Source organism: Rutidosis leptorrhynchoides, chromosome 1, assembly GCF_046630445.1.
Source record: "Rutidosis leptorrhynchoides isolate AG116_Rl617_1_P2 chromosome 1, CSIRO_AGI_Rlap_v1, whole genome shotgun sequence".
In the NCBI taxonomy this organism is placed as follows: domain Eukaryota; kingdom Viridiplantae; phylum Streptophyta; class Magnoliopsida; order Asterales; family Asteraceae; genus Rutidosis; species Rutidosis leptorrhynchoides.
Genome location: NC_092333.1, coordinates 375,704,702 through 375,776,790, shown reverse-complemented (window position 1 = coordinate 375,776,790; position 72,089 = coordinate 375,704,702).

Genomic DNA, 72,089 nt, shown 5'->3' with positions numbered 1-72,089 from the left:
ACTAAGTTTTCGCTCCTCTGTCTTGCAAAACAAAGACCACTTAATCACTACAAATAAAAGTCTTCAGTGTTTAAAGCTCGAAAGCTTGGTTGAGGACAAGCAAAGTCTAAGCGTGGGATATTTGATATCGGCTAAAAAGTCATATTTTTACCCCCGATGTTGAGTCCCAAAAGCCTAAATTTCAAAAATTTGTTGGCAAAATAATCGAACTTTTGGTTAAATTTGTAGATAAAGTAATTACGAAGACAATGCAAAAAGAATCAAGAGAAACAGAGCTAAAACAGAGATTCTAGAGCGAAAACGGTGAAAGACAAGAAATCAAGTTACGAACCAGGAAATCAGCAAGCCAAACGGCCTGCCAAATGGCTTGCCAAATGGCTTGCCTGGCTCACAAACAGTTTGACATGCCCAAGTTAAACGGCCCTTACAAACGGCTTGGTCTGGCAAATGGCCCCTGCAAACGGCCTGCCAAACAGCCTGCCAGCCGTTTGCAGGGAAATTCCAAATCTATTTAAAGGCTTTTTGTCATCCAATTTCAACACACCTCTCCTCACTCTCTCACTACAATACACTTTCTCTCACTAGAGCTTTCAAGGCCTTCTCACCTCCGAGCAGGAAATTACCCGGAGGTGAACACTGAAGTTTGTAATAGGATCGGTCTAGGGGATGTCAGCACTTGTAATGGTCTAGATCTCATCTGTAAACGGTGAATGCTTTCCTTAATTTAATAAAGTTACCTTTTTATCTTAAGTTGATTTCATCTTGCATGCCTATCTATCTGTTACAAATGTTTATTATATGTTGAATAATTTATCTGAAACTTATCCTACTGTTTTGCTGAAACCTTGACGGTTTAGAAGTTTAATTTACGGATCACCCTTTCCGCTTATTCACGTGGCTATAACCTAGTATTAGGACCTGATCAACCCTAGGATACAAGGTAAGTAGTTATGTGTGCTTAACGTCACAATAGGGATATAGTACCTACGTACGGATAACCATTTATTCGTCGAAGAAGAGCTGCCCATTTAGGTTGTGATTAGAGTAGTCATTATAGCGGTCAGTGAACACTGGCTTGCTCGGAAGCATGATTCACGTCAGAAGTAATGTTCTAGAGATGTTGTAAGATGATCCAGGGTTGAGTAAGTGATCGCAAAGGAGAGACTTCTAATCCAATTAGCAGTACCTTAAAATATCTAAGATTACACATCTGTTAATGTTAAGGCATAGCATAATATTAAGTAATGGAATATTGTTTTAGTTAGACCAATCGGGATTAAGAAAAACTAAGAATTTCCTTTAGGGATATACCACTTTTTTCATGTACCTAGGATTCTATCCATAAGGTCATTTAAACTCTCTAAGGTTAACGTTAGGAGTAGGGATATTCGTCTTAGCCAGAATCTTCAAAGTCTAAATTCTTAGTGACAAATCAGTTAGGTTCATAGCCCAGTTGATTGAGGTTTAATGTTTGTTCTAGGAAGTTGAACTCTTGTAATAGTACCCCATCAGAATTCTATTCTCCATACCTATCTATCTTTATCTTTCAGTTAAATTACAATATTATTAGTTAATCTTAATTTATCACCTCTTGTCACTAGGGTTAACTATATATATATATACTTTTGTCCCACATTCCTGAGCAAACATACAAAAATACGAACCTGATTTATATTTATCACTTACTCGTTAAAAGGAAGATAAGTAGGTGAGTTATAGCTAGGAAACCCCAGCGAAATATAAATGATAAAACCGTTACTCTCTTTTGGTAGCTAATTTTAACGTGTTACAACGTAACGACACCGCATAATTAAAACCGTACGTTGTGGCCATATCAAGGAGTATCGCACTCAAGCCGATCTAACTCGAATTCAGAGGGAGTTGCAAAACTTGCGTCAAGGGTCTATGGACCTAAACACTTTTAAGGCTACGTTTATTGCATAGGGAATGACCGAATGTTGATGGAGGAATTTCATAAGGCTTTGAACGGTGATCTACGGTCAAAGAATAGTCTTGATCATGTTAAGACCTTTGCCGAGTTGTTTGATGTGGTGAAAGGTTTTGAACCCGATGATCCAAAAGTTAATGATGTTACTACAAATAAAAGGAAGTTCATGGCAAGTAGTGCCCCGAGTAAGAAGGCTAAGAGTGGGGCTGAAAGTGTGGGTAGTGTGAAGAAGGGAGGTTCCAGGGGTTTTGTTCCTACTTGCTATACTTGTGGGCAAAAGGGTCACATGTCCCGGGATTTCCTAAACCCGTCCTCTAAAAGTAAGATCACTTGTTTTAACTAAAACAAGGAGGGTCACCAGAAGTCCGAGTGTCCCGAATTAATGACGGGTGATAAAAGCTACGATAATGCCAAGTGGTTAAAAAAGGTGGCGAGGACCGCGAGAGGCCAAAATTTCTTGATAACTACCAATGATACTAAAAAGTCCAACTAAGTGGTTTCAGGTACTTTCATGGTTAATTCTAAATCCACAAAGGTGTTATTTGATAGTGGATTCAATATGTCCTATGTTTCTTTAAAATATGCGGCTACTTTAGATTGTCCTTTATGTGATCTAGACTCTCCTTTACAAGTCAAGATCACCGATGGTAGGTTCTCGGTGGCTAATGGGGTGTATAAAAATTGTGTTACTGATTTTCAAACAGAAAACTTTGATATTAACTGGGTTCCTATTACTTTGGGTGAATTTGATGTCCTTGTGGGTATGGATTGGCTTGATCATAATAGGGCTAATCTTGATTGACATGACAAATTTGTAAGGTTAAGACCCCCAAGTGGGGGAGAGCTAATCGTATATGGTGAAGCTCGAAAATGTCCCATGCATATTTGTACTTATGCTCGGGTGCGTCGACTTGTGTCTGATGGAGGTATGGCTTATCTAGCCCATGTGGTTGATACTCGAGATGATCCACTTTCCATTAAAACTATTCCCATTGTTAATGAATTTGGAGATGTTTTTCCTGATGAATTACCTGGTGTTCCGCCGGCAAGACAAGTGGAGTTTCGCTTCTAGTTCCGGGGGCGAATCCCATTGCCAAAACTCCCTATCGTTTGGCACCAAACAAGATGCATGAATTGTTGAACCAAACCCACGAGTTGTTAGAGAATGGTTTTATTCGACCGAGTAGCTCACCATGGGGGGCTCCGGTCTTGTTCGTGAAGAAGAAGGACGGTAGTATGCGTATGTGCATTGATTAACGTGAGCTTAATAAAGTGACGATCAAGAATCGTTATCCGTTACCTAGGATTGACTATTTGTTTGATCAACTTGAAGGTGTGTGGTATTTCTCTAAGATTGACTTGCGATCCGGTTATCATCAAATGCGTATCCGAGAAGAAGATATTTAGAATACGGTGTTTTGGACGCGTTATGGGCATTTGGAGTTCGTTGTGATGCCTTTTAGTCTTACGAATGCGCCTGAGGCATTCATGGACCTTATGAGCCGAGTGTGCCAACCTATGTTGGATTAGTCAGTAATTATGTTCATTGACGACATACTCATTTATTCAAAGAGTATGAAGGAACATGAACATCATTTGCGTGAGTTGTTGAAGACGTTGCGTAAGGAGAAGTTGTATGTAAAATTCTCCAAGTGTGAATTTTGGTTAAGGGAAGTGCAATTCCTTGGCCATATTGTGAATCACGAGGGATTAAAGTGGATTCGGGGAAGATTGCGGCGGTTAAAGCTTGGGAATGCCCGACTACACCTACTGAAGTCCGAAGTTTTCTCGGATTGGCCGGTTATTATTGTCGGTTTATTCAAGATTTTTCCAAGATTGCTTCGTCCTTAATGAAGCTTGCTCGAAAGAATGTGAAGTTTGAATGGGGTGATGTGCAAGAGAATGCTTTTCAACTATTGAAGAGCAAATTGTAAAAGCTGAAATGTCCCGTTCATATTGATTATAAATGTTCTGTATTAATTGATTTCGTCGCGAGGTTTTGACCTCTATATGAGACGTTTTTCAAAGACTGCATTTATTTTTAAAGCAGCCATAACCTTTATTTTATCGATAAAGGTTTAAAAAGTATTACGTAGATTATCAAATAATGATAATCTAAAATATACCGTTTACACACGACCATTACATAATGGTTTACAATATGAATATATTACATCAAAAATAAGTTTCTTGAATGCAGTTTTACATAATATCATACAAGCATGGACTCCAAATCTTGTCCTTATTTTAGTATGCAACAGCGGAAGCTCTTGATATTCACCTGAGAATAAACATGCTTAAAACGTCAACAAAAATGTTGGTGAGTTATAGGTTTAACCTATATATAATCAAATCATAATAATAGACCACAAGATTTCATATTTCAATACATCCCATACATAGAGATAAAAATCACTCATACGATGAAATCCTGGTAACCGACATTAACAAGATGCATATAAGAATATCCACATCATTCCGGGACATCCATCGGACATGATATAAAAACTCGAAGTACTAAAGCATCCGATACAACGGGTGGGGTTTGTTGGGCCCAATAGATCTATCTTTAGGATTCGCGTCAATTAGTAGACTGGTTTACTAATTCTTAGGTTATCAAGTAAAAGGGGCATATTCAGCTTCGATCGTTCAACCATAGAAAGTAGTTTCATGTACTTGTGTCTATTTTGTAAAACATTTATAAAGCTGCATGTATTCTCATCCTAAAAATATAAGATTTTAAAAGTGGGACTATAACTCACTTTCACATATTTTTACTTCGTCGGGAAGTAAGACTTGGCCACTGGTCGATTCACGAACCTATAACAAATATGTACATATATATCAAAGTATGTTCAAAATATATTTACAACAACTAGTTGTCCATAGTTAGATGTACAGAAATAAATTGATATATATTATCTTGAGCCAATCCATGACCCAGTGTATACACGTCTCAGGCTAGATCACAACTCAAAGTATATATATTTTTGGAATCAACCTCAACCCTGTATAGCTAACTCAAACATTACTGCATATAGAGTGTCTATGGTTGTTTCAAATAATATATATACATGGGTCGATATGATATGTCAAAACATTTGCATACGTGTCTATGGTATCCCAAGATTACATAATATATTAGAATACATGTATAATACAATATAAGTTAGCTAGGATATGATTTGTATAGAATTGTTACACTATTTCCCGTAGCTACAACAAACAAAAAATATCCAATCTTGTTTTACTCATAACTTCTTCGTTTTAAATCCATTTTGAGTGAATCAAATTGCTATGGTTTCATATTGAACTCTATTTTATGAATATAAATAGAAAATGTATAGGTTTATAGTCAGAAATATAAGTTACAAGTCATTTTTGTAAGAGGTAGTCATTTCAGTCGAAAGAACGACGTCTTGATGACCATTTTGAAAAACATACTTCCACTTTGAGTTTAACCATGATTTTTGGATATAGTTTCATGTTCATAAGAAAAATGATTTTCCCAGAAGAACAACTTTTAAATCAAATTTTATTTTAGTTTTTAATTATCAAACCCAAAACAGCCCGCGGTGTTACTACGACGGCGTATGTCCGGTTTTACGGTGTTTTTCGTGTTTCCAAGTTTTAAATCATTAAGTTAGCATATCATATAGATATAGAACATGTGTTTAGTTGATTTTAAAAGTCAAGTTAGAAGGATTAACTTTTGTTTGCGAACAAGTTTAGAAATAACTAAACTATGTTCTAGTGATTTCAAGTTTAAACCTTCGAATAAGGTAGTTTTATATATATGAATCGAATGATGTTATGAACATCATTACTACCTCAGGTTTTGTGGATAAACCTACTAGAAATGAGAAAAATAGATCTAGCTTCAAAGAATCCTTGGATGGCTTGAACGTTCTTGAAGCAGAATCATGACACGAAAACAAGTTCAAGTAAGATTTCCACTCCAAATAAGATTGTTATAGTTATAGAAATTGAATCAAAGTTTGAATATGAGTATTATCTTGTATTATAAATATATCTTACTATAAATAAGAAAGATTTCTTGAGGTTGGATGATCACTTTACAAGATTGGAAGTAAGCTAGCAAACCTGGAGTATTCTTGATTTTATGAAACTAGAACTTATAGAATTTAAGAAGAACACTTAGAACTCGAAGATAGAACTTGAGAGAGATCAATTAGATGAAAAAAATTGAAGAATTAAAGTGTTTTTAGGTGTTTTTGGTCGTTGGTATATGGATTAGATATAAAGATGTGTAATTTTGTTTACATGTAAATAAGTCATGAATGATTACTAATATTTTTGTAATTTTATGAGATATTTCATGCTAGTTGTCAAATGATGGTTCCCACATGTGTTAGGTGACTCACATGGGCTGCTAAGAGCTGATCATTGGAGTGTATATACCAATAGTACATACATCTAAAAGAAGTGTATTGTACGAGTATGAATACGGGTGCATACGAGTAGAATTGTTGATGAAAATGAATGAGGTTGTAATTGTAAGCATTTTTGTTAAGTAGAAGTACACTGATAAGTGTCTTGAAGTCTTTCAAAAGTTTATGAATACATATTAAAACACTACATGTATATACATTTTAACTGAGTCATTAAGTCATCGTTAGTCGTTACATGTAAATGTTGTTTTGAAACCTTTAGGTTAACGATCTTGTTAAATGTTGTTAACCCATTGTTTATTATATCTAAAGAGATGTTAAATTATTACATTATCATGATATTATGATATATTAATATATCTTAGTATGATATATATACAGTTAAATGTTGTTACAACGATAATCGTTACATATATGTCTCGTTCCGAGTTTATTAATTCGATAAACTCAGTTTTATGTATATAACTCATTGTTAAAATACCTAATGAGATACTTACTTATCATAATATCATGTTAAATATATATATAATCATATATATGTCATCATATAGTTCTTACAAGTTTTAACGTTCGTGAATCACCGGTCAACTTGGGTGGTCAATTGTTTATATGAAACCTATTTAAATTAATCAAGCCTTAATAATTTTGATTGCTTAACATGTTGGAAACACTTAATCATGTAAATAACAATTTCATTTAATATATATAAACATGGAAAAGTTCGGGTCACTACAGTAACTACTCGTTAAATAAATTTCGTCCCGAAATTTTAAGCAGTTGGAGGTGTTGACGTATCTTCTAGAAAAAAGTGCGGATATTTCTTCTTCATCTGATCTTCTCATTCCCAGGTGAACTTGGGTCCTCTACGAGCATTCCATTGAACTTTAATAATTGGTATCTTGTTTTGCTTCAGTCTTTTAACCTCACGATCCATTATTTCGACGGGTTCTTCGACGAATTGACGCTTTTCATTGATTTGGATTTCGTCTAATGGAATAGTGAGATATTCTTTAGCAAAACATTTCTTCAAATTTGAGACATGAAAAGAGTGTTATGTACAGCCGCGAGTTGTTGTGGTAATTCAAGTCGGTAAGCTACTGGTCCGACACGATCAATAATTTTGAATGGTCTTATATACCTTGGATTTAATTTCCCTCGTTTACCAAATCGAACAACGCCTTTTCAAGGTGCAACCTTAAGCATGACCATCTCTCCAATTTCAAATTCTATATCTTTTCTTTTAATGTCGGAGTATCTCTTTTGTCGACTTTGGGCGGTTTTCAACCGTTGTTAAATTTGGATGATCTTATCGGTAGTTTCTTGTATTATCTCCGGACCCGTAATCTGTCTATCCCCCACTACACTCTAACAAATCGGAGACTTGCACTTTCTACCATAAAGTGCTTCAAATGGCGCCATCTCAATGCTTGAATGGTAGCTGTTGTTGTAGGAAAATTCTGCTAACGGTAGATGTCGATCCCAACTGTTTTCGAAATCAATAACACATGCTCGTAGCATGTCTTCAAGCGTTTATATCTTTCTTTCGCTCTGCCCATCAGTTTGTGGATGATAGGCAGTACTCATGTCTAGATGAGTTCCTAATGCTTGCTCTAATGTCTGCCAGAATCTTGAAATAAATCTGCCATCCCTATCAGAGATAATAGAGATTGGTATTCCATGTCTGGAGACGACTTCCTTCAAATACAGTCGTGCTAACTTCTCCATATTGTCATCTTCTCTTATTGGTAGGAAGTGTGCTAATTTGGTGAGACGATCAAGTATTACCCAAATAGTATCAAAACCACTTGCAGTCCTTGGCAATTTAGTGATGAAATCCATGGTAATGTTTTCCCATTTCCATTCCGGAAGTTCGGGCTGTTGAAGTAGACCTGATGGTTTATGATGCTCAGCTTTGACTTTAGAACACGTCAAACTTTCCCCTACATATTTAGCAACATCGGTTTTCATTCCTGGCCACCAAAAATATTTCTTGAGATCTTTGTACATCTTCCCCGTTCTAGGATGTATTTAGTATCTGGTTTTATGAGCTTCTCTAAGTACCATTTCTCTCATATCTCCAAATTTTGGTACCCAAATTCTTTCAGCCCTATACCGGGTTCCGTCTTCCCAAATATTAAGATGCTTCTCCGATCCTTTGGGTATTTCATCCTTTAAATTTCCTTCTTTTAAAACACCTAGCTGCGCCTCCCTTATTTGAGTAGTAAGGTTATTGTGAATCATTATATTCATAGCTTTTACTCGAATGGGTTCTCTGTCCTTTCTACTCAAAGCGTCGGCTACCACATTCGCCTTCCCCGGGTGGTAACGAATCTCAAAGTCGTAATCATTCAACAATTCAATCCACCTGCGCTGTCTCATGTTCAGTTGTTTCTGATTAAATATGTGTTGAAGACTTTTGTGGTCGGTATATATAATACTTTGACCCCATATAAGTAGTTCCTTCAAGTCTTTAATGCAAAAAAAACCGCGCCTAATTCCAAATCATGCGTCGTATATTTCTGCTCGTGAATCTTCAATTGTCTAGACGCATAAGCAATTACCTTCGTTCGTTGCATTAATACACAACCGAGACCTTGCTTTAAAGCATCACAATATATCACAAAATCATCATTCCCTTCAGGTAATGATAATATAGGTGCCGTAGTTAACTTTTTCTTTAACAATTAAAACGCTTTCTCTTGTTCATCCTTCCATTCAAATTTCCTCCCTTTATGCGTAAATGCAGTCAAGGATTTTGCTATTCTGGAAAAATCTTGGATAAACCTTCTGTAGTAACCAGCTAGTCCTAAAAATTGGCGTATATGCTTCGAAGTTTTCGGGGTTTCCCATTTTTCAACGGTTTCAATCTTTGCTGGATCTACCTGAATACCTTCTTTGTTCACTATGTGACCGAGGAATTGAACTTCTTCCAACCAAAATGCACACTTTGAAAACTTAGCGTACAGTTTTTCTTTTCTCAGTAACTCTAACAATTTTCTTACATGTTCTTCATGCTCTTGATCATTCTTCGAGTAAATAAGTATGTCATCGATGAAAATAATGACAAACTTGTCAAGATATGGCCCACACACTCGGTTCATGAGGTCCATGAACACAGCTGGTGCATTCGTCAATCCAAACGGCATAACCATAAACTCGTAATGACTGTAACGCGTCCTAAAAGCAGTCTTTGGAATATCATCCTCCTTCACCCGCATTTGATGATACCCAGAACGTAAATCAATCTTCGAATAAATCGACGAGCCTTGTAGTTGATCAAATAAGTCATCGATTCTCTGTAGTGGGTAGCGGTTCTTGATGGTAAGTTTGTTCAACTCTCGGTAGTCGATATACAACCTAAATGTACCATCTTTCTTCTTGACAAACAAAACAGGAGCTCCCCAAGGTGATGTGCTTGGTCGAATGAAACCACGCTCTAAAAGTTCTTGTAATTGGCTCTGAAGTTCCTTCATTTCGCTAGGTGCGAGTCTGTATGGAGCACGAGCTATTGGTGCAGCTCCCGGTACAAGGTCTATTTGAAATTCAACAGATCGGTGTGGAGGTAGTCCCGGTAATTCTTTCGGAAATACATCGGGAAATTCTTTTGCGACGGGAACATCATTCTTGTTCTTTTCTTCAAAATTGACTTTCTCGACGTGTGCTAGCACAGCATAGCAACCTTTTCTTATTAGTTTTTGTGCCTTCAGGTTACTAATAAGATTTAACTTCGCGTTGCTCTTTTCTCCGTACACCATTAAGGGTTTTCCTTTTTCTCGTATAATGCAAATTGCATTTTTGTAATAAACGATCTCTGCTTTTACTTCTTTCAACCAGTCCATACCGATTATCACATCAAAAATCCCTAACTCTACTGGTATCAAGTCAATCTTAAATGTTTCGCTAACCAGTTTAATTTCTCGATTCCGACATATATTATCTGCTGTAATTAATTTACCGTTTGCTAATTCGAGTAAAAATTTATTATCCAAGGGCGTCGGTGAACAACTTAGTTTAGCACAAAAATCTCTACTCATATAGCTTCTATCCGCACCCGAATCAAATAAAACATAAGCAGATTTATTGTCAATGTGAAAAGTACGTGTAACAAGCTCCGGGTCTTCCTGCGCTTCTGCCGTATTAATATTGAAAACTATTCCGCGGCCCTGCCCATTAGTATTCCCCTGATTCGGGCAATTTCTACTAAAGTGGCCCGGTTTTCCACATCCGAAACAAACTATGGCGGTGTTATTCGTTCCGACATTATTTGTTCCTTTAGTTCTGTTATGCATTGATCTGTAGTTTTCGCACTTCTTCGCACTATGACCATTTCTTTTACACCTGTTGCAAAATGTCTTGCAGAACCCCAGGTGATGCTCTTCACATATTTGGCATGGCTGTTTTTGGTTTTTGTTGCCATTGTTGTTATTGAGATTGTTGTTGGGATTGTTATTGTTGTTGTTGTTGTTGTTGTTATTTTTATTGTTGTTGGAACGGTTATTGTAGTTGTTGTTGGGACGTTTGTTGAAGTTGTTGTTGCGATTGATGTTGCGGTTATTGAGATAGTTATTGCGATTTTGGTTGTGATTGTTGTTGTTGTATTGGTGACTCTTGTCATTGGTTTCTTCCCACTTTCTCTTGACTTGTTTCATGTTAGCTTCTTCGGTCGCCTGCTCTTTAATCCTTCCTTAGTTCTGGTTCACTAATTTGTGAGCCATTCAACTTGCCTTTTGTATGGAGGCGGGCTCGTGTGAACTCACTTCTTCTTGAATTCTTTCCGGTAACCCTTTTACAAATGCGTCAATCTTCTCTTCTTCGTCTTCAAACGTTCTGGGACATAATAGGCACAATTCTGTGAATCGTCGTTCGTACGTGGTGATATTGAAACCTTTCGTTCATAATCATCTAAGCTCTACCTTGAGCTTATTGACCTCGTTCCTGGGATGATGCTGCTCGTTCATCAATTACTTGAATGCTGCCATGGTAGTGCGTAAGCAGCATCTTGTCCTACCTGCTCGAGATAGGTATTCCACCATGGTAACGCCGTACCTGTGAAGGTATGTGTAACGTACTTAACTTTGTCCTCTTCAGTACACTTACTTATGGAAAACACCGACTCGACCTTCTCGGTCCACCGTTTCAATCCAATTGGTCCTTCGGTTCCATCAAATTCCAAAGGTTTGCAGGCAGTGAATTCTTTATAGGAGCATCCTACACGATTTCTTGAGGAATTAGTTCCACTGCTAGATCCAGAGTTATTGTTATTTTGCATTGCAGCCTGCACTGCGGCTATATTCACAGCAAGGAAAACACGGAAGTCTTCCTCACTCGTGTTCAAGTTCTGACGAGTCGCCGGTGCCATTTCCTTCAAAATAGCCAAAAGAATTGAGTTAATCATATAGAATTTAAGAGTAGTCAATAGTATTTCTTAGCATAATATGAACTTATTTATAAAAGTTTTTTCTTCATATTAGCATTTTATAGTTTTAATTCGGGTAGTACCTACCCGTTAAGTTCATACTTAGCAGCTATTATACAATTCAACTACTACGATTCTATATGAAAAACTTATTACAATAATATTTCGCGTTCAAACTTTATACAATATTTTACAAACTTACAATACCGCTATAATATATATAGGATGAAATATAGCACATAATAACTTTGCTACTCGGTAGCTATAAAGGCAATTCTAGTTAATACGCAAGTTGTTCAGCAAAAGAAATAAAGACACGTAATTCATAAGTCCAGAAACAAGTCATGCATTCAGGTTTTACTAAGATGACTTCCCATCCTTGATCTTGTGGAAAATAACCGTTATGACCATTGGCTAGGCAGCATGTTGTAATGTCATCAAAAGGACGAGGGTTTCGTAATGTCCAACAGCCCCGTAATAATCTAAAAACCTTGTTTCTCACCCCAACTACTGAATCCGTCACTTGTGGGAAGGTTTTATTTAAAAGCTGCAATCCGATGTTCTTTTTCTCACTTGGGTAAGAAGCGAACATCACTAACCCGTAAGCATAACATGCTTCTTTATGTTGCATGTTAGAAGCTCTTTCTAATTCACGAAATCCTATGTTGGGATATGTTGAGTCAAAATAGTTTCTTAACCCGTAGCGTAAAATTGCATTTGGGTTCCCCGCATTTAACGCTTTAAGAAAACACGGCGTAACTTACGGTCTCCCCAATGTGATATACCCTACCTATCAAAGGAAAGCCTTTTATAAACTAAGGCATTTCTGAAAAGTCTTTCAAATGTTTGACAAGTTAATTTCGCCATAACTAAATGTGCTGATGAATTCTGACCGACTCTAGAGAATATTTCCTCAATCATATCCTCTGGTAGGTCTTCTAAAATATTCGGTTGTCTACCCTTAACGTCCATTTTGTTTTTATACTGTAAAATAGACAAGGATTAGATTCGTAAAAGATAATTAACAAACAATACAAGCAATTTTTACATAGAACATAAAAGTACAAGCACACTACAATACATGTAATACACAACATGATTACAACCCTCTAATCTGAATCACTAGTTTCTTCTTCTTCGGACTTGGTTCGTTTTCCTAATTTTCTAGGAATATATGGTGTTCCTCTAATACGAGCCATGGTTTTCCACAATGGTTTAGAAAAAGCTGGTGGTTTAGAGGTTCCCAGGTCATTGTTACATTTTAGGAAATACGGATGTTGCCGATACATATAAAGTTCATCGGGGTTGGAATCGGGTTTCTCTATTTTTATATATTTTCCCTTATTATTTTCTTCCGCTTTATTAATTTGGATTGAGGTAATTTCTATAACATCATCGGAATCCTCATCGGGATCCGATTCATCGAAAAATTGGTAATCTTCCCAATATTTTGCTTCCTCGGCGGAAACACCATTGACCATTATTGACTTTGGTCCATTGATTGAGGATTTTATTTTATTTAATCGATTTACAGTAGGTATTAATATTTCTTCCTCCGAAACCTCTTCTTCTTCCTGTTCCTCCTCTTCCGGTTCCTCCTCTTCCGGTTCCTCCTCTTCCGATTCCTCCTCTTCCGGTTCCTCGTCTGGAATTTGTGAATCTTCCCAAAGTATATTCGACTCTTCATTATTATTAGGTGAGTCGATGGGATTTCTACTAGTGGTAGACATCTATCACACAATATCAAACACATTAAGAGGTTAATATATCACATAATATTCACATGCTAATAATATATAGTTTCCAACAAAAGTGTTAAGCAATCGTTTTTAAAGAAAACACGGTCGAAGTCCAGACTCACTAATGTATCCTAACAAACTCGATAAGACACACTAATGCAAATTTCTGGTTCTCTAAGACCAACGCTCGGATACCAACTGAAATGTCCCGTTCATATTGATTATAAACGTTCCATATTAATTGATTTCGTCGCGAGATTTTGACCTCTATATGAGACGTTATTCAAAGACTGCATTCATTTTTAAAACAATCATAACCTTTATTTTATCGATAAAGGTTTAAAAAGCATTACGTAGATTATCAAATAATGATAATCTAAAATATACCGTTTACACACGACCATTACATAATAGTTTACAATATGAATATATTACATCAAAAATAAGTTTCTTGAATGCAGTTTTAGATAATATCATACAAGCATGGACTCCAAATCTTGTCCTTATTTTAGTATGCAACAGCGGAAGCTCTTAATAATCACCTGAGAATAAACATGCTTAAAACGTCAACAAAAATGTTGGTGAGTTATAGGTTTAACCTATATATTATCAAATCATAATAATAGACCACAAGATTTCATATTTCAATACATCCCATACATAGAGATAAAAATCATTCATACGGTGAACACCTGGTAACCGACATTAACAAGATGCATATAAGACTATCCCCATCATTCCGGGACATCCATCGGACATGATATAAAAACTCGAAATACTAAAGCATCCGCTACAACGGATGGGGTTTGTTGGGCCCAATAGATCTATCTTTAGGATTCGCGTCAATTAGTAGACTTGTTTACTAATTCTTAGGTTACCAAGTAAAAGGGGCATATTCGGCTTCGATCGTTCAACCATAGAAAGTAGTTTCATGTACTTGTGTCTATTTTATAAAACATTTATAAAGCTGCATGTATTCTCATCCCAAAAATATTAGATTTTAAAAGTGGGACTATAACTCACTTTCACAGATTTTTACTTCGTCGGGAAGTAAGACTTGGCCACTGGTCGATTCACGAACCTATAAAAAATATTTACATATATATCAAAGTATGTTCAAAATATATTTACAACATTTTTAATACGTTTTAATGTTTTAAGTTTTTTAAGTCAGTTGTCCTCGTTAGTAACCTACAACTAGTTGTCCATAGTTAGATGTACAGAAATAAATTGATATATATATTATATTGACCCAAACCACGACCCAGTGTATACATGTCTTAGGCTAGATCACAACTCAAGGTATATATATTTTTGGAATCAACCTCAACCCTGTATAGCTAACTCAAACATTACTGCATATAGAGTGTCTATGGTTGTTCCAAATAATATATATACATGGGTCCATATGATATGTCAAAACATTTGCATACGTGTCTATGGTATCCCAAGATTATATAATATATTAGAATACATGTATAATATAATATAAGTTATCTAGGATATGATTTGTATAGAATTATTACAATATTTCTCGTAGCTACAACAATCAAAAAATATTCAATCTTGTTTTACTCATAACTTCTTCGTTTTAAATCTGTTTTGAGTGAATCAAATTGCTATGGTTTCATATTGAACTCTATTTTATGAATATAAACATAAAACATTTAGGTTTAAAGTCAGAAATATAAGTTACAAGTTGTTTTTGTAAGAGGTAATCATTTTAGTCGAAAGAACGACGTCTTGATGACCATTTTGAAAAATATACTTCCACTTTGAGTTTAACCATGAATTTTGGATATAGTTTCATGTTCATAAGAAAAATCATTTTCCCAGAAGAACAACTTTTAAATCAAATTTTATCATAGTTTTTAATTATCAAACCCAAAACAGCTCGCGGTGTTACTACGACGGCGTATGTCCGGTTTTACGGTGTTTTTCGTGTTTCCAGGTTTTAAATCATTAAGTTAGCATATCATATAGATATAGAACATGTGTTTAGTTGATTTTAAAAGTCAAGTTAGAAGGATTAACTTTTGTTTGCGAACAAGTTTAGAATTAACTAAACTATGTTCTAGTAATTTCAAGTTTAAACCTTCGAATAAGGTAGTTTTATATATTTGAATCGAATGATGTTATGAACATCATTACTACCTCAGGTTTTGTGGATAAACCTACAGAAAATGAGAAAAATAGATCTAGCTTCAAAGGATCCTTGGATGGCTTGAAAGTTCTTGAAGCAGAATCATGACACGAAAACAAGTTCAAGTAAGATTTCCACTCGAAATAAGATTGTTATAGTTATAGAAATTGAATCAAAGTTTGAATATGAGTATTACATTGTATTAGAAAGATATCTTAATGTAAATAAGAAATATTTCTTGAGGTTGGATGATCACTTTACAAGATTGGAAGTAAGCTAGCAAACTTGGAAGTATTCTTGATTTTATGAAACTAGAACTTATAGAATTTATGAAGAACACTTAGAACTTGAAGATAGAACTTGAGAGAGATCAATTAGATGAAGAAAATTGAAAAATGAAAGTGTTTCTAGGTGTTTTTGGTCGTTAGTATATGGATTAGATATAAAGGATGTGTAATTTTGTTTACATGTAAATAAGTCATGAATGATTACTAATATTTTTGTAATTTTATGAGATATTTCATGCTAGTTGCCAAATGATGGTTCCCACATGTGTTAGGTGACTCACATGGGCTTCTAAAAGCTAATCATTGGAGTGTATATACCAATAGTACATACATCTAAAAGCTGTGTATTGTACGAGTACGAATACGGGTGCATACGCGTAGAATTGTTGATGAAAATGAATGAGGATGTAATTATAAGCATTTTTGTTAAGTACAAGTACTTTGATAAGTGTCTTGAAGTCTTTCAAAAGTTTATGAATACATATTAAAACACTACATGTATATACATTTTAACTGAGTCGTTAAGTCATCGTTAGTCGTTACATGTAAATGTTGTTTTGAAACATTTAGGTTAACGATCTTGTTAAATGTTGTTAACCCATTGTTTATTATATCTAAAGAGATGTTAAATTATTACATTATCATGATATTATGATATATTAATATATCTTAGTATGATATATATACAGTTAAATGTTGTTACAACGATAATCGTTACATATATGTCTCGTTCCGAGTTTCTTAATTCAATAAACTCAATTTTATGTATATAACTCATTGTTAAAATACCTAATGAGATACTTACTTATCATAATATCATGTTAACTATATATATATAATCATATATATGTCATCATATAGTTCTTACAAGTTTTAACATTCGTGAATCACCGGTCAACTTGGGTGGTCAATTGTTTATATGAAACCTATTAAAATTAATTAAGTATTAACAAGTTTGATTGGTTAACATGTTGGAAAAACTTAATCATGTAAATAATAATTTCATTTAATATATATAAACATGGAAAAGTTCGGGTCACTACACAAGCTCCAGTGTTAATATTACCAGAAGGGGTGGAAGACATGGTGGTGTATTGTGATGCCTCGATTAGTGGGATTGGTTAGCTCTTATGCAAAGGGGTAAAGAGATAGCTTATGCCTCGAGATAATTAAAAGAGCACGAGAAGAACTACTCGTGCATGATCTTGAGTTGGTGCCGGTGGTTGATGCGTTGAAAATTTGGTACCATTATCTTTATGGTGTTAAGTGTACGGTTTATTCGGATCATAAGAATTTAAAGTACTTTCTTGATCAACGTGATTTAAAAAAACGTCAGTGACGATGGTTAGATTTGTTGAAGGATTATGATCTCGAGATACTTTACCACCTGGGTAAGGCAAATGTGGTTGCAGATGCATTAAGTCGGAAGAACCAAGTTCCGAGTTTGCAAGTAAAATCATTGCGAACGATTCTTTTAAATAATTTTATCGATAAACTCGGTGAGGTTCAAATTGAGGTGTTTGTTAATCATAAGCGTGAAGAGCGAATTCAGGACAAACGGAGTCGATTGTCCTAGGCACGCATAGGTTGTTGTGTATTCAAAGTCGGGTGTGGGTGCCAAAATTGGGGCCACCGTACGGTGTTACTCGATGACGCGCACAAATAGAATTATTCTATTCATCCTAATGCTACAAAGATGTATCTTGATTTGAAGAAAGAATATTGGTGGCCGGGTATGAAGCGTGATGTGCTCAGGTATGTTGAGCAATGTATTACTTGCTTGCAAGTTAAGGCCGAGCATCAAAAACCTAATGGTATGGTGCAACTGTTAGAGATCCCAAAGTGGAAGTGGGAGCATCTTACCATGGTTTTTATTACGAAGTTGTCAAAAAAGGCGAGAACCCAATATGATACAATTTGGGTAATCCTCGATCGGTTAACGAAAAGTGACTTGTTTCTTCCTATACACGAGGCGATTTTGTCGGAGGTGTTGGCTAGATTGTTCATAAAAGAGGTGATTTTGAGACACGGGGTACCAGTATCTATTGTTTCGGATCGAGATACGCGTTTTACTTATCGATTTTGGAGTAAGTTTCATATCGAAATGGGTACTCAAGTGAAATTGATCACTGCTTTTCATCCTCAAACGGACGATCAAAGCGAAAGGACCATCCAAACTTTAGAGGATATGCTTCGGGTATGTGTAATTGACTTTGGTGGAAGTTGGGATGAGCATTTACCATTAGTGTAATTCTCGTATAATAATAGCTATTATGCTAGTATTGGAATGCCACCGTATGAGATGCGTTATGGGTGACGATACCGAACCCCGATGTGTTGGGGCGAGGTGGATCAAAAGGAAGTTGGTGGTACCGAAATGGTTCTTGAGATAAACCAAAAGAGATGATGTGGTTCTTGCTCGCCTCAAGGCGGCACAAGACCGACAAAAGTCCTATACGGACAAGCGTAGGCGACCGATTCAATTTAATGAAGGTGATATGTTGATGCTCAAGGTGTCGCCATGGAAGGGGGTCATTAGGTTCCAAAAGCGAGGGAAGCTTTCTCCTTAGTTTATTAGACCTTTTAAAGTGTTGGCACGTGTTGGTGAAGTTGCTTATAGTTTGGAATTACCCGAAGAGCTTGCGGGAATTCATAACACATTCCATGTTTCCTATCTTGGCAAGTGTCTTTATGATGACTTGATGTGGGTACCGTTGAATGAGATTTCTCTAAATAACAAACTATAGTATGTGGAAGAGCCGGTTGCTATTCTTGATGTGAAGGTTAAAGAGATTTAGAATAAGAGAATACAGACTTATAAGGTGCAATGGCGTCACCGAAAGGACCCTAGTGTACTTGTGAATCCGAGGAATTTGTGATGGAGCATTTACCTTCATTACATGATGCGTGGATCATGGGGACGCGATCGGGTTCAAGTGGGGGAGAGTTGTAACACCCCAAAATTCATATTCAGTGGGAGACACGCTGCAGGAACCTTGGCCGCACCGCGGGTTTGCACTATACCTGATGATAAGCTTGTCTGGAAGATTCTGATGACAGAATGCACGTAGAACCACACCGCGGGAAGATGGTTCCGTGCTACGGGTAGCTGCTATATCTGATTGTTTTGTTTTTGGCAAGTTCTGGAATCAGATTACACATTGAACCGCGCCGTGGTCTTGGGGAGCCGCGACATGGCTGTACGCGTATCAGGATGCCCTTTTAATAATTATTAAGGGTTTTAAGTGGGGGCAAATGGGTCTTTTCACATATGAACGGCCATTTAGCTAATGGATCAGTTTTAAACCCACTTCAATTTCATTTCCAACTCACTCAAACACTCTCAAACACTCTAGTGAGGTAAACCCATTTTCTTGAGAGAGAAAGCTTGATTTGGAGAAGAAGGAGGTTGAATCTCACTAAAGTGCAAGTGTAAACCTTGTTCTTCTCGTTTCTATCTATCTTTTGATACTAGTGGTAAGTCCTAAATCCAATTTTCTTTCAATTTGGTGTTAGGGTTTGAGATTGCATGTTCTTGATTAAGCCTATCTAGCTCACAAAAGGGTGTTTGAAGCTAGTTGTGGGTGTTGTTGACCCTTGTTGATGGGTTTTGGGTTGGAAAATGTTTTGGTCATGTGTAAACTTGCAATTTGGGTATAATCACAAGTATTAGTGATTTTGTTGGTGAATGGAGAACAAATGGGTGTCTTTGGAAGTTGATTTTAGGTGTAAACCCGATTTGGGTCAAAATGGGTCATTTGGTTAATTTGGGTCATGAAGTGCTCCTAGCACTTGACCATAAGTTATATTTGGATGAGTTTTGGACCAAATCAAAAATTTTTAGTGATTTGGTGAGTTTGGGTCTTGTCTGACCTAGTTGGTGTTTTGGGTGCAATTTGGGTCAAATTGGCACTTGTGTGAAATGTCCCGTTCATATCGATTATAAACGTTCCATATTAATTGATTTCGTTGCGAGGTTTTGACCTCTATATGAGACATTTTTCAAAGACTGCATTCGATTTTAAAACAAACCATAACCTTTATTTTATCGATAAAGGTTTAAAAATATTACGACGATTATCAAATAATGTTAATCTAAAATATAGCGTTTTCACACGACTATTACATAATGGTTTACAATAATATTACACATCAACTTAAGTCTTCGAATTCAGTTTTTAAACAATATTATACAAGCATGCTGACTCCAACTCTTGTCCATACATAAGCAAGCAATAACGGAAGCTCTTAATAATCACCTGAGAATAAACGTGCTTAAAACGTCAACAAAAATGTTGGTGAGTTATAGGTTTAACCTATATATTTATCAATTTGTAACAATAGACCACAAGATTTCATTTTTTTCCATAAATATACATCTCATATCAGGCATTTCGCAAACTGCATAGAGATAAAATTCATTCATATGTTGAACACCTGGTAACCGATCTTAACAAGATGCATATAGAATATCCCCATCATTCCGGAACTCTCATCGGATATGATAAATCGAAGTACTAAAGCATCCGTAACTCGGATGAGGCTTGTTGGGCCAAATAGATCTATCTTTAGGATTCGTGTCAATTAGGGGCCATTTCCCTAATTCTTAGGCTACCAAGCTAAAAAAGGGGCATATTCGGTTCGATAATCCAACATAGAAAGTATTTTCGAATACTTTTGTCTATTTTGTAAAACATTTATAAAACTGCATGTATTCTCATCACAAAAATAATATATTTTTAAAAGTGGGACTATAACTCACTTTCACAGATTTTTACTTCGTCGGAAATTTAAGACTTGGCCACGGATCGATTCACGAACCTATAACAAATATATACATATATATCAAAGTATGATCGAAATATATTCACAACATTTTTTTATTATGTTTTAATGATTTAAGTTTATTAAGTTAGCAGTCCAATGTTAGTAATCTACAACTAATTTTCCACTGTTAGATGTACAGAAATAAATCAATATATGAGTTTATCAAGTATTACTGCATATAGAGTGTCTATGGTTGTTCCAAATAATATATATAGATGGGTCGATATGATATGTCAAAACATGGGTCGATATGGGTCGATATAGAGTGTCTATGGTTGTTCCAAATGATATGTCTATGGTATCCCAAGATTACATAATATATGTTAGAATACAAGTATAATACAATATAAGTTAGTTAAGTTATGGTTACTCTAGATTTGTTACAAAATTTTCGTAGCTAAAACTAGCAAATTTATCCAATTTTATTTTTCCCGTCATTTCTTCGTTTCAAATCCGTTTTGAGTGATTTAAGTTGCTATGGTTTCATAATAAACTGAAATTTATGAAACTAAACAGAAAAAGTATAAGTTTATAGTCAGAAATACAGGTTACAAGTCATTTTTTAAAGAGGTAGTCATTTCCGTCGAAAAAACGACATCTTGATGACCATTTTGAAAAACATACTTCAACTTTGTGTTTAACCATGATTTTTGGAGATAGTATCATATTCATATAAAATATTATTTTTCCAGAAAACAAACTTTCAATTCAAAGATTAAGATAGTTTTTATTTTTCTAACCCAAAACAGCCCCCGATTTCACTACGACGGCGTATGTCAGTTTTACGGTATTTTTCGTGTTTCCAGGTTTTAAATCATTAAGTTATCATATCATATAGATATATAACATGTATTTAGTTGATTTTAAAAGTTAAGTTAGAAGGATTAACTTTGTTTGCAAACAAGTTTAGAATTAACTAAACTATGTTCTAGTGATTACAAGTTTAAATCTTCGAATATGATAGTTATATATATATGAATAGAATGATGTTATGAACATCATTATTAGCTCAAGTGTAGTAGGTAAACCTACTGGAAATGATGAAAAATAAATTTGAGCTTCAAAGGATCTTCGATGGCTTGGAAGTTCTTGAAGAAGAATCATGACACGAAAAAAGTTCAAGTAAGATTACTACTTGAATTAAGATAGTTATGTTTATAGAAATTGAACCAAAGCTTGAATATGATTCTTACCTTTGATTTAGAATGAAAACCTACTGAGATTAACAAAAGTTTCTTGATCTTGGATGATTACTTGGAATGGATTTGAAAGCTTGGAAGTAATCTAGCAAGTTTGAAAGATTTATGGAAGTGTTCTTGAATGGTTGTTTTTATGATGATTAAAGCTTGTAATTGAAGATAAAAGATGGTGAAAATGCTTGGAGATGATTAAGTATGATGTTAGGAGTATTTTGAGAGAGAATTTGGAGTGTAAGTATGAGAAAATAGAATGGAAAAATGAGGTGAAATCATAAGAACATTTTTACTCATTATAAAGAAAGAAAAGATTCTTAAGTTTGTTTTCTTGCTAAATAATTAATGCTAGTTGACAAATGGTTGGTTCCACATGTTCCTTAATCATTTAAGGCTGCTAACAAGCATATTTTTATGTGTATATACCAATAGTGTGTACATCTAGGAGCTGGGTATTGTACGAGTATGAATACGGTTGCATATGAGTAGAATTGTTGATGAAAATGAATGCGGATGTAATTGTAAGCATTTTTGTTAAGTAGAAGTACTTTGATATGTGTTTTGAAGTCTATCAAAAGTTTACTAATACATCTAAATACACTACATGTATATACATTTTAACTGAGTCGTTAAGTCATCGTTAGTCGTTACATGTAAGTGTTGTTTTGAAGCCTTTAAGTTAACGATCTTGTTAAATGTAATTAATTCATTGTTATTATACTTAAATGAGATGTTAAATTTTTATGTTAATATGATAACATGGTGTATGAATATATCTTAACATCATATATATATATATATATATATATATATATATATATATATATATATATATATATATATATATATATATATATATATATATATATATATATATATATATATATTAAAATACTATTACAACGATAATCGTTACATATATATATATTGTTTTGAAATCCTTAAGTTAGTAGTCTCATCTTACTTGTATAGTTCATTGTTAATACACTCAATGATATACTTAATTATCATTTTATCATGTTAAATATAGTATATCAATATCTTAATACAATACATATGTATTTAGTAAGATGTTGTTATAACGATAATGGTTATGTATATCGTTTCGAGCTTCATAATTCAATATTCTCATTTTTTATGTATATCACACATTTTTAATATACTTAGTGAGATACTTACTTATCATAATCTCATGTTAACCATATATATGTCCATATATATATCATCATGTCGTTTTTACAAGTTTTAACGTTCGTGAATCGCCGGTCAACTTGGGTGGTCAATTGTCTACATGAAACTCATTTCAAATAATCAAGTCTTAACAAGTTTGATTGCTTAACATGTTGGAATCATTTAATCATGCAAATATAGTTTTCATTTAATATATAATCATGGAAAAGTTCGGGTCACTACAGTACCTACCCGTTAAATAAATTTCGTCCCGAAATTTCAAGCTGTTGGAAGTGTTGACGCATCTTCTGGAAATATGTGCGGGTATTTCTTCTTCATCTGATCTTCACGTTCCCAGGTGAACTCGGGTCCTCTACGAGCATTCCATCAAACTTTAACAATTGGTATTTTATTTTGCTTAAGTCTTTTAACCTCACGATCCATTATTTTGACGGGTTCTTCGATGAATTGAAGTTTTTCATTGATTTGGATTTCGTCTAACGGAAGAGTGAGATCTTCTTTAGCAAAACATTTCTTCAGATTCGAGACATGAAAGGTATTATGTACCCGGGCGAGTTGTGGTGGTAAGTCAAGTTGGTAAGCTACTGATCCAACACGATCTATAATCTTGAATGGCCCAATGTACCTTGGATTTAGTTTCCCCCATTTACCAAATCGAACAATGCCTTTCCAAGGTGAAACCTTAAGCATGACCATCTCCCCAATTTCAAATTCTATATCCTTTCTTTTAATGTCCGCGTAACTCTTTTGTCGACTTTGGGCAGTTTTCAACCGTTGTTGAATCTGGATGATCTTCTCGGTAGTTTCTTGAATTATCTCCAGACCCATAATTTGTCTATCCCCAACTTCACTCCAACAAATCGGAGACCTACACTTTCTACCATAAAGTGCCTCAAACGTTGCCATCTCGATACTTGAGTGATAACTGTTGTTGTAGGAAAATTCTGCTAACGGTAGGTGTCGATCCCAACTGTTTCCAAAGTCAATAACACATGCTCGTAGCATGTCTTCAAGAGTTTGTATAGTCCTCTCACTTTGCCCATCGATTTGTGGATGATAGGCAGTACTCATGTCTAGACAAGTTCCCAATGCTTGTTGCAACGTCTGCCAGAATCTTGAAACAAATCTGCCATCCTTATCAGAGATAATAGAGATTGGTATTCCATGTCTGGAGACAACTTCTTTCAAGTATAATCGTGCTAACTTCTCCATTTTATCATCTTCTCTCATTGGCAGAAAGTGTGCTGACTTGGTGAGACGATCGACTATTACCCAAATAGTATCATAACCACTTACAGTTCTTGGCAATTTAGTAATGAAATCCATGGTAATGTTTTCCCATTTCCATTCCGGGATTTCACGTTGTTGAAGTAGACCTGATGGTTTCTGATGTTCAGCTTTGACCTTAGAACACGTCAAACATTCTCCTACAGATTTAGCAATATCGGCTTTCATACCCGGCCACCAAAAGTGTTTCTTGAGATCTTTGTACATCTTCCCTGCTCTGGGATGTATCGAATATCTGTTTTTATGTGCTTCATTAAGTACCATTTCTCTCAAATCTCCAAATTTTGGTACCCAAATTCTTTCAGCCCTATACCGGGTTCCGTCTTCCTGAATATTAAGATGTTTTTCTGATCCTTTGGGTATTTCATTCTTCAAATTTCCCTCCTTTAAAACTCCCTATTGCGCCTCCTTTATTTGAGTAGTAAGGTTAGTACGAATAATTATATTCATAGCTTTTACCCGCATAGGTTCTCTGTCTTTTCTACTCAAAGCGTCGACTACCACATTCGCCTTTCCTGGGTGATAACGAATCTCAAAATCGTAATCATTTAACAATTTAATCCACCTACGCTGCCTCATGTTCAGTTGTTTCTGATTAAATATATGTTGGAGACTTTTGTGGTCGATATATATAATACTTTTGACCCCATATAAGTAGTGCCTCCAAGTCTTTAATGCAAAAACAACAGCGCCCAATTCCAAATCGTGAGTCGTATAATTTTGCTCATGAATCTTCAATTGTCTGGACGCATAAGCAATTACCTTCGATCGTTGCATTAATACGCAACCGAGACCTTGTTTTGAGGCGTCACAATATATTACAAAATCATCATTCCCTTCAGGCAATGACAATATAGGTGTCGTAGTTAACTTTTTCTTCAACAATTGAAATGCTTTCTCTTGTTCATCTTTCTATTCAAATTTCTTCTCTTTATGCGTTAATGCTGTCATACCCCGTCCTAATCCATCTGGACGAAGTCACCAACATCTGGTCCCATTGCGATGATCGACTCCAAATAATATCTTTAAAATGAGCAAATGCACAGCGGAAGGTTTCTTTCATACCTGAGAATAAACTTGCTTTCAAGTGTCAACCAAAAGGTTGGTGAGTTCATAAGTTTATCATAAAATGATAAAATTTATCATTTTGATAGACCACAAGATTTAAATCCTGCATGGTACAAATGGGCCCGAATCCTATACCCACCTGTAATGTACATGCGATAACTTTTAAATAAGTACACATATCTCGTGTACGAAATCATCTTTCATAAATCTTAGTAACCGTACACATATCTCGTGCACAAAAATAACATACACATAATCTGTGTATAAAAATCATTCTCTCGATACATAACATTCACTTTTCATTTCTTTCATAGCTTGGCTTGGTAACCGACCTTAACATATAATGCGCATAATAATATCGCCAAAACAGAACCTCTCGTCTGTATAATAATCATATAAACTTCGAAGTACTAAACACCACGCCCACTAGCCCTTCCGTCTAGTGAACATTCTGGGTGGGGGTGTTAAACCCGGTAGCTACCTTTAGGATTCGCATGAATTAGGCGTGCACTAATTCTCAAAATTAGTGATGTTCCAAGCAATAATAATCAGGGGAAAAATATTCATATCAATTGTGGCAATTATCACGTCCACATAATTCAATGGTGGCAATTATCACGTCCACATAATTCATTCGAGGAATGTTTTGCTTGTGTCTATCTCGTCAAACATTTATAAAAGCATTTCATGTATTCGCAGTTCAAAATGTATTTCAAAAGCATTTAATAAAGCAGTTGTAAAAGTAGCGCATGTATTCTCAGTCCCAAAAATGTAAAAGAGTAAAAGGGAATTAAATGAACTCAATTTACTGTATTTTGTAGTAAAAATACATATGACGACATAGAACAACTGAACAATGCAGGGTTGGCCTCGGATTCACTTACCTATATCAAGTATGTATATTAACACATATAATAATATTCAAATAAATGTATATACTTTGATATTAAATTTAATATTAAGGATTACTTAAATATTTTTATTTTATATATATATCTTATTAAATTATCAAATAATATATTATATACCTTATTATTATATTTTGAATAAATACATAGTATTAACATTTTTAAATACTATTAATTTTTAATATGATAGTATTTTTTTTCTAATAAATTCAAATTATATTAAAACGTAAATGAACAAAAAAATATTTTATTAGTAAAAGTAGTATACTTATTAAATATACTTTTATATATATAATGTTTGAATCTATCTTATGATATCTATCTTTTTAGTTTAAGATCATAAAAATATAGTTATATTTTATATACAAAATACATTTAAAAATAAAGTTATAGTTAGTAATGTTATTAATAATAATAATAATGATATTAGTAGTAAAAATAATAATGATAATGATAATAATATTGATATTAGTAATAATAATTCTTATGATAATAATAATAATAATAATAATAATAATAATAATAATAATAATAATAATAATAATAATAATAATAATAATAATAATAATAATAATAATAATAATAATAATAATAAATATACTACCTTAACGAAATAGTAAAAAGATAAAGTCGCAGCCCGGATTCGAACCCACGACCTCCCGTTCAACACCCACACACTTAACCAATGCTCTGCATCATATTTTCCTAAAATAATCCCTGAGTAAATCCATATAAGTCTCCTATCCGTCTGTTCTTCTTCTTCCGCTTATTCTAAAAAAAAAATGCCACCTTCCGGACTCGAACCCGAGACCTCTCGCTCAAGGCCAACACACTTAACCATCCATATGCTCCTCCATTTCTGTTTTATTTATCTCCTAAATTCCTGTTAACCTTTAATTGTTTTCATTTCTATAATCCAATCATCATCATACCACAATCATGATTATAACCTAATCATAACCATCTAAATACACGGCATCATCAAGAACATCGAACAATCCATCAATAACGACATCACAGTGATATCATCATTATCTTCACGAATCATCATCATTATTATCATCATAAACCACTGTTATCATGATCTATTACATCATCAACATATTTTCCTTTCACCATCTGATCTTATTATTACTCATCATTTAATCATTTATATCATATTAATCATCTTCACATAAAATCATATCATACTCATAACCATTATCTTTAATCATCATCGAATTCATTAACATTACCACATCATCTTCATTATGATCATGTACTCATATTATCGTCATACAATCATTATGCCATAATCACCATTTTCGTTACTCATCAAGAAAAAGAAAGAAAAAAAAATTATAGATGAAGCGTGATAGTTTGCTGACTTGGTCGAATTAAACAGAAATTGATTTGCAACATTTTGGCTCATGTTTTCATACGAGCCCAATGAACAATCAGTTGGAAATGTCCCAAGATTTCAGAAGTATGGCCGTTCAATAGATAAATCACAAGCCCGAACCAATTAAAAGGATATATCTAAGTTGATAGAGAATGTGGGGTTTCCTTCTTTATGCTTATCGACCACTAAAAGATTATATAATGGCAATGAGTTTATTTGACTAAATATCATGTGGTAAAGTGGGGTTTAGCTTTTCACATGTCGGCCATAGAAAAATAAATAAATAAATAAAATGCCAAGGTGACTCAATTCAATCATTCTCGTGTTTCATTATCTAATACAAAATAATACACATACAGCAACATGTTTATGAAGGCTGAGAGGTGGAATTAAGTTGATTTTATGGTATCATATAAGAGAGAAAGGAATAGATAGAGAGAAAGAAATGATTATAGTTATGGTGGTGTTTTGGGTGGATTTAGGGTGGCGGTCTGAAACAGAAGAAGATCAACGTTGCAGATAGGTTGTTATCGATTGTTATTGAAAAGAAAATTTTACGCAGCAAAGGTAAGTGATGGTTTGATGGTAGTTTCTGAAAAAAAATAAGAGAGATGGGTAGAGGAAGAGAGATGATGAGAGGAAAAGAGAGGAAAGTGGGTTTCGGTTATTATGGTGGTGCTCTATAATGGATTACTGTGGTGATGTGATCGAAGGATAACCAAAAGGAAGTAGTAAATAGGGTGGTGCCGGCTTGGTGGTGCAAGTGACTTCGAGCAGCTGTAAACAGGAAGGATTAATAGCAGCGAATCATTAATAGTAGCGGATTTTGTATGGTGGTTTTTGGATGGTGTTGGAAGATTGTAGTGATAGTGCTTGATCAAGGAATGTAAAGAGAGATGGGGAAATGGTAGTGGTTGGTACCGTAGGTGGTTATACACGAAAACAAAAAGATAAAATGAGGTGGTGGACAGTGAGTTACCATGGTTGTGGTTTATCTTGTGATGATCGTGATTTGAGTTTAATTGAATGACATAAGGTAATTTCGTGTTTGTACTCTTGTGTTCTTGTGTTGAACTTTAAAGCGAACAAGGAGAAGTAACAATTTTAATTCTATATGGAAGTGATTGTGATCATAAAGATGGTTTTGGGTCTTGTTCATGGCAGGAAACCAATAGTGATGGAATGGTAATATAATGGATTGGCCATGTAGATCTAGAAGAATGGTAGTTTTTGATGGTGAGTCGAATAGCAAAACAATTAGAGAGATAAGATAATGGAATGATATGCATGTATGTGTATGTAGTAATATATAAAATTGAGATATTCACTAGCAACTAATCGTGATTAGTTAAGAAAACGATTTCTTATATTTGAAAAGAGGAAAGATGCCAAATAATGCAGATATTAAGTCCGTGACTTTTGATTATTATGAAAAGGATATATTGATTGATTAGTAGCCACAACCAAAAAGGAAAAATAATGATAAGGATAATGTTGATTTAACAGATTCATACATATGTATCTATATATTTTTACCTTATATTATATATAATAATAATAATATTAATAAATATAATAATAATATTAATTTATTAATGATAATAATAATAACAATAACAACATTATTAATATAACAATTAAATTTTTATCTTATAGATATTTACATTGAAATATGGTAAATTTTTCATATAGTATTTATAAGTTATATATTATAATATACATATTTGTAGTTATATATACCTATTTATTTACAATTAATTGTTCGTGAATCGTCGGAAATAGTCATAGATTAAATGAATTCATGTAAACATTTCAATTATGTTGAAATTCAACATAACATACTTTTCTTATCGTATCGAAACCATATAAAGATCAAGTTAAATTTGGTCAGAAATTTCCGGGTCGTCACAGTACCTACCCGTTAATGAAATTTCGTCCTGAAATTTGAGTGAGGTCGTCATGACTAATAAAAAGAATGTTTTTATGACGAATATGAGTCGATAAATAGAGTTTTATCATTATTGGTTAATTTGGATAAACAATTCGATTACTCGAAGCGTACGACTGAAGCTATCACAAAAGAGTGAAATGAAGTAAATAGAGGTTCATCTTAACTTTTGACATAGTCACTGTTGAATTCCGGAATTCAAGGGATTTAAGAAAATCTTCGAAATCTAAAAGATCTGATTCTTCGGGATTTAAGGAAATTAGGATCCCTTTAGTTAAATGCGGTGATCTACCTTGATTACTCTGTCTGATATTCCCATTATAAATTAAACTCTTTCGATCTATTATTCTCACCATTCCTATACTTTCTTTCTTAGTTCATACATCCAAAAGATTGTGAAAATGCTTAATCCGGTTCTAATCCTTATCCTTATCCTTACTATCGCAACAATCATTCTCCTTTTCCAACTTTCACTGGAGGAATCTGCTTTCTTCTACTTCGCCCTTGGGGTTATAGTGTTCTTAATTCTCCCGTGTCTTTACGTTGCGATAAACATTGATATACACGGTTTGTAATTTATGTGTTGTTATCGGGCTTTATATTCTCCCTTATATTTCGAAGCTTTATGCTTTTGTTTTCTCTCCCCAACTTCAAGTCAAGCAAATAATGGTCCAGAATTCGTAGGTATGAAGTTTCGATTGATCATCATGTTCTAAGCAAAAAGGAACGTAATAACACGATTTGATTTGGTAAATTACCAGAATTCACGGAAAAGATAGAACTATCAAGAAATACTTTCTTGATATACTTAGAGGTTAAATAGAATGAAAGAGTTATGTAACATGGCACATGATGAGGGTGAAATCTGTGAATCATCATCACGTTCCATTAGAAACTCAGCATGACTTACTGTAATATAACCACGTTGGCCTGACGTCATTATATTATACTAACTCATGCTTCAATTCCCAACACTTCTCTAGAAACCATTCATAATTCAAACTCGAATTTTAAAGAAATTTAGAAACTATGATAGTTTCCTTTATGACGTAACATGGATAGCACGAAGAGATAGATAATTTCGAATAAAGATATTTATGAAGGTATCTTCAGAAATATCTAAGATATTTATAACAAAAGATACGATGATATCTTTAGAATTTAAAATATTTTAGATCAGAAGATGATGAAGAAATTCGTCCGCAAGGATTTAGATTAAGGAGCAATGTATTCACTAAAGATTTCATCAGCTTTTTCAAAACTCAGAAAACTGATTCATAGACTAAAGCGCTTTTCAGAAATTCAGAATTGAAGTTTTATAAATCCAGGAGGTAGAATATATATATATATATATATATATATATATATATATATATATATATATATATATATATATATATATATATATATATATATATATATATATATATATATATATATATAGAATCGCTGAGGAAATCGAGATTATCGATTGATGCCTCCCTGTATTTGGTATGGTAATTATCGTTACAAGATGCCTATGACTTCATGAAAAGACTTCAATAGATAAATATAGTGATTTGTCAGAGAGATTTAAACCAAGGAGCAACGAGGTTTCTTGTACATCTGCTGGTAATATGGGGGAGTATAAAAAGTTCTCTAGCAACAATAAAAGAGCACACATATATATATCAAGGTTATAATAAGATTGTTTCGAACGAAAAGTCGAAGTTGACTTGTTGGAGCTGTGAAATTTACTACCTTGAAAAAGGATTGCAAAGTTATTCTGGGTAATAATAATGCTAAAGGATCTAACACAGATACATGTTAAACGTTTACTCGGGTTCTGAGTGTTTTCAGGTGCATAGCTATATGCATCACTCTTTCCTTCCGTAGATGATGTGCGGTTGGTTCATCCTCTCGATTGAGATGTTTTCAAGAATCATGAAAGGTTTGGATGCAGACTGTAATCGTCAAGATACAAATGAGGTTTAAGATGAAATCAAGTGGCAAACTTGAAGAATTGTTTAGTTGCATATGTTATAATCAATATTTTAATTCATTTTAATTGTCCAATGTTATTAGTCCACAGTTGACAGTCCAATAATTCATATATAGTTTAATATATAATATTCGAATTAATTAATACGTATCGTGACCCATGTACATGTCTCAGACTCGATCACAACTCAAAGTATATATGTTATTATAGAATCAACCTCAACCCTGTATAGCGAACTCTAGCATTACAGCATATAGAGTGTCTATGGTGATTCCAAATAATATATATATATATATATATATATATATATATATATATATATATATATATATATATATATATATATATATATGCGTCGATATGATATGTCAAAACCTTATATACGTGTCTCGATATTTAAAGTGCGTAAAATAAATAACAGAAATTTAATGACGATAAATAAAATTGCGAGAATATAAAATGCGATAAATAAATTGCGATAAATAAAATATAATCAGTTAGCTAGGAACAGTTAGCTAGGAACATTTAGCGTGGATTCTTTACAAAATTTTTCTCATAGTTTATTTGTTTGTTTCTAACAAATTTTATTTTGTCCAATGTTTTCTTCATTATGCCACTTGTTGGATTCTGATAGATCAAAATCCAAGTATGAAATTGAATGGAACTGGTTATTCTGCGGTGAACGGATACGTATATCTGTGGATGTAAGTAGGGTAGTAAATGACCGTTGAATCAGATTCGAAGAATGTACAGTGTAACTTATTAATGTGAAATCTTAAATATTCCTCGGGTATTACCTACCCGTTAAAATATTTTCACCATTAACAGTTTGTACGAAAGAATTTTTAATTACAATCTTTATGAAAATATACTTACATATATATTTTCTTCAGATGTAATCATAGATTTAATGAGTTAATATAATATTAATCTCATTTGATTTACCGTTAGAACTAGAATACATAATCTCTAAAACATTAGAGATTACATAATCTCCATGAAGAACGAAGATAATTGATGTAGAACGATGATTATACTCGAGGTACAGAATGAATTGTTGAGGCATGGATTGTTGATGGTACTGGTGCTGTTATTGATGGTACTGTTGGTGCTGGTGATGTTGCTGAAGCTGGTAAATTTTGCACCATATTCTCCAAATTGATTACTCGAGCGCGAAGTTCGTTGACTTCTTCTATTATTCCGGGATGATTGTCGGTCAGAACGAGCGGATGAATAAGGTTTAGAATTGTGGATAGAATATAATCGTGTCGAGCTACTCTGGAAATGAGGCTGAAAATAGTGTTTTGGATAGGTTCGCCGGTAAGTGTTTCAGGTTCTTCACCAAGAGGTGAATTCGGTTAGTGGAAAGGATCGCCTTCTTCTCGTCTCCATTGATTAAGTCGACTACGAACCCATCAGATGAGTTGGGGATGGCTGATTGATTGATTCATTCTAATGACACTGCTTTCAGAGCTTAGGTGAATATCCATGTCAGAATAGCTGTCGGAATAACTATTGGAATATCTATCGAAATCTGAGGGACTCGAACTGGTTGAGGGATTCATCTCGTACGATCAGATGAAGGATTTTTGATAGAAAAATAGATTATAGGATGTAGATTAGTACCCTGCAGTACATAATTTACATATGCATATATAATACTAAAATCCCATAAGTTACGGAGGAATCTACGGAAGCTGTCAGGCAAAGGTAACAATAACAGATACGCTAAGATATGAATTTTGTCTATACACTATTCATGCAATCAATGCATTAGGATGTGTCTAGACTAGGAATGATAAGAAGGTAATTTCCTAAGGATAATAAGTAGATGATTTTCGACAAGAAATGATAACAAAAACTTTTTGACATGCAGACACGGTCGAAGTCCAGACCCACTAATGCATCTAAACAACTATCAGTTAGACACACTAATACAAGACCTGGTTCGCTAAGACCACCGCTCTGATACCAACTGTCATACCCCGTCCTAATCTATCTGGATGAAGTCACCAACATCTGGTCCCATTACGATGATCGACTCCAAATAATGTTTTTAAAATGAGAAAATGCACAGCGGAAGGTTTCTTTCATACCTGAGAATAAACATGCTTTCAAGTGTCAACCAAAAGATTGGTGAGTTCATAAGTTTATCATAAAACAATAAAATTCATTATTTTAATATACCACAAGATTTAAATCCTGCATGGTACAAATGGGCCCGAATCCTATACCCACCTGTAATGTACATGCGATAACTTTTAAATACAGTACACATTTCTCGTGTACGAAATCATCTTTCATAAATCTTAGTAACCGTACACATATCTCGTGCACAAAAATAACATACACATAATCTGTGTATAAAAATCATTCTCTCGATACATAACATTCACTTTTCATTTCTTTCATAGCTTGGCTTAGTAACCGAACTTAACATATAATGCGCATAATAATATCTCCAAAACAGAACATCTCGTCTGCATAATAATCATATAAACTTCGAAGTACTAAACACCACGCCCACTAGCCCTTCCGTCTAGTGAACATTCTGGATGGGGGTGTTAAACCCGGTATCTACCTTTAGGATTCGCGTGAATTAGGCATGCACTAATTCTTAAAATTAGTGATGTTCCCTAATTCTTAGGTTACCAAGCAATAATAATCTGGGGAAAAATATTCATATCAATTGTGGCAATTATCACGTCCACATAATTCAATGGTGGCAATTATCACGTCCACATAATTCATTCGAGGAATGTTTTTCTTGTGTCTATCTCGTCAAACATTTATAAAAGAATTTCATGTATTCGCAGTTCAAAATGTATTTCAAAAGCATTTAATAAAGCAGTTGTAAAAGTAGCACATGTATTCTCAGTCCCAAAAATGTAAAGAGTAAAAGAGAATCAAATGAACTCACTTTACTGTATTTTGTAGTAAAAATACATAGGACGACATAGAACAACTGAACAATGCAGGATTGGCCTCGGATTCACGAACCTATATCAAGTATGTATATTAACACATATAATAATATTCAAATAAATATATATACTTTGATATTAAATTTAATATTAATGATTACTTAAATATTTTTATTTTATATATATATATATCTTATTAAATTATCAAATAATATATTATATACCTTATTATTATATTTTGAATAAATACATAGTATTAACATTTTTAAATACTTTTAATTTTTAATATGATAGTATTTTTTTCTAATAAATTCAAATTATATTAAAACGTAAAGGAACAAAAAAAATATTTTATTAGTAAAAGTAGTATACTTATTATATATACTTTTATATATATAATGTTTGAATCTATCTTATGATATCTATCTTTTTAGTTTAAGATCATAAAAATATAGTTATATTTTATATACAACATACATTTAAAACTAAAGTTATAGTTAGTAATGTTATTAATAATAATAATAATGATATTAGTAGTAAAAATAATAATGATAATGATAATAATATTGATATTAGTAATAATAATTCTTATGATAATAATAATAATAATAATAATAATAATAATAATAATAATAATAATAATAATAATAATAATAATAATAATAATAATAATAATAATAAATATACTACCTTAACGAAATAGTAAAAAGATAAAGTCGCAGCCCGGATTCGAACCCACGACCTCCTGTTCAACACCCACACACTTAACCAATGCTCTACATCATATTTTTCTAAAATAATCCCTGAGTAAAACCATATAAGTCTCCTATCCGTCTGTTCTTCTTCTTCCTCTTATTCTAAATAAAAAATGCCACCTTCCGGACTCGAACCCGAGACCTCTCGCTCAAGGCCAACACACTTAACCATCCATCTGCTCCTCCATTTCTATTTTATTTATCTCCTATATTCCTTTTAACCTTTAACTATTTTCATTTCTATAATCCAATCATCATCATACCACAATCATGATTATAACCTAATCATGACCATCTAAATACACGGCATCATCAAGAACATCGAACAATCCATCAATTACGACATCACAGTGATATCATCATTATCTTCATGAATCATCATCATTATTATCATCATAAACCACTGTTATCATGATCTATTACATCATCAACATATTTTCCTTTCACCATCTGATCTTATTATTACTCATCATTTAATCATTTATATCATATTAATCATCTTCACATAAAATCATATCATACTCATAACCATTATCTTTAATCATCATCGAATTCATTAACATTACCACATCATCTTCATTATGATCATGTACTCATATTATCGTCATACAATCATTATGCCATAATCACCATTTTCGTTACTCATCAAGAAAAAGAAAGAAAAAAATCTATAGATGAAGCGTGATAGTTTGCTGACTTGGTCGAATTAAACAGAAATTGATTTGCAACATTTTGGCTCATGTTTTCATACGAGCCCAATAAACACTCAGTGAGAATGTGGGGTTTCCTTCTTTATGCTTGTCGACCACTAAAAGATTATATAATAGCAATGAGTTTATTGACTAAATATCATGTGGTAAAGTGGGGTTTAGCTTTTCACATGTCGGCCATAGAAAAATAAATAAATAAATAAATAAAATGCCAAGGTGACTCAATTCAATCATTATCGCGTTTCATTATTTAATACAAAATACTACACATACAGCAACACGTTTATGAAGGCTGAGTGGTGGAATTAAGTTGATTTTACGATATCATATAAGAGAGAAAGGAATAGATAGAGAGAAAGAAATGATTATAGTTATGGTGGTGTTTTGGGTTGATTTAGGGTGGCGGTCTGAAACAAAAGAAGATCAACGTTGCAGATAGGTTGTTATTGATTGTTATTCGAATATGAAAAGAAAATTTTACGCAACGGAGGTAAGTGATGGTTTGGTGGTAGTTTCTGAACAAAAATAAGAGAGATGGGTAGAGGAAGAGAGATGATGAGAGGAAAAGAGAGGAAAGTGGGTTTCGGTTATTATGGTGGTGCTCTATAATGGATTACGGTGGTGATGTGATCGAAGGATAACCAAAAGGAAGTAGTAAATTGGGTGGTGCCGGCTTGGTGGTGCTAGTGACTTCGAGCAGCTGTAAACAGGAAGGATTAATAGCAGCGAATCATTAATAGTAGTGAATTTTGTATGGTGGTTTTTGGATGGTGTTGGAAGATTGTAGTGATAGTTCTTGATCAAGGAATGTAAAGAGAGATGGGGAAATGGTGGTGGTTGGTACCGTAGGTGGTTGTACGCGAAAACAAAAAGATAAAATGAGGTGGTGGACAGTGAGTTACCATGGTTGTGGTTTATCTTGTGATGATCGTGATTTGAGTTTAATTGAATGACATAAGGTAATTTCGTGTTTGTACTCTTGTGTTCTTGTGTTGAACTTGAAAGCGAACAAGGAGAAGTAACAATTGTAATTCTATATGGAAGTGATTGTGATCATAAAGATGGTTTTGGGTCTTGTTCATGGCAGGAAACCAATAGTGATGGAATGGTAATATAATGGATCGGCCATGTAGATCTAGAAGAATGGTAGTTTTTGATGGTGAGTCGAATAGCAAAACAATTAGAGAGATAATATAATAGAGTGATATGCATGTATGTGTATGTAGTAATATATAAAATTGAGATATTCACTAGCAACAAATCGTGATTAGTTAAGAAAACGATTTCTTATATTTGAAAAGAGGAAAGATGCCAAATAATGCAGATATTAAGTCCGTGACTTTTGATTATTATGAAAAGGATATATTGATTGATTAGTAGCCACAGCCAAAAAGGAAAAATAATGATAAGGATAATGTTGATTTAACAGATTCATACATATGTATCTATATATTTTTACCTTATATTATATATAATAATAATAATATTAATAAATATAATAATATTAATTTATTAATGATAATAATAACAATAACAACATTATTAATATAACAATTAAATTTTTATCTTATAGATATTTACATTGAAATATGGTAAATTTTTCATATAGTATTTATAAGTTATATATTATAATATACATATTTGTATTTATATATACCTATTTCTTTATAATTAATTGTTCGTGAATCGTCAGAAATAGTCATAGTTAAAATGAATTCATGTAAACATTTCAATTATGTTGAAATTCAACATAACAGACTTTTCTTATCGTGTCGAAACCATATAAAGATCAAGTTTAAATTTGGTCAGAAATTTCTGGATCGTCACAAATGCAGTCAAGGGTTTTGCTATTTTGGAAAAATCTTAGATGAACCTTCTGTAGTAACCAGCCAATCCTAAAAATTGGCGTATATGCTTCGGAGTATTCGGGGTTTCCCACTTTTCAATGGTTTCAATCTTTGCCGGATCCACCTGAATACCCTCTTTGTTTACTATGTGACCGAGGAATTGAACTTCTTCCAACCAAAATGCACACTTTGAAAACTTAGCGTACAGTTTTTCTTTCCGCAGCAACTCTAGCACTTTTCTTAAATGTTCTTCGTGCTCTTGATCATTCTTTGAGTAAATGAGTATGCCATCGATGAAAACAATGACAAACTTGTTAAGGTATGGTCCACACACTCGGTTCACGAGGTCCATGAACACAACTGGTGCGTTAGTCAATCCAAACGGCATAACCATAAACTCGTAATGACTGTAACGCATTCTGAAAGCAGTCTTCGAAATATCATCCTCCTTCACCCGCATTTGATGATACCCAGAACGTAAATCAATCTTCGAATAAACTGACGAGCCTTGTAGTTGATCAAATAAGTCATCGATTCTCGGTAGTGGGTTCTTGATAGTAAGTTTGTTCAACTCTCGGTATTCGATACACAACCTGAATGTACCATCCTTCTTTTTGACAAACAAAATAGGAGCTCCCCATGGTGATGTACTTGGTCGTATGAAACCACGCTCTAATAGTTCTTGTAGTTGGCTTTGGAGTTCCTTCATTTTACTGGGTGTAAGTCTGTATGGAGCATGAGCTATTGGTGCAGATCCTGGTACAAGATCTATTTGAAATTCAACGGATCGGTGTGGAGGAAGTCCCAGTAATTCTTTCAAAAATACATCAGGAAATTCTTTTGTGACTGGAACATCATTGATGTTCTTTTCTTCAGTTTGTACTTTCTCGACATGTGTTAGCACAGCATAGCAACCTTTTCTTATTAGCTTTTGCGCCTTTAAATTACTAATAAGATTTGGCTTCGCGTTGCTCTTTTCTCCGTACACCATTAAGTGTTTTCCTTCTTCTCGTACAATTCGAATTGCATTTTCGTAACATACGATCTCTGCTCTCTCCTTTTTCAACCAGTCCATGCCAATTATCACATCAAAACTCCCTAACTCTACTGGTATCAAATCAATCTTAAATGTTTTTCTAACCAGTTTAATTTCTCGATTCCGACATATTTTATCTGCCGAAATTAATTTACCGTTTGCTAATTCGAGTAAAAATTTATTATTCATAGGCGTCAATGGACCACTTAATTTAGCACAAAAATCTCTACTCATATAGCTTCTATTCGCACCCGAATCAAATAAAACATAAGCAGGTTTTTCATTGATAAGAAACGTACCCGTAACAAGCTCCGGGTCTTCCTGCGCATCTTCTGCATTAATGTTAAAAACTCTCCCACGTCTTTGCCCATTATTATTTCCCTGGTTTGGGCACGTAGTTTTGTAATGGCCCTTCTTCCCGAATCCATAACAAATAATGTGGGCATTACTTGTTCCTTTACCCACTGGTCCATAAATTTCACACTTCGTTGCATCATGCCCCTTTCTATTACATTTGATACATGATGACGAACAAAAAGTAGTTGTATGGTACCCTTCACACCTTAGGTACGGAATTTTCTGGTTTTGATTGCTAGTATTGTTATTGAGATTGTTGTTGGGATTGTTGTTGTTGCGGTTGGTATTGTTGTTGGGACGATTATTGTAGTTGTTGTTGTTGGGATGGGTTTTGTTGCATTTGTTGTTGCGAAAAATGGTGCGATTGTAGTTGTGATTGTTGTGTTGATTGTTGACGCGATAGTTACTGTTGTTGTGTTGGTGACCCTTGTCACTATTTTCTTCCCACTTTCTCTTGACTTGTTTCATTTTGGCCCCCTCGGCCGCCTGCTCTTTAATCCTTCCCTCGATCTGGTTTATAAGTTTGTGAGCCATTCAACTTTCCTTTTGTATTGAAGTGGGCGCACTTGCACTCACATCCTCCTGAATTCTCTCTGGTAACCCCTTTACAAACGCATCGATCTGCTCTTCTTCATCTTCGAACACTCTTGGGCATAATAAATACAACTCGGTGAATCGTCGTTCGTATGTGGTGATATCGAATCCCTTTATTCGTAATTCTCTAAGCTCTGTCTTGATCTTATTGACTTCGTTTCTGGGATGGTACTGCTGGTTCATCAGGTGTTTGAATGCTGACCACGGTAGTGCGTAAGCAGCATCTTGTCCCACTTGTTCGAGATAGGTGTTCCACCAAGTTAACGCAGTACTTGTAAAGGTATGCGTGGCGTAATTTACCTTATCTTTTTCAGCACATTTGCTTATAGCAAACACAGATTCGACCTTCTCGGTCTATCGTTTCAGTCCAACTGGTCCTTCAGTTCCATCGAATTCCATAGGTTTACAGGCAGTGAAAGCCTTGTAGGAGCATCCTACACGGTTTCCTGTGGAGTTAACTCCACTGCTAGTCTAACGACCCGTCCTAATCCATCTGGACGAATACATTACATTTGGTTACATCGCGAGGTACTTGACCTCTATATGATACATTTTACAAACATTGCATTCATTTTTAAAAGACAAACTTTCATCACATCAAAAGTTGACGGCATGCATACCATTTCATAGTATATCCCACTATAAACGACTTAATAATATTCTTGATGAACTCGACGACTCGAATGCAACGTCTTTTGAAATATGTCATGAATGACTCCAAATAATATCTCTAATATGAGCAAATGCACAGCGGAAGATTTCTTTCATACCTTAGAATAAACATGCTTTAAAGTGTCAACCAAAAGGTTGGTGAGTTCATTAGTTTATCATAATCGATCATTTTCATCATTTTAATAGACCACAAGATTTTCTTTTCCATTTCTCATAAAAATACGTCTCATGCATAGAGACAAAAATAATCATTCATATGAATTGAACACCTGGTAATCGACATTAACAAGATGCATATAAGAATATCCCCTATCATTCCGGGAAATCCATCAGACATGATAAAAAACAACATCGAAGTACTAAAGCATCCGGTACTTTGGATGGGGTTTGTTAGGCCCAATAGATCTATCTTTAGGATTCGCTTCAATTAGTAGATCGGTTTACTAATTCTTAGGCTACCAAACAAAAGGGGCATATTCGGCTTCGATCATTCAACCATATAATGTAGTTTCGATTACTTGTGTCTATTTCGTAAAACATTTATAAAAGCGCATGTATTCTCAGTCCCAAAAATATATATTGCAAAAGCATTTAAAAAAGGAGTAATGAAACTCACAATAATGTATTTTGTAGTAAAAATACATATGACGACACTGAACAATGCAGAGTTGGCCTCGGATTCACGAACCTATATCATTTATATATATATTAATACATTGAAATCGAACAAATTTATATATTATTGGTGATATATTTGTTATTTTAATAAATTATATGTTTCATCAATAAGTAATTTAAATATTTCTATTTTCTGTACTTTAACTAAATAATTAGTATTTATTATATAATGTTAATATAGATATGTTATATGTATTAACTATAGTGTTGTATAACTAAAAATCATTTGATAAAATAATATTAATAATAATAAATAAAAAGTTGTATTATTTTACAATAATAATATTAGTAATTATACTTAATAATGATGATAATAATAATAGTAATAATTATATTGATAATAATATTAGTAGGAATATTGATGATAATATTAATGATAGTTTTAATGATAATAATACTTATAATAATAATGAAATTGAAAGTTTTAATATAAATAATTTTGTTAATAATAATAATAATTTTAAAAATGATAATACTAATAATGGTATTAATAATAATAATAATAATAGTAATGATAATCCTAATATTCATTTTAATTATAATAATAATGATAGTAAGTATAATATTTATATTAGTATAGCAATAATAATAATAATAATAATAATAATAATAATAATAATAATAATAATAATAATAATAATAATAATAATAATAATAATAATAATAATAATAATAATAATAATAATAATAATAATAATAAGTTACATATATTTATACTTAATATTTTTAATGATCATGACCATAATTATAATTATCCTAATATCTTAATAATATTAATATATCTTTATTTTTATTATAATAGCTATAGCCATATTTTATCGTTCTAAATTCATATCATTAATTCATTTTGTATTATATCTATCATGTTATTGTATTAGTAAGTATATTAACCATAATTTTAATGCTTTAATAATATTTAATCAATATAATAATAATAATTAAATAAGAATAATACTAATAATAGAAAGGATTATACCCTTAATAACATCATCATTATCGATGGCATACTTATCATCATCATCAAAATCATAATCATGATCATAATCATCCTACATGATCATCATCGATCATCATTATCATCGTTATTTTTATATTATGATCAACAAATCAGGATCACCATCATTATCATGCTCACGGCATCATCATCATCTCTCTGATCGTCCACAGAATTAGAAACATGATACAACATTAGCAAGGAGTCCATAACATCATGATCCTTACTCATCATCGTTATACAGCCCATTCATAACATAAACCGAACCTGACCCACTCATAAAACATAAAGGAAACCTCAGCCCAAGTTGCATGTCATCCTAAAACTACAGGGCCCAAAAGTCAAATTCATATTGCAAGTCCACTTAAACTTAAATGATCTCACAGCAGCCCGATCCAAAACAAAGCTTGACAAGCCGTCTAATCCCTCAATTAAAAACCCTCAAGCCTATTTGTTCACTTTTATTCTAACTGGGACTAGGAACAGAAGACGTTCAGCTGTAACAATCAAAGGGTTACGATCCCTTTTCCTTTTGATATTCGCCAAGTGGGTTTACCCGTCTTAAGGTTTGTTGGCCACCAAGGTAAAAGAAAAAAGAAAAGAAGCGTGCAATCCTCCTAATTATTATTTTGTACATATCATCATTATTCAATATTTATCACCATCATTGTAATTGGTGTTTATCAGGAAGAGAAACAGAAAAACACAGCTGCAACTGTAGTTTAATGTTGTGTGGGGTGTTTGAAGTGCAAACAGAAGAAAACAACAGTATTGTCTGATGATAGTGGTTCGATGGTGGTTTAATTTAATGGTTGTCTAACTGAACCAGAAATAGTTCGCTGAAACGGAACAGCTGCAACAGTAGTTTTAGGTGGCGGTTTATTGTGTTTTTGTGATGATAATCGAAAAGAAAAAACAGGAACAGTAAGTGGCGGTGTTCATGGGTTTGCAAGGTGATTGTTAGTGGTGATTCTAACGGTGGTGGTTTAAGGTTTTAATGGTGATGAAAAGTTAAAGAAGTGTGCCTAGGAAGGTAATGGTGGTTCAAGTATAGAAGGTGGTGGTGATTGTGGTTGATCTTTATTATATACACTCGAATAGTAATAGAAGAAGATGTATATAGGTTCACGAAGGATTACAACAGAAAAATAGCTGCAGCAGTAGAAGCTGCGAGACAAAAGTCAACAGCAGCCTGTGGGTTTTAATTCGTGGTGTTCCAGTTATCGACTGAATAGAAAACAGGAATATAACAGCTGAAACAGTGGTGGTGTTGTGATGGTTGCAGCTGCATAGAATTTAACGAGTAATAGCAGTTTATCGGAGGTCTTTGGTGATGTGGTTTCAAGGTTAGAAGAGCAAGAGAGATGATGATTGTAGGGTGGTTTACGGATAAAAGAGAGAGTTTAAGGATGATGACTAAGATGATTCTCGGTTTGGGTTGTCGATTAATAAACGGAAATACATAGTGGTGAAGGAGTTCAAAAGTGATGGCGTTTGAGAGTGGTGAAGATGATGGTGATTATTCTCGGTTTGAAGGTGGTGGCGGATGATGGTAGCCTAATGGCGGTTGGTGACCAGTGAAGTGGTGATGGCGGGTGTGGATGTGGTGTCGAGGTTGAAGGTGTTCATGGTTGATTCATGAAATTGAATATATGGCATGTATATATAGATAGAATATAACAATTAAATATAGATAACACCATACACAAAAATTGATTATCAAAATATCACGGACATACAAACTATTATACTGCCGACACTTAGCTCGGGTATTATATCGTGTCCATTGCTAAACAGGTATGGATAATTTAATTCAGAAAGATCTCATATTTTAAAATTAAGTCCATTTATTTATTCCAGTCATTAACTGTTTAAAACCTGAACAATAACGTTCAATAATTATTTACTTTCTGTTCCAAATAATATGTACGGAGTACTAATATTTAAATTTAAAAAGGTAAAAATATTTTTAACAAGTCTAGAATCTTCGTAATCAATTTACAGTCCAACTTTTATCTAAATCCTTCATGAACATGTACTATATCTATATTAAAACTAACAAAACGTCAACCGAGTGTTACTGACGTTTATTAATTAAGCTCAAAATCATTTATTTTTAATATATTCTCTTTCTATAAATAAACAGTTTTAAATAACAAGTTTAACTACTAAAATGAATATATTATATATTCTTAAACAAATAGATTTAGTATAAATTATATATTTATAAGTAATATTTATATATATATATATATATATATATATATATATATATATATATATATATATATGTATATATATATATATATAAATAGTTTTTATTACATCACATATTATTTTACATATTTATTTCTAACAAATAAATCATATATCATTTCAAATAATATTTCAAATTATATATATATATATATATATATATATATATATATATATATATATATATATATACAATTAGTTGTTCGTGAATCGTTGAGACTGGTCGAAGGTCAAATGATTTCATAAAATAGTTCAAAAATTTTAAAATTCAATTTAATAGACTTTGCTTATCATGTCGAAACCATATAAAGATTAAGTTTAAATTTGGTCAAAAATTTATGGGTCGTCACAGCTAGACCCTGAGTTATTGTTGTTGTTTTGCATTGCAGCCTGTAAAGCGGCTATATTTGCTGCAAGGAAAGCACAGAAGTCTTCCTCACTCATGTTCAAATTCTGACGAGTAGGCGGTGCCGTTTCCTTCAAAAATAGGCAAAAGAATTAAGTTAATCATATAGAATATTAAGAGTAGTCAATAGTATTCCGTAGCATAATAAGAACTCATTTATAAAAGCTTTTTCTTCATATTAGCATTTTATAAGTTTTAATTCGGGTAATACCTACCCGTTAAGTTCATACTTAGTAGCTAACATACAATTCAACTACTACAATTCTATATGAAAAACTGATTATAATAATATTTCACGTTCAAACTTTTATACAATATTTTACACACTTACAATACCGCTATTTTACATATAGCATGAAATATAGCACACAATAACTTTGATACAAAGTAGTTTCGAAGACAATCCTAGTTAATACGCAAGTCGTTCAACAAAGGCAATAAAGACACATAATTCATAAGTCTAGAAACAAGTCATGCATTCTGGTTGTACTAATATTATTTCCCATCCTTGGTTATGTGGCAGATAATGTGACGACCCGAAAATTTCTGACCAAATTTAAACTTAATCTTTATATAATTTCGACTTGATAAGCAGTGAATTTTAATAAATCTTGAACCTCCGAAAAGAGTTTTACACAAGCTTTTGGTCACCATTTTATTCCGACAATTCACGAACGTCATAACTTGATTTAATTGTTTAATTATTGTGTATATATATGGATTTATATATATTTAACTTGAAAATATGATAATTAAATATCTCATTAATTATATTAACAAAGTATTATATATATATTTTTTCATACTACTAATTTAAAGAGTTTTCAAAAAATTTATATATTACTATTTAAACGACGTAATTAACTTATGTTAAAATGTATTTACATATAATGTATTACGAGTGTAAATACATCCTTACAAGTATTGAATACACTTTATAATATACCAATACATATAAAGGATAGCTATACTCGTATTTCCGTTCAATTTCCTCAAAGAATTCTACTCGCATTCATACGGTATTTTTAACCGTATTATACACAGCTTCTAGAAGTATTTACTATTGGTATATACCAATAGAAATCTGCAATTATTTGTGTAATATATCATCCATGACCTAATCAATTTAATATGTCATGCATGACTTAATACAATTTAACTTATGTCAAAACCCGTCCTTAACCATAAGAACGAGTTAGATAACGTATGATTTCATTGCGAGGTATTGACCTCTATATGCGACATTTTTAAAAGAACAACTACATTTATTTTACATTACAAACCATAACTCTTATGTTAATACAAGCTTTAGACAATATAAAGATGATTTATCGTTTAGCGATAATCTTAGACTTACAAACTTTACATGTGATGATAACAATACGATTTCTAGCATATTTTACATTACAATTCCTCGGATATGCAGTTTTATTTTTTACACAAATATGCATACTCAAGATCTTGCTTAAATTCAACATGTTGCAGCGGAAGCTTTTAGTTTTCACCTGAGAATAGACATGTTTAAAACGTCAACATAAAGTTGGTGAGATATAGGTTTAATGCCGGCAGCGATATAAATATAGACCACAAGATTTCATATGTAAACATTTTAATAAAAATATTCTAAGTGGTTGAGCACTTGGTAACCATACTTAACATTTAATCACGTCGCATATTCCCTTTATTATGAAATCTTACTACACCGTACCAAGTGTAGTCACGAAACGAAGTACTGTGCAACCGTTGAATACTGGTCGTTGATGTGTGCAGCGGGATGTACGAAATAGTATTAATTTTTACTACAAAATGCGACGAAATATTACACAAGTTTTATTTATTTATTTATCGAGTGGATATACCTAAACCTTGCTACAACACTTATAGGCAGTGTACCTAATCGTAGAGTAGTGTAGTTTTTAGTAAGTCCGGTTCGTTCCACAGGGAGCTGGTGAAGTTAACGCTATATTATTAAGTTTATTTGTAAAAATATATATATAAATAAGTAGTAGTATTATTATAAAATGGGGGTTTTACCGTTTAATGACCGGTTTGTCGATTCTATATTTTAAGCGTAAAGATAAATGACGATAATTAAAGTGCGTAAAATAATGACAATAAATAAAATGACAGTAAATAAAATTGCGAGTAATAAAATGACAGTAAATAAAGATACGATGAGAAATATAATAAAAGAATTATGCTTATTTAAACTTCCGTAATCATGATGTTTGACGTGTTGATTTTAATTTATTACCATGGGTTAATTGTCCTTTGTCCTGGTTTATTTGATACGTCTATCTGGTTTTTGTCCATAATAGTCCATCGGTCATAAAAAATAAAGTGCGAGTATCCTCGTCAAATTACCCTTATACCCGAAGTCAAATATTCCAACTGATTAAGGATTTAAACTGTGACGCAGTTATCACTTCTGTCAACAATTACACCAGTTATCACTGTATGTAATCCACCCCTGTTTTAATTAGTTTATGAATATTAATTCATCCACTTGATCATAATGAATAATCAATTACCCAACCCAATTGATTAATTAAATGATTATAACAGATTCCATATGAACATCACTAAATAGGACAACCATAATCATTATTAATTATTAGGTTAATTAATTTGAAGATAGGTTCGACAGACTCCAATGAGTTGTCACTCAATTAGACAATACCCCCCATCTATTAATAGTCAATAGTTCAATTTCCACAAGTGTCGGTCTTTTGCCCAAACCTTAATTATGGTCCAAAGTTCAATAACCCCTTCTTAATATTTTAGCCCAACATCACGATTACTTCGGCTTAAATAAGCATAATAATAACTTAGTTACGATACATTAATGTAAAAAGGTTGAACATAACTTACAATGATTAAAAATAGCGTAGCGTTACACGGACAGAATTTCGACTTACACACTCAAACGATCTCTATCATAAATCTTATTATTATCATAATTTAAAATTAAAATTAAGATTATTGTTATATCTTATTAAGTTAACATTATGATAGAGATATAGAATATAGATATTGATAATTGATATTGATAAATAAGAAAAAGATAGAAAAAGGTGTGTTTTTACATTACGATTACAAAGCCTTTTATAGGCGAATTTAGAAATTGAATTTTCACTTATGACCCCTGAACTATGCTCAATTAACAACTTTTTATTATTTAATATTATTCTTATTATGAATTATTTAAATATTATATTTTATTCTTGTGCATAGTTGACTCGTAATTTTTACACCGTTGCGTCGAGCGTTGAGAGTTGATTTTGGTCCCGGTTCCGGATTTTCGAACGTCCTTGCGTACAATTTTATATTTTGTACTTTGCGTTTTGTAACTTGTACTCTTGTCATTTTTAGACGTTCCTCATCAATAATTTGAACCTTTTTTATTGTATCTTGTACTTTTGAGCTTTTTGGACCTTTGTGTCTTCAATTCGTCGTTTTCGCCTTTTGTCTTCGCACTTATTTAAAATAAACGAATATTACTTGAAAATGGAACAATTGCAACTAAAATCTTGTCTTTCTTGGGGGATTTTGCTATGAAATATATGTTCCTTTTTAGCCTTATCAATATCCCCACACTTGAGCGTTGCTTGTCCTCAAGCAATACAGTCTTGAAATAATATAATACATCACACGAATCACTTCTTTATTCTTCACACTTTGTACATCAGTGATTTTGATAGAGCGGTATAAACAATGATAGTAACGATATGGTTAAAGGTGGGTGTGTCATCCACAGTTGCCTTGGGTTTAGGACAACGACACTTGCAATCAAATAGCCGATTTACTTTCGGTTTCCAAAGCAAAGTGCACATTTGAAAGGCGGTTTACAGTCCCACATGACTATAAAAATTTAGATCCTTTAAGGAAATTGGATCTTTATGAAAACATTTGATCTTTTGAAAATTCAAGCTAGATTTTACCCTAGACAAGTTTTCTGATTTGATCCATTATCGGTGTTGCAAAATATATTTGTGGATCAATATTTTGGCTAAAACTTTTAGGTTCGTGTAATCCACTGCTATCCCGGTATCGGAAAGTACACATCCAGTTTACTTGTTCCGTATATTATCTTTCGGTAAACTACCGTCCGGTTGTAAAGGAAAGCGATGAACAAGAAACTGTTAAGGCAATGTCCCGTGACATGCATTTGATTATGGTCTAAAAACGTGTCGGATGCTAGTACTATCCTTGGTAGGAGCAATAGTAAAGATCATCCTTTAATTTTTCGGTCTGGCACAAGGTCCTGTCTCCGACCATGCTATGCAACCACCGTTCTTACGGTTGACACCCGATTTTGTTCAGGTGACCTAATGAATTCCAGGTGAATTCCTAGGATTTTACGTTCAATGGTAATGAACGCATTGAAAATGGGTTTTCAGAAAACAAATCGGTTTGTATTTTTGATCAAAATATTTTCTCGTTCAAGCTCGAGTTTAGATATCATTGAATTCCATGAGTTTGAATTCTCAATCTTTAAGGTCAATCTCTAGGATTGAGTAATATCAGTCTTAAAAGCTGATTTTTAATCTTTAAGGAGATTATCCTTTTCTGGGGATCTGATTCATTAGTCTTATCAAGCTAATTTGCACGGTGCCTCCCCATTGTACGAGATAAATCCTTCTCATGGTTAGGATAAATCTGACCACTTGGCGACCCTGTTTGATGCTGAGGTCCGTGGATTTCCTGCTGATTTTAGAGATGACTTTTCTAGATTTTTCGTCAACCTACAGCTGGTCTGGACGACAACTTCATGACCTAAATCAAGAAGCGCGTTTCTTTTTCGGAAGACTTTACTTCCTTTTAATGATGGAATTGATTCATCGTGTAGATCCATCTTTTCTTTCAAATATATTACAGTAAATCGGGTAAAACAGTTAATTTAGTCCAAAACAAAAGCACCTGCAATAACTTTACAGAAACATGTGATATATAGTTTTTAATTGAATAACTTGGTACATTCTCCCCACACTTAGTTTCTTTCTTTGCCTTTTTATTCTCCTTGATTCCATTTTAAATGAATTCAATCGTTTTAGGGTGTTTCTCAATTTATGTCCTTTCCGAGGTAACGATAATTTCGGTATTAACACCTAGTTTTCACCGTTCATAAATATGTATAAACATGATTTTGAATTCATTTAGTTGAAGTTTTTTTCAAATTTTCACAAAATTTGGCAATTAAAACAAGTGTAAACCCGAAAGAATTTATAACCCTTCCCCACACTTGAGATCATGCAATGCCCTCATTTGCATGAAATCAGACTATAATTTAAATTCATGAGGGTGATTAGCGTAGAAAAGTGATTAAAAATACCGAGTTTGTAATTACAAAGCTCGTCGAATGATAATGGCGCCTCATCGTTCATTCCTTCATTTGTTATATCATATTTGTTGTTTTGCGTCTTGTTGTCAAAATTAGTACCTTTTGCTGAACTTTAATGACAGTCTTTGAAAGTGCATTGTTTTACCCTGTTTTGTACATAAGATAAAATACAAACATATATATACATATTTTTGAAGTTTGGTACATAACCCCACGTTCAAAAATTTATAATATATAATATTTTTGGCATCCTTTAGATCAATAAAATTAAAAATAATGATAACAAAATTTGTCGCCCCGCCCTCGGGTAAAGCAATTTCGGTTCAATGACCTAGTGTTCAACTTACGACGAATTTTAAAAATCATATTTTTAACTTAAAGAAATAAAGTAAATTTTGTTTTTTAAAATCACAATAAAACATAAATTAAAATGCATATTAATTTCAAATAAAACCTAAAAAAATAAAAATTCAGAATGGAGGGAGAAAACTAGTTCTTTAGTGTCTGCTAGCGGAAAAGACCAATCGGATTCCATTCTCGGAACTACACGAGAACAGAACAAATAACTTTAGACAGCATTATCTTTTTATAACATTCGAATCTCCCCACACTTAGGTAGCTGTGGTGTCGAAATTGTGATTAAATTTATCGTCAATTTCTCTTGGTCCATAATCAACTTGCATATCCGTGACTTTTTCTTTAAGCCATTGGTCGGATTCCTGTGTAATATCCATAATTTCAACTAGTTTCTCCTTTTGTTTAGGTGATAGATTGGATACTAACCGGTTACATAACTTAAAGTTCCCCTTGGTTTTAGCATCGCGAATCCGTTTAATAAGTTTCTTCATTGAACTATTAATAACGGGATCATTTAATTTCGTATCAACAACGGGGTTCTTTGTTATCATGTCATCATTAGGTGTTACTTCATTTTCCCCATACTTAGGCGTTTTATTATTGTTAAGCACTACCGTTGGAGTTGGTAAAACAACATGGTTATTACCAATTGTTTTTACTGGTTCAACGGTTTTGGTTGGTGGAGATTTAGACTTTCGAATCATAAAGGTGATCGATTTGTCACCACTTTTAAGTGTCATTCTTCCATTTCCTACATCAAATAACGCCCCGGTGGACGCAAAGAATGGTCGACCTAAAATTAGAGGAATGTTTGGGTCCTCTTCTATGTCAATGATAATGAATTCGACTAGAAAGGTTAAATTACCTACTTGAATGGGTAGGTTGTCAGCAATTCCAACTGGGTGCTTAATGGTTTGATCAAAGAGTCGAACACTCATATCCGTTGGAGTTAACTTACCTACACCTAATCTCTTATATAATGAAAGAGGCATAACACTTACACTCGCACCTAAATCTGCTAGTGCATCATACATGACACAATTGCTAAGTAGACAAGGAACAATAAATTCACCCGGATCACCTACCCTAGGTGGAGGTTTTGGTGGAACTGTCTTTACCGGGTTTACTTCTATGATTTTTGTTTCTTGCACTTTCTTATTCTTCTTCTTCTTCTTCTTCTTTCCAGAGGTATCACAAACTTTATTACCTATTACTTGCTCATACTCAACTCCTTTTCTTGGAAACGGGATGGGTGGTTTATATGGTTTCACCACTGGCTTTACATACTCGGGTGGTGGTGGTGTTGTAAATTCTTCATTGTTACTCTCATCTAAAACCTTCCCATCTTCTGGAGCAGGTTTTTCAGAATTTGTTGAAACCATGTTAACATTCTCATTCCGAGGATTTACTTCAGGATTACTCGGTAGCTTTCCTTGTTCCCTCTCACTTATCATGCTAGCAAGAGTACCTACGTGTTTTTCTAGATTCAAAATGGAAGCTTGTTGAGTTCTTAATGACTGATCAAATCTCTCGTTCGTTTGGGTTTGAGTTTCAATAAATTGTGTTTGAGATTCAACTAGCTTGAATACCACGTCTTCCATATTTGACTTTTTCTCTTCGGTTTGTTGTTGTGGTTTATATAAGCCAGGTCTTTGTTGATTGAAAGTGTTGTTTTGAGTTGGTTGGTTATTCGGACCTTGTTGGTTATACCAGTTATTTTCGGGTCCTTTTGGATTGTAAAGAATGTTTTGATTTCGATTGAAGTTTAGCTTTGGCGGTTGATAATTATTTTGATAATTATTTCCCGGCCTTTGGTTCATATAGGAAACATTCTCTCGTTGTTCCAATGTTGGTTCAATGTGACAATCTTTCAATAAGTGTGGTCCACCGCATAGCTCACAACTGATTCGTATTGCGTGAATATCTTTATTCATCTTTTCCATTCGTCTTTCGAAAGCATCTATTTTTGCTGAAACAGAATCAAAGTCATGGATAGAATCGGCTCTAGCCACTTTAGATGAACGAAAAATATCTTTTTCTTGGTGCCACTCATGTGAGTGGGAGGCTGTGTTATCAATGATTTTGTAAGCTTCAGTTGCGGTTTTCTTCATAATGGAACCACCAGCTGTTATGTCTATGTCTTTTCGTGTAGCAACGTTGACACCTTGGTAGAATATTTGTACTATTTGGTAAATGTCTAAACCGTGTTGAGGACATCCTCTCAACATCCTTCCGAATCTTGTCCACGCCTCATATAATGTTTCATTTGGCTTTTGCGCGAATGTAACAATTTCTCCTTGAAGTCTTACGGCTTTAGATGCTGGAAAGAATTGTTTAAGAAATTTTTCAACTAAATCATCCCATGTAGTAATCGCCCCTTCAGGTAACGATTCTAACCAATCTTTGGCTTCTCCCTTTAAAGTCCAGGGAAATAACATGAGATAAATTTGTTCGTCTTCCACTTCTCGGATTTTGAATAGTGTACAGATCCTATTAAACGTACGAAGATGTTCGTTTGGGTCTTCTTTTGGCGTACCACTATATTGGCACTGATTAGTTACCATATGTAGAATTTGTCCTTTGATTTCATAATCTGGAGCATTAACTTCTGGCTTAATAATGGCGTGACCTTGGCCCGTGCGTTTAGCTCTCATTCGATCTTCCATACTTAGAGGTTCCGTTACTTCCATAATTGAATTCGTTGAATCGGTATCACTAGATGATTCTGATTTAATGGTTCGTTCCTCAACAATCTCTGTTTGAATGATTGGTGGCTCCGGAGGAAAGTTTAGTGGTTCAGGATCTACGAACCGTTCCTGAATATTCTCTGGATTCTCAATTGTGAGGTTGGGTTCAAAAAATGGATTATCGGAAATTTGAACTGAAGTACTTGGTCGACTAGATGACGATTCTAAAGAAAAATCAACGGCGGTTATATTTGCTAAATGTCTTGATCTAGTTACAGGTGGTGAACGTACAAAAGGTGGTGAACGTCTTGCTCGGTGCATTCACTGAATATCCTATTAGTTTTTAAAAGGAAAGAAAAATTATAATAAGTTATCCAATTAATAGACTTTTCTGATTTTGCCCACGTTTTGAATAGCCAAAAGATGCAGCAGAGGGGCAGGATTCGTTTAGTCTCAATATAATTGAGTACTGTTTGGCTCCAATAACCCGGTCCACGTACAAATCCAACTATTACTACGAACCAGAAAATTTTGATGTCTATCAATTTAACCACTTAAAATAAATTTTCGTAATTTTAAGAAATTTAGAGAAGAAGTAGAAAAAATTCTAAGTCCTAAAAACTAGAATGGCGAGAAATAAGAAAGAAATAGATTGCGCGTCGAAAAATGTCGAAAAATAAAAGGTCGAAAAATAGGCGTCGAAAAATAAAAATAAGAAAGTAGCGCGAAAAACGGCGTCGCAAAATTCTAAAGCACCTAAATCTTAGTCTAAGGAATAAGCACTTAAGGGATTTTACGGCAAAGCCTAAAAATTCTAGAAATAAAAATAACTATGGCAAAACTAAACTTAATACTAAAAATTGTAACTATAGTCTAAAAATATAAAGGTAATAAAACTTAAAAAAAAAAATTATAATTTATTATATTTTTAAAATTTTTTTTTTTTTTTTTTAAAAACGAATTTTTTTTTTCTTAAAAAAAAACGTTTTTTTTTTACAATTTTTTTTTTTTTTTTTTTTAAATTTTTTTTTTTTTAAAACGAATTTTTTTTTTCTTAAAAAAAACGTTTTTTTTACAATTTTTTTTTTTTAAAAAAAAAACGAATTTTTTTTTTACAAATTAATACTTTTTTTTTATAATTATTATTTTTTTTTCAAAACTTTTTTTTTTAATTCATTTACTATTCATGAATAGTAAATGAAAAGAAATTAATTAATTTACTATTCACATGAAAGCGACATGATAGAAATTATTAATTACAAGTTACATAATATACCCCTGAAGTATTTAATAAATACGACTTTTTAAAACTTTTACGATTCAAAATATAGTCTAAAATATTATTATATTATTATATTCTATTTCAATATTATTATATTATTATATTCTATTTCAATATTATTATATTATTATATTTTATTTCAATATTATTATATTATTATATTATTATATTTATTAAATTATTATTATAATTAAAAATATAGCGTTTTAGCGCTCCCCGGCAGCGGCGCCAAAAACTTGATGTGTGCAGCGGGATGTACGAAATAGTATTAATTTTTACTACAAAATGCGACGAAATATTACACAAGTTTTATTTATTTATTTATCGAGTGGATATACCTAAACCTTGCTACAACACTTATAGGCAGTGTACCTAATCGTAGAGTAGTGTAGTTTTTAGTAAGTCCGGTTCGTTCCACAGGGAGCTGGTGAAGTTAACGCTATATTATTAAGTTTATTTGTAAAAATATATATATAAATAAGTAGTAGTATTATTATAAAATGGGGGTTTTACCGTTTAATGACCGGTTTGTCGATTCTATATTTTAAGCGTAAAGATAAATGACGATAATTAAAGTGCGTAAAATAATGACAATAAATAAAATGACAGTAAATAAAATTGCGAGTAATAAAATGACAGTAAATAAAGATACGATGAGAAATATAATAAAAGAATTATGCTTATTTAAACTTCCGTAATCATGATGTTTGACGTGTTGATTTTAATTTATTACCATGGGTTAATTGTCCTTTGTCCTGGTTTATTTGATACGTCTATCTGGTTTTTGTCCATAATAGTCCATCGGTCATAAAAAATAAAGTGCGAGTATCCTCGTCAAATTACCCTTATACCCGAAGTCAAATATTCCAACTGATTAAGGATTTAAACTGTGACGCAGTTATCACTTCTGTCAACAATTACACCAGTTATCACTGTATGTAATCCACCCCTGTTTTAATTAGTTTATGAATATTAATTCATCCACTTGATCAGAATGAATAATCAATTACCCAACCCAATTGATTAATTAAATGATTATAACAGATTCCATATGAACATCACTAAATAGGACAACCATAATCATTATTAATTATTAGGTTAATTAATTTGAAGATAGGTTCGACAGACTCCAATGAGTTGTCACTCAATTAGACAATACCCCCCATCTATTAATAGTCAATAGTTCAATTTCCACAAGTGTCGGTCTTTTGCCCAAACCTTAATTATGGTCCAAAGTTCAATAACCCCTTCTTAATATTTTAGCCCAACATCACGATTACTTCGGCTTAAATAAGCATAATAATAACTTAGTTACGATACATTAATGTAAAAAGGTTGAACATAACTTACAATGATTAAAAATAGCGTAGCGTTACACGGACAGAATTTCGACTTACACACTCAAACGATCTCTATCATAAATCTTATTATTATCATAATTTAAAATTAAAATTAAGATTATTGTTATATCTTATTAAGTTAACATTATGATAGAGATATAGAATATAGATATTGATAATTGATATTGATAAATAAGAAAAAGATAGAAAAAGGTGTGTTTTTACATTACGATTACAAAGCCTTTTATAGGCGAATTTAGAAATTGAATTTTCACTTATGACCCCTGAACTATGCTCAATTAACAACTTTTTATTATTTAATATTATTCTTATTATGAATTATTTAAATATTATATTTTATTCTTGTGCATAGTTGACTCGTAATTTTTACACCGTTGCGTCGAGCGTTGAGAGTTGACTTTGGTCCCGGTTCCGGATTTTCGAACGTCCTTGCGTACAATTTTATATTTTGTACTTTGCGTTTTGTAACTTGTACTCTTGTCATTTTTAGACGTTCCTCATCAATAATTTGAACCTTTTTGATTGTATCTTGTACTTTTGAGCTTTTTGGACCTTTGTGTCTTCAATTCGTCGTTTTCGCCTTTTGTCTTCGCACTTATTTAAAATAAACGAATATTACTTGAAAATGGAACAATTGCAACTAAAATCTTGTCTTTCTTGGGGGATTTTGCTATGAAATATATGTTCCTTTTTAGCCTTATCAGTCGTCCAGTCCGGTTGGGGTTGTCAGGCCCGATTGATCTATCAACAGGATTCGCGTTTACAATACCGCTGTAAATATTAGTTACCAAGCTACAGGGAAGTATGCCAGTGGTACAACTCAACGTAGAATATATTTTTCAGCTACTTGTGTCCATAACGTAAAACATAAAATACATGTATTCTCATCCCGAAATACTTAGAGTTTAAAAGTGGGACTATATACTCACTTTTGCCTTGAAGATATATATATTTTGACTTGGTCTCCGGTTGATATCACGAACCTATCCATATATAATTTATCAATATATTTTCATTTTAAACAACCGTCACATATATATACTTATAATACTTTTAATGTCTTCTTAGTCCGTAGTTAGCAATTCAATTTTAATGGTTCATATTTAGGTGTTTAATAAATAAATAAAACCCCCATCGAAATAAATAAAACCCCATCGTATTCGTATTGGTCGGGATTAATCTTGACCCAGGGTACCGTGTTGTCAAATGACGTGTTGCGTACATAAAGTACCGGTGTTGTCAAATGACGTGTTGCGTACGTACATGAGGTCTTATGATTAATCTTCTCGTGTTGTTTACGGGTGGTCCTGAAATATATAAAATTAAATTATGAGTACATATATATAAAATATCATGTTATTTTAGAAAGATGTGATTCATTTAATTTTTCTCCAACTATTTTCGTGGCTAAACTAGTTTTGGATATCCGATCTTGTTTTGGTCATAGTTTCTTCGTTACAACTCCGTTTTCGTTGGTTCAACTTGCCACTTCCTTGGATCGAGTCCTTCTTTAAGAATATGAACTGTAAATACCTTAGTTTGTATTCGAAATCACAGGTCATAGGTCAAACTTTGGTAAAACTTATGAAGTTAATCATTTTCCCTTATGTAAACAACATTAAATGATTATTTTTCTAAAAATACTTATACTTTGAGTTAAATCATGAAATTTTTATGTGTTATCATATTCATAGTAAATATCATTTTTCCAGAAAATAAACCTCCAATTCAAGGTTCAAAATAGTTTTTAATTATCCAACCCAAAACCGCCCCCGGTTGCACTCCGACGTCGTAAAAATAGTTTTTAAGGTGTTCTTTGAAAAACCAAGTTATACCTTGTTAAATTAGCATATATTTATGATATATTACATGTCTTGAAGTATTTTAAAAGTTAAGTTAGAAGGATCTATTTAGTTTGCAAACAAGTTTGAAAACATTCAAACTATGTTCTTGTTGTTAAAATTTTATACCATAAAATAAGATAGCTATATATATATGAATTGAATAAGGTTATGAACAAAGTTACTACCTCAAGTTACTTGGACAAGATTGCTGTAAAATAAGAGTAAAAACCTAGAACCAAAAGAGTGGTGGAGTTGGATGAAAGATTGGAAGTAAACTTGTGTTCTTGGAAGGATTCTTGAAGTGTTTTTGTAAGGGTTTTCTTATGATGATTAAGTGATGTTTTTGGAACTAGATCTTCATGGTTGTGAGCTGAGATGATAAAGGGTTTAAGGCTTCTAAGTATGTGTGTGTTTAGTTTAAGAAATGGTTGTAAAAATTGAATCAAAATGATGATCCCCCATCCCCATTTAAAACGTGAATCAAGGGGACAAGAACAAGATTTTCAAGTTTGTAATTTTATGTAATTAGTCAAGCATTCTTCCAAATTGTAATTACCTTATACCTAGGGCATGAACAAGGTAGTTACCTTATACATAAGGCATGAACAAGGGCTGGTTGGTGGTGATTTGATGTGTATATACTAATAGTAAATACATATAGAAGCTAGGTATGATACGGGTACATATACTCTAGATATACGTATAGAATTCTTGTGAAAACGGAACGAGGATTCAAATATAGCTATCTTTTGTGAATACACTTATATTGTTTTATGTATTTAAGTCCATAAAAAGTGATTAAATACATTACATATACGATATATGTATAAACATTATAGGTCATAAGTATTTATGTCAAATAACGTTACGTATGGTTATCGTTTTGAAAACTTAAGTTAGTAGTTTCAAAATATACTTATAACTTATTGTTATTAATACAAAATGAGATATTAAAACATCCATAAATCATGTTAAATATGTATATATACATATATATACACAAACGTATAATTATCATATATTATATAGTTCGTGATATCATCGGTCAAACTAGACGGTCAAACGTTGTGTAAAACTCTTTTCGAAAACATAAGTTTCAATAATTTGGATTGCTTATCATGTTGGTAAGGTTTAATTTATGTAAATATTAATCTTATAAGTATAAATTGATCGAAAAAGTCCGGGTCATTACAGTACCTACCCGTTAAATAAATTTCGTCCCGAAATTTTAAAATTTTACCTATTTTGCGTCATCGGGAAACAAATGTGGATATTTTTGTTTCATCTGATCCTCCCATTCCCATGTAAACTCAGGACCCCTTCGAGCATTCCAATGAACCTTAACAATCGGTATATTGCTCTGCTTGAGCCGTTTAACTTCACGATCCATGATTTCGATTGGTTCTTCGATGAATTGTAGTTTCTCGTCGACATGGATTTCTTTAAGAGGAATGGTGAGATCTTCCTTTGCAAGACACTTCTTAAGGTTTGAGACGTGAAATGTATTATGTACTCCAGCGAGTTGTTGTGGTAACTCGAGTCGATAAGCTACCCGTCCAATGCGTTCGATAATCTTGAACGGGCCTACATATCTTGGGTTCAGTTTACCCCTTTTTCCGAAGCGTATTACACCTTTCCACGGTGACACCTTTAACATAACCATGTCCCCGATCTGAAACTCTAATGGTTTTCTTCGGACATCGGCGTAGCTCTTTTGGCGACTACGGGCTGTTTTCAATCTCTCCTTGATTTGTACTATCTTCTCAGTCGTTTCGTGTATGATCTCGGGACCAGTTAATTGTCGATCTCCTACTTCGTTCCAACAGATAGGGGATCTACACTTCCTTCCATACAGTGCTTCGAATGGTGCAGCTTTAATGCTCGCATGATAACTATTATTATACGAGAATTCTGCTAATGGTAGATATTTATCCCATCCGTTTCCAAAATCAATCACACATGCCCTAAGCATGTCTTCAAGAGTCTGAATTGTTCTTTCACTCTGCCCGTCAGTTTGCGGATGATATGCGGTACTCATATCCAAACGAGTTCCTAGGGCCTCCTGTAGTGATTGCCAGAACTTTGATGTAAATCTGCTATCACGATCGGATATAATGGAAATAGGTATTCCATGCCTTGAAACAATTTCCTTTATGTATAATCGTAATAGTTTCTCCATTCTATCCGTTTCCTTTATAGGCAAGAAATGTGCAGATTTGGTGAGACGATCAACTATTACCCAAATGGTGTCATAACCCCAGGCAGTCTTAGGTAATTTTGTGATGAAATCCATGGTAATACCATCCCATTTCCATTCTGGGATTTCTGGTTGTTGAAGTAATCCTGACGGCTTCTGGTGTTCTGCTTTGACTTTGGAACAAGTTAAACATTCTCCAACATATGTTGCAACGTCTGTCTTCAAATTAGGCCACCAATAATGCGTCTTAAGATCTTGATACATTTTTCCAACTCCAGGATGTATCGAGTATCTTGTCTTATGTGCCTCATTCAATATTAACTTCCTTAATCCACCCAACTTTGGTACCCAAATACGGTTTGCAAAATATCGAATTCCATCTTCCCGCATAATGAGTTGTTTCCCATACTTCTACATTATTTCATTTCCTATGTTTTCTTTAGTAAGAGCTTCTCGTTGAGCCTCTTTGATTTGTGAGTTGAGATTCATGCGAATTTTTATGTTCATTGCTCGTACTCGAATTGGTTCTCGTTCCTTTCTGCTTAGAGCATCGGCCACCACATTCGCCTTCCCTGGATGATAACGAATTTCACAATCATAGTCGTTTATCAGCTCAACCCACCTACGTTGCCTCATGTTCAGCTGTTTCTGATCAAAAATATGTTGAAGACTTTTATGATCAGTGAACACAGTGCATTTAACCCCATACAAGTAGTGTCTCCATATCTTCAATGCAAACACGACTGCTCCCAGTTCTAAATCATGCGTCGTATAATTCCGCTCGTGAATCTTCAATTGTCGGGATGCGTATGCAATAACTTTCTTCCGTTGCATAAGAACGCAACCAAAACCTTGTCGCGAAGCGTCACAATATATTTCAAAATCATCGTTCCCTTCTGGTAACGATAAAATAGGCGCCGTAGTTAACTTCTTCTTTAGTAATTGAAATGCACTCTCCTGCTCAGATGTCCATTCATATTTCTTCCCTTTTTGCGTTAACGCTGTCAACGGCTTAGCTATTCGGGAAAAATCTTGAATAAACCTTCTATAATAACCGGCTAAACCCAAAAATTGGCGTATCTGCATTGGTGTTTTAGGAGTCTCCCATTTTTCAATGGCTTCAATTTTTGCTGTATAAACCTGAATTCCTTTGCTACTAACAACGTGGCCAAGAAATTGCACTTCTTTCAACAAGAAAGCACATTTAGAAAATTTAGCATATAGCTGTTCTTTTCTCAACAACTCTAATATTAACCTTAAATGCTGCTCATGCTCTTACTCAATCTTGGAATAGATAAGAATGTCATCAATGAAAACGATAACAAACTTATCTAAATACGGACTACAAACTCGATTTATAAGGTCCATGAATACAGCTGGCGCATTTGTCAACCCAAACGGCATGACCAAAAATTCGTAATGACCATAACGTGTCCGAAAAGCAGTTTTCGGTATATCTTCTTCTTTGACGCGTAATTGATGATAGCCGGATCTTAGGTCAATTTTCGAGTACACACATGATCCTTGGAGTTGATCAAATAAGTCGTCAATTCTCGGTAGTGGATACCGATTTTTGATAGTTAACTTATTTAATTCACGATAATCTATACACATCCTAAAAGATCCATCTTTCTTTTTAACAAATAGAATCGGAGCTCCCCACGGTGAGGTACTTGGTCGTATGAATCCACGATCCAGTAATTCTTTTTACTGACTCTGAAGTTCTTTTAACTCGGACGGTGCAAGTCTATATGGAGCACGGGCAACTGGTGCAGCTCCTGGTACTAAATCTATTTGAAATTCTACAGATCTAAATGGAGGTAATCCCGGCAACTCTTCCGGAAAAACTTCAGGAAAATCTCTTGCCACAGGCACGTCGTTGATGCACTTCTCTTTTTCTTTCTTTTCGACTTTATTAACATGTGCTAAAATAGCATAACATCCCTTTTCTAAACACTTCTTGGCTTTCAAACAGCTAATGAGTTTTAGCTTTGAGTTACCCTTCTCTCCATAAATCATCACCGTCATTTTATCCTTACAAGGAATGCGAATTGCCTTCTTGGCACACACAACTTCAGCTCCTACTTTGGACATCCAGTCCATGCCGACTATTACATCAAAACTTCCTAATTCTACGGGTATCAAGTCAATTTTAAACGTTTCTCCGGCTAAATTTATTTTACAATCACGACAAATTTTATCGGCTTTAATTAGTTTACCATTAGCTAACTCAATCATGTACTTAGCATCTAGAGGTAATGATGAACAATTCAATTTAGCGTAAAAGCCTCTACTCACGTAACTTCTATCGGCACCAGTATCAAATATAATAGATGCGGATAAGTTATTAATGGTAAACGTACCCGTAACAAGCTCCGGGTCTTCACACGCCTCTCTAGCATTAATAACAAATGCTCTTCCACATGCAGATCCATTATTCTTCTCTGGATTCGGACACTGGCTCTTATAGTGACCTTGTTTTCCACACCCATAACAAGTAATGGTAGCCAAAGCAGTTCTATTTGCATTGGTGGCAGGAGTCTTGGTACCATTTGTATTTGTAACGAGAGCCCTACAATCTTCAGCAAGATGACCCTTTCGATTACATTTGTTGCATACCACATTACAGTAGCCAGAGTGATGTTTGTGGCATCGGTTACATAAAGGATTTTGTCCTTTGTAACCAAAGCTTAAACCACTACCCGCACCTTGCGTGATTTCTTGTTTCTTAAAAGATTGTTGTTGGTTACCTCGATCATAATTACCATTCCACTTTCTTTTGTTACCTGATACCTTCACATCAGTATTGGATACTTTCTTATCCATGATGACCTGATCCATTAACTCGTTTGCCATGGTTATAGCTTCATGAATTGTCTTAGGTTTCGATGCTGTAACATTTGCCTTGACCTTTTTGGGCAAACCATCTTTGTACATTTCAATCTTCCGTTCTTCGGTTGGAACCAATTCAGGACATAGCAAAACTAATTCCATGAATCACTGATTGTAGTTGGTGATTTCAGTACCAACAACCTTCAGGCTTCATAATTCATCTTCCAACTTCCTAACCTCGTTCCTTGGACAATACTCATTGATTAACATTATTTTGAATTCTTCCCATGGGGTATCATAAGCTACATCTCCTCCTACTGCCTTCACATAATTTTTCCACCACGTGAGTGCACTATATTGTAAAGTGCACGATGCATACTTGGTCATGTCCTTTTCAACACAACCACTGATTTTAAACACAGTCTCCATCTTTTCTATCTACCGGGTTAAACCGATCGGTCCTTCTGTTCCACTGAATGATGAGGGCTTGCAAGCTTGAAAAGTCTTATAGGTGCATCCTACACGAGGATTTGGGTTAACTGCAACAGCTCTTGCAGCTTCGACCCATAACATTCTGTCGTTCACTTGCTGGTTGATGAATTCCTCGACTTCTTGTTCCGTCATTCGATTCAATCGCGCCATTTCCTAATGAAAGAAAATAATTATTCACATAGAATATTATAGATGTAGTGTATATTTATAGTACATTATAGCTTGTTAACAATATGAACCAGGTATTATTATAAAAGCCTTTTCTTCTTATTAGCATTTTATAATTATATCTAGGGTAGTACCTACCCGTTAATGTTCATACTTAATAGCTTAGTACAGAACCAATTACTACCATCTAAATAATACTTAACCATGGAAAATTATTGCATTTCATACTTCACTATTTTACATATGCTTATCTTACATCGAACATTAAGCAAACCACACTAATAATATTATACAAAACATTATATAATCCCATGGTTTAATACGGCAGCGCATCGTTTGGTCTATTTTCTAGGACGTTTAGGTTCAAAGAATCGCTTAACGCTTATCCTGGCTGTCTGCCTATATTTTGGCGGTGTCTCCCTATATTTTGGCTGTGGGGCTGAAGAACTGGATGCCGGGATAGAACGAATAGGAATAGCGGGAATAGGGGTGGTAGTGTCTAGTGGAGTTGTTGCCACATCATCCTCACTAAACTCGGGATTTGAATTTTCTAATTCATTAGCCTTTCGTTTCTTTCCTAGTTCGAACTTGTCTTTTGTAATTTCCTGTATTTCTTCCTCGGGTTCACTTTCCTCCTCGGGTTTACTTTCCTCCTCGGGTTCACTTTCCGGGTTCCCTATAGTTGGTTCATCCGGAATTTGTGAGTCTTCCCCAAAGATATTATTTTCGTCATCGGATAGGTTAATGACTGGAACACCATCTGAAGATTCTGGTTCGGAGTCGCTGAATGTGATAACAAGTTTTGAGCCCGACATCTATCACACAACAACTAACCCATTAGTACTACATAATATTTACATATAAATTTTAACCAACAATGATAAGCAATGGTTTTTAAATCAGACCCGGTCAAAGTCCAGACTTACTAATGTATCCTAACGACTTATCAGTTAGACACACTAATGCAAACCTGGTTCGCTAAGACCACCGCTCTGATACCACATGTCAAAACCCGTCCTTAACCATAAGAACGAGTTAGATAACGTATGATTTCATTGCGAGGTATTGACCTCTATATGCGACATTTTTAAAAGAACAACTGCATTTATTTTACATTACAAACCATAACTCTTATGTTAATACAAGCTTTAGACAATATAAAGATGATTTATCGTTTAGCGATAATCTTAGACTTAAAAACTTTACATGTGATGATAACAATACGATTTCTAGCATATTTTACATTACAATTCCTCGGTTATGCAGTTTTATTTTTGACACAAATATGCATACTTAAGATCTTGCTTAAATTCAACATGTTGCAGCGGAAGCTTTTAGTTTTCACCTGAGAATAGACATGTTTAAAATGTCAACATAAAGTTGGTGAGATATAGGTTTAATGCCGGCAGCGATATAAATATAGACCACAAGATTTCATATGTAAACATTTTAATAAAAATATTCTAAGTGGTTGAGCACTTGGTAACCATACTTAACATTTAATCACGTCGCATATTCCCTTTATTATGAAATCTTACTACACCGTACCAAGTGTAGTCACGAAACGAAGTACTGTGCAACCGTTGAATACTGGTCGTCCAGTCCGGTTGGGGTTGTCAGACCCGATAGATCTATCAACAGGATTCGCGTTTACAATACCGCTGTAAATATTAGTTACCAAGCTACAGGGAAGTATGCCAGTGGTACAACTCAACGTAGAATATATTTTTCAGTTACTTGTGTCCATAACGTAAAACATAAAATACATGTATTCTCATCCCGAAATACTTAGAGTTTAAAAGTGGGACTATATACTCACTTTTGCCTTGAAGATATATATATTTTGACTTGGTCTCTGGTTGATATCACGAACCTATCCATATATAATTTATCAATATATTTTCATTTTAAACAACCGTCACATATATATACTTATAATACTTTTAATGTCTTCTTAGTCCGTAGTTAGCAATTCAATTTTAATGGTTCATATTTAGGTGTTTAATAAATAAATAAAACCCCCATCGAAATAAATAAAACCCCATCGTATTCGTATTGGTCGGGATTAATCTTGACCCACGGTACCGTGTTGTCAAATGACGTGTTGCGTACATAAAGTACCGGTGTTGTCAAATGACGTGTTGCATACGTACATGAGGTCTTATGATTAATCTTCTCGTGTTGTTTACGGGTGGTCCTGAAATATATAAAATTAAATTATGAGTACATATATATAAAATATCATGTTATTTTAGAAAGATGTGATTCATTTAATTTTTCTCCAACTATTTTCGTGGCTAAACTAGTTTTGGATATCCGATCTTGTTTTGGTCATAGTTTCTTCGTTACAACTCCGTTTCCGTTGGTTCAACTTGCCACTTCCTTGGATCGAGTCCTTCTTTAAGAATATGAACTGTAAATACCTTAGTTTGTATTCGAAATCACAGGTCATAGGTCAAACTTTGGTGAAACTTATGAAGTTAATCATTTTCCCTTATGTAAACAACATTAAATGATTATTTTTCTAAAAATACTTATACTTTGAGTTAAATCATGAAATTTTTATGTGTTATCATATTTATAGTAAATATCATTTTTCCAGAAAATAAACCTCCAATTCAAGGTTCAAAATAGTTTTTAATTATCCAACCCAAAACCGCCCCCGGTTGCACTCCGACGTCGTAAAAACAGTTTTTAAGGTGTTCTTTGAAAAACCAAGTTATACCTTGTTAAATTAGCATATATTTATGATATATTACATGTCTTGAAGTATTTTAAAAGTTAAGTTAGAAGGATCTATTTAGTTTGCAAACAAGTTTGAAAACATTCAAACTATGTTCTTGTTGTTAAAATTTTATACCATAAAATAAGATAGCTATATATATATGAATTGAATAAGGTTATGAACAAAGTTACTACCTCAAGTTACTTGGACAAGATTGCTGTAAAAGAGGAGTAAAAAACTAGAACCAAAAGAGTGGTGGAGTTGGATGAAAGATTGGAAGTAAACTTGTGTTCTTGGAAGGATTCTTGAAGTGTTTTTGTAAGGGTTTTCTTATGATGATTAAGTGATGTTTTTGGAACTAGATCTTCATGGTTGTGAGCTGAGATGATAAAGGGTTTAAGGCTTCTAAGTATGTATGTGTTTAGTTTAAGAAATGGTTGTAAAAATTGAATCAAAATGATGATCCCCCATCCCCATTTAAAACGTGAATCAAGGGGACAAGAACAAGATTTTCAAGTTTGTAATTTTATGTAATTAGTCAAGCATTCTTCCAAATTGTAATTACCTTATACCTAGGGCATGAACAAGGTAGTTACCTTATACATAAGGCATGAACAAGGGCTGGTTGGTGGTGATTTGATGTGTATATACTAATAGTAAATACGTATAGAAGCTAGGTATGATATTGGTACATATACTCTAGATATACGTATAGAATTCTTGTGAAAACGGAACGAAGATTCAAATATAGCTATCTTTTGTGAATACAATTATATTGTTTTATGTATTTAAGTCCATAAAAAGTGATTAAATACATTACATATACGATATATGTATAAACATTATAGGTCATAAGTATTTATGTCAAATAACGTTACGTATGGTTATCGTTTTGAAAACTTAAGTTAGTAGTTTCAAAATATACTTATAACTTATTGTTATTAATACAAAATGAGATATTAAAACATCCATAAATCATGTTAAATATGTATATATACATATATATACACAAACGTATAATTATCATATATTATATAGTTCGTGATATCATCGGTCAAACTAGACGGTCAAACGTTGTGTAAAACTCTTTTCGAAAACATAAGTTTCAATAATTTGGATTTCTTATCATGTTGGTAAGGTTTAATTTATGTAAATATTAATCTTATAAGTATAAATTGATCAAAAAAGTCCGGGACATTACAACTTATCTTAGATAGGTTCACTAAAATCCAAAATTATAAGCTTATAAATAAGGACCATTTTAGCTCATTTTTACTCCACATTTTCTTAAACTAAAAACACACACTTGAATGCTATCATATCATACTTTAATCTCAGCAAATTTCTTCTTCATAATCAAGGTAAAATACTTCTCAAAATCCTTGTTCAATTCCTTGTATAGTTGCTATCTTATTATACTTATAAAACTTGTAAAAACTAGAACTTGTTTTGGTGAACACCAAGCTTGTTTGAAAAACTAATCTAATCTTTCTAACATAACTCTAATAACACTTATTTATATGTATTATGATGGTATATTAAGTTAATATAAGAACTTATAACTTGTACATGTGAAGAACACCTTGAAACTTAACATATATCCTTTAATCTCCATTCGGTAAAAAGCGGGCTGTTTTGGGTTGGGAATTAAAAACCTATCTTAGACTTTGAGTTCAAGGCTAAGACTTTGGAAATATGTTAATATATGTAAATAAGACTTCCAGTATTTTTTTCATAATTTTAGACAAAGTGAAAGTATTTTATCAAAAATTATATATTGGGTGGATGCCGAGATTTTTCCAAATCTGTCCACCGACACAAAAAGAGGGTAAAGCTCTAAAAATTACTACTTGGGATGAACTTTTTGAATTGGTTTTGTAAAATTTACTTCTTAAGGAATCCATAGCAATTTGATTCACTTTAAACGGAGTTGTAATGAATATTTGGCGAGCAAAACAAAATCTGCTAAAATTAACGTTGTATGGACGAAATTTATATTATAAAAACTATATTAACCATATCCTTGTTAAATTTTCCTATATCCTATATATGTATTTGGACATGTTATCAGTAGTATAACAAAATATTATAATCTTGGTTAATTCTGTGATTGTATATATGTATAATAATATTCTTGGTACGTCCTAACACAATAAGTATACAATACGTTTTGATAAATCCTAAGACAATACATACACAATACGTCTTAGTTAATTCTAAGACAATACGTATACAATACGTCGTGGGGTAATTCTAAGATTATATATATATATATATATATATATATATATATATATATATATATATATATATATATATATATATATATATATATATATATATATACCGATTATTGGACTGTTGGACTTTTTGGACTATTTTGGACTACTAACAATGGACTACTAACATAAAATGTTAAAAATTATTATATAAGTATTCTATGAACTTGTTTTATTTTATTCATATGTCGTATTATTATCTGAATCGTTATTATTGTTATAGGTTCGTGAATCCAAGGATGACGGTCATATTTTTAATAAGTTGAAAACTTATTATTAATATACTTTTACTACTGTGAGTATATAGTCCCATTTTTAAACTCTAAAAATATTTTGGGATGAGAATACATGCATTTTATGTTTTACGCCATGGACACAAGTACTTAAAATATATTCTACATTGAGTTGTACCACATTGCATATCTTCCCTAATAGCTTGGTAACTAATATTTACATGTTGTAAGAACATGTAAGCGCGAATCCTACTGATAGATCTATCGAGTTTGACAACCCCAACCGGGCTAGTCGCTCTAGTATCGTAAACGGTTACATAGTACTTCGTTTTTACTACACTTGGTACAGTGTAGGGAGATTTCATAATAAAGGGAATATGCCACATTAATGGTTAAGTATGGTTACCGAAGCGCTCAATAACTTATAGAATACTTTTATACACTTGCGAGTGTACATATATTTATAACTATGAAATCTTGTGGTCTATATTTATATCGATGCTAAACCTATATATCTCACCAACCTTTGTGTTGACTGTTTAAGCATGTTTATTCTCAGGTCCTTAAGAAAGTCTTCCGCTGTTGCATTATTTGAGCAAGCTGTGCATAGAGTCTCATGTTTTTGTTTAAATGAAGTGTTGCATTCAATAAAACCTTCGTCGTGTATTATATTTAACTTTTATGTCACGTGTGTAGTATTTGGAAACTGATGTATTATGGGGATTTTTTCTTAAATAATCGCCTACTTGTTTAAAACATGCATTATGTATAATAATGGTGTGCTTTTTATGAAACGAATGCAATAATTTCTAAAACATATCATATAGAGGTCAAATACCTCGCTATGGGACCAATGAATAACGTACTGCGTTTATAGTGATATGAACGGGTCGTTTCAATTGGTACCAGAGCGGTGGTCTTAGCGAACCATGTCTTGCATTAGTGTGTCTAACGGATAGTTATTAAGATGCATTAGTGAGTCTGGACTTCGAACTTAACTGCATGTCAAAAGTTTTGCTTATCATTTCTAGTCGGAAATCATCTGCTTATCACCCTTAGAAAATTACATGCTTATCATTCTTTGTCTAGACACATCTTACTGCATTGATTACATGAATAGTGTATAGATGAAATTTATATCTTAGCGTATCTGCTAATTCATATCTTAGCGTATCTGTTACTGTAAACTTTTCCTAACATATTCCATAAATTTCTCCGTAATCTATGAAATCTTTTGCTCTATATATATATATATATATATATATATATATATATATATATATATATATATATATATATATATATATATATATATATATATATATATATATATATATATATATATATATATATATAGATATTCTATGTAATTGGAATACCATCCGATAGCCTGAAATCATTTCATATCGAAAAATCCTTTATTCAATCGTACGAAATGGAACACTCCACTAGTTCAAGTCCCTCGAATTCCGATATGGAGTTTCACTCGATCTCCGAAAGTAGTTTGATCGGAATGGATCAACCAATTAGCCATCATCTATTTTGGATAAATTGGGGATGAGTTCGTAGTCTACTTAATCATTGGAGACAAGAAGAAGGTGATCCCTTCCATCCACCACATTGCCCTCTTGGTGAAGAACATGAGGCACTTACCGGCGAACCCGTTCGTAACACTATTTTCCCTCTCCTTTCCAGGATATGCCGCAACGAGTATAATATTACTAATATTATTGAGGCTATCTGACCTTTACTCCGCATCTTGCATGGTGAATTATTTAGTAAAAAAAAAAAATTACTGTCATGAAAAGCAAAACTTCATTAGCAAGTGCATCCTACATCATTTCATTCCCTTTATAAAGCTCTTGACCTCTCTTTTTATTCAAGAAACTTTAAATATCTTCTTTCACAATACAAAACAAAACAAATTCTCATCATCTATACTCACATCAAACCACTACCAGCACCAGCAGCAGCAGTACCGACAACATCACCAGTACCAGCAGCACCTTCAACATCAGAAGCTCCGTCAGTTCCATAATCACCGACATCATCACAAATCAACAATGAGCATATTGTATCAACGAGTTATGAAGTATTAACTCATTCCCTCTGAAAAATTTATATGTATATATATATATATATATATATATATATATATATATATATATATATATATATATATATATATATATGAGTTTTTAAACCACAATATATTTTTTCGTACTAAGCTATTACGTGTGAATGTTAAAGGGTAGATACTACTCGGTTAATTTATATTACTAATATGCTATGATGTACATCCTTCGCTAATGACTTAACAATCATTAATTATAATCTCTGCTTCAAATCAATAGATTCCATTTCATAATAAACCAAGTGTATTGTTCGAGTATGTGTTAGATTTCACACTTTCATTTTCGATGTACTCGAAACTTTCTAGAAAACGTCATTCGTATCTTGCAAAGTTCACAAGAATTCTACGAACACCAACATCAATCACCGAGGAAATATCAATAAAAATGAATAATGAATTATTGATTCATAATTTCATTTACGTTGAAGAAATACTCCACAAAAATTATGTAATCTCTAAAGTTTTAGGGGTTATTCATTCTAGCTCCAGCAAAAAAAAAAAAAATCAAATGTGTTTAATAGTATATTAACTTATTAAATCTATATTACATCTGCAGAAAATATAAAAATATATATTTTCATAAAGACTGTAATAAAAATTCTCTTGTACAAAATATTACTTGTGAAACTTTAACGGGTAGGTAATACCCGAGAATTATACAAATTCACAATTAATATGCTATACTGTACATTCTTCAATTCTGATTCAATAATCATTAACCATACTCACTACTTTCACAACAATATACATTCTTTCATAGAAACCAGAACAACCATTCTCATTCAAATTCAATTACATATTCTGGTTTTGACAGATCAGAATCCAAGTCAAGATTAAACAGATGACATCACTCTTAGATTCCTACATTCTTCAAAATCATACTTTAAATTCAAACTATACTAGAACATCACTTTCATTCACAGAACTCATAAAGATATTCGTATCATTGAAGATTCACGACGAATTCATTATACGGATATTGACGATGACAACCTGCGTCTAAACCCTTCAAAATTCTTGAAAACACCTCAACTAAGGAACAATCAAGAGAATGAACCAATCACACGATACATACGAAGAATATATGCATATAAATATGCATTATGAGGACACTTGAACCTAAGCAAAGGTTCAACACGTATCCGTGTCAGATCCTTTAGCATTATTATTACCCAAAATAACTTACAATCCCTTTTCAA